This window comes from Protopterus annectens, chromosome 8.part0 (assembly GCF_019279795.1).
Source record: "Protopterus annectens isolate FY-2018-M chromosome 8.part0, PAN1.0, whole genome shotgun sequence".
Taxonomy (NCBI): Eukaryota; Metazoa; Chordata; order Ceratodontiformes; family Protopteridae; genus Protopterus; species Protopterus annectens.
Genome location: NC_056741.1, coordinates 300,535,003 through 300,607,091, shown reverse-complemented (window position 1 = coordinate 300,607,091; position 72,089 = coordinate 300,535,003).

Genomic DNA, 72,089 nt, shown 5'->3' with positions numbered 1-72,089 from the left:
AAATTACTTTAAGCAAATGCATTTAATCTGTTGAAAGGTTAGATAACTTCAGGTAAACCTACAAATAATTATTGCTCTATAACTTGTACAGAATGCAAGGTTTGGGGTGTGTTCCATAAGCTATGCAAATGGGCTGCATGAAATAACTTCAACACACACACGTTCCGTTCCACTTATATGTATATAAATATTATGTTGAAGATTGTTTTACCTTGGCGTAAGGGCAATTCTCCAAAAAACTGCTGCTCATATTGTGTGTTTGCCTGTTACAATTGTTGAGATATTTAAATCTATGAGTTTTTCACGAGCATTTTAACTTTGCTGAAATCTGTTAAACAGGCGTATATCATTATTGTTTGTGGTGTGGATAATGTAGGATTTACCCATATTTGGTGCAACTAATCACAACTAACCATGGGTAAATCTATAGTGCCTATACACAGATATGATTTACTGTGATTATACAATGGCATTATTTAAAAAAAAAAGCTGGATACATTTGTAAAATAATGATACTGTATTAGAGAACTTAACTTTTGTTCCATTGCTGCTTCTCACTGACTGTAACAATGGGTGATGCCTTGGTGATACACTTAGTGTTCATGCACACACTTATGTATGTGAAGTCACTTCCACAGTACATCTGTTTTAGTATAGCTGCTGCCAGTTTGTTTTTCTTGGACTGAGTAGATTACAGCTAGAATGTTTACTCATCAAGCTGTGTACTCAAGGATGCTCACACCTTACTAACACAGTGCAGGTGTGCTGAATATATGTTTTAATATGCTATATAGATTTCCAGGATATTTTTAGTACAGAGAGGGTGTATTTTATTTTTTTGTTTTTTAGGCTGCTAATTTAGATTCTCTTGTTAGTAGTGCAGAGAAAATGAGCTGTATTTTTATTCTACAATGATTTACAGTGGCAGCAGTTTGCTGTTGTTTTGAGCTTTTGGAGCAGGCCTCATTCTCTGGGTAATGCTTGATTTACATTGACATGTACTAATGAACAACCAATCACATTCATGCTTTTTAATTACTAATCATCTTTCATGGTATAATTAGCAATATAAAATTGAGTTTATGCCTCACAATCTAATTTATGTTACCATTTGAAAACATGAATTTCTGCTGAACCACTTTGCTGTTTACACATTTTAAAAGAATTTATTGCTCTTGTGTTACTTATTTCTGTCTGAAGCATGCTTCATGATTTGATATTGTCAGAAATGGCTCCTGGTAAACCATTAAAAGTATGCATTAGTCAAGGTCTGTATCTTTTAATATCTGTAAGATGTGATTGAGTTAATGTTTGTCTTATTGTGATTTTTTTTAAAGTTTCAATTGACAATCCTGGATAATAACTAATATTTCTACAGATTTTTTTAAGGAAAATGCACAGTCTGATATGTTTTATTTGGTACCAGAACCAAGCCTGACAGGATATGTATTTCATTATAATGTAGAGAATTTTTAAGAGCTAAATGCAATTGAATATTAATGTCAAATATCTAGCCTGTATGCAGCTATAGTTTGATTTCTAACTGTATGCAGATTGCAGTTCTCTTAATGTCCATGTGAGTATCCACACGTTGGTCCAGTTTCCCACCACCTCTAAAGCAGTCAGGTATATGTTTTAGAGAATTCCCTTTTTCTGGAACAGGTTTCCCATCTATGTGAAGCAGAGCTTTTCCCTAACCCTATTCAAGAGAAACATGGACTAGTGCATGGAAGTTAGAAATGCACCCCAGATCTAGCATCTGTATCTCTAATGGAGAGAGGCAGCCTGCCACTATGTTTCTTGTTTTGTGTGCAAGAGGGGCCAATGATTTGAAAACAGTGCAAAGGTAACCTGTATCCACCACTGAGCAGATGCATTTTCCTTGGATGTGGTGTGTCTTTCAATGCTGTTTCAATGAATGTGAGTTTCAAGGGCCGAGAAGTTTTAATGCCAAGTCTATTTTCATTGTGAGCCAGTATTGCTTTGTTTAGCAGCTTTGTTTAGCAGATGTCTATTAGTGTCTGTGCATTGTGCTATAAAATGTAAAAATAAAGTCTAAATAATCATTGTAGAAGTAAGGCAGTATGCACTCATTAGTGTTTATGGTAAATGGGTGAAATAAGACAGGTAATGGGACATTGGAATGGCTGCAGGGGGACTCTGGTGCCATATTTTGGTTGTCTGTTCTTCAGTTTGTGTTTGAAAGTTAGTATCCCACAATTCCACCGGAGTGGGCGGGATTACATAATTATGTATGCAAATTTCAGTGTACAGATTTGTACTTATTTTTCATGGGCCTTGTCCAGATTTTTAATGTTTCCAGGTTGAGAGGTATGTAACACAGTCCCAACTAAACCCTTCCAGAACTAATGATATTAGGTGGACAGGTGGCAGAATACATGTAATGACTAATGACAACATGTATGAGTCATAAACAGCATGTACCTCGACAAATGTGAATGAATACATATGCCCTGGGACTGTGAATGTGTCAGGTTAATAGTACCAATCATCTAAATGTGTCCCTGAGGGTGTTATGCAGTGTCCCTGATACAGTGTTCATTCTCCCCAGTTCATATGTGAGGTCTACTAGTGACGGATAGCGCATATTCTGCCGACTACCTTAGGTAGATGATAGCATAATAGGTTGGGGTTACCACCTGTTCACCTTTGCGAGGGACACTTCCCTTTGGGCAGTTGTGTCCTGCAAAATTAATGTTATTATGGCACATGGCCTGATTTTTAGGGCAAAGAATCCATGTAGTGTCTGTAGTGGTTGCATAAAATGATTATGTTGTATCTGAAACACCTAGATGTTATAGGAAACAGTATTAGCAACTATAATGCTACAAGAATAACCTTTACTTATGCAAACCGGTGAAGTAGTCTATTTTCTACTGGCTGTGGGTATGTGTTGCCTTTCCAAATCTGACATCTCTACATATAGGTCCTATAGGGCTGCCACCTTCCCAAATGGCCAAAGTGAGACCTGCTCTGTAGAAATGTCAGACATACCAGGTCAGTACATACCTACAGCTGTGCATAGTACAGAACTATAAGTATTAGCACAAATAAAAGCTTAGTCTAGCAGCAGTCAAGTTGCTTATGCTACTTCACATAACATATAGAAGTGTCATATATACAATAACTGTTATATGCAACTATTAGAGAAACGTAGAATATAATATTGTCCTGTAATCAGGACATTTGCTATGTCTAGATTATTTTTGCATGACACATACACCTAAGGAGGGACTGTCCCATGCAAAGTGGGACAGGTGTTAATCCTAAAGTCTCACCTCGGCCAATTTAAAAGGTGGAAAACCTACAATAGGTATGCAGTAGCATGACCCGGCAGATGGATGTGGTTCCCAAAACACATTTGCTTGTCTGCATTGCAGAGTATCGGTTCCCATGTATCAGCCAGATGGGAGCAGATTGTATGAGGAATGCGTATATAATATGATTAACTCACTGGACAGGCCGCCGATTCCGTACAGTCGAACGCCATGCCGTCGCCTAATGGTCAGCCATACCCAATACTGTAGTCATGTAGTCCAATGTAATAGGCATGACAAGGGATCACGCCCACCCAGCATGAGTGACAAATACAAGCACCAATGTCGGTGCATGTGCAAGTGAGGGAGCGAGTAGTTGTACGCGTGTTTGGCTACCAGTATGTGAGTGTTGCACTGTTAAAGAAATGTGGAGTCTAAACAAGTGTAAGAAGCTGTAACCAGAGGTCAGCAGTGCTTAAAACCATGCAAACCCACGCACAACCACTCCCAACTGCTGCAATGTGCCTTACTCACTCCGTATCTAATGGCCTTGTTCTGGCCGCAAACAAATAACCATCCTTTGCAAGTATTGGTAGCAACACCCTGCACACAACTAATGTGAATTACCAATACACCATGGCAAATATACAGACAATAGACAGTACCACACACATACCATACAGCACAGTCATCCAACAGTATAACAATGTACCGGCAGATATGTCCGGACCACTGGTGTTTGCAGACCTGGCCGTCTTGTGTTTACGTGTGTGAGCATGTCCAGTATGACCATTCTGCATGTTGTCGACTGACATTGCCGTCATACCTTCATGTGTTTGAGCATGCCCAGTATGGTCAACTGTATCGCATGTGTTACATGTCCAGGTAGTCAGTACTGTGGTGCCGACCTCTGCGTTGTACACTGACAGGTGGCATGCTGTGTCTGCAGGCTATCCATCAGTCATGTGGCATTGACTGTTGCTACATTTTTGCACAATATGGGGGGACATCCGACTGTATCCACATTCCTACACAGTACCGGAGGGGGCGCACCTGACTGTTACATGTGTACATTGGAAGGAGGGCACAGCTGACACTTGTACACTTTTGCTACTACTGTACTGGTATGTCAGGTACTCCATTTCAGTGTGTAGACCTACCTATTGTGCTGGCTAGAGGCATACCAGTGTACTCCAGATCTTAGCTTTAATTACCAACATATTATTTTCAGACGTCCTAGTCTTCACAACCTACATCCAACTGCCTGGCCTGCTGTAGTCTGTCTGTGTGTGTCTGTGGGGGGGGTGGTCATCCATTGGGCATATTCAGAGGCCATAGTACAGCATTTGTCTGTGTTGGTCTACACCTGTCCAGCTGGTTGAGACTTGTGTGGGCTGTATGGACACACATGATGCTCAGCCCATTACCCGCAGTGGGTTAGGACACCATGTGTACTACTGGCTACTATGGTGACCCCGGTATGTGCTACAGATATCATGGTGCCATTATGGATGTCTACTGTCCGCTGCCTTCACATTCGGCCACCAAATTCCCTTGCATGCTCATATCCATACCATAGCTACAGGTAACAACACATTCTAATACAACTGCCAATTGGTAGGTTGATTGACTTACCTTGAGGGTCTGCCAGACCTGAGGATGGTGCTGGAGGGCTGCCTATGTTGGAAACACACAGTGCACTTCCCATACATGGCTAAGCACAGGTAGTGTCATATTTGGCATCCCTTTTACTGTCTGTGCGAGTCAGAGAGGGTGACATTCCCTGCATACCTATTGTGTCAGTGCATATGCTATGCGTTGCCTCTTTGCCAAGGACAGGTTATACTGGGCATACCTCCTTCCGCCTACTCGGTCCAGCTCAGATAGTTCCTCCTCTGAGTCACTCTGTGCCTGTACAGGCCTTGGCATTTGTGGGGGGCTGTGTGGCCCTGCACCATGCTGTTTTTGCTGCAGCTGTTTCCGCAGGATCATATTGTGTAGCATAGCACATACCATAACAATTTGGGTGCATGTAGCTGGTGAATACTGCAAGGCTCCACCAGATGTATCCAGACATCAGAACCGTGACCTGAGCATCCCAAACACACACTCAATTATATGTCTTGCCTGTGTGTGTGTACCTCATTATGGCATAGTTGTTCAGGTGTGTGTGCAATTCTGATGGGTGTCATCAACCATGGCTCCAGTGGGTACCCAGCATCCCCCAGTAGATGACCGTAGGGGATGTCCATATTGGCAAAGCTGTGGTACAGCTATGTCAGATGCCATATATCAGAATCGTCATAGCTTCCAGGGCAGCCAACACACACATTCAGTATAATGCCCAGGGCATCGTACAACCTGGCAGTCAATGGAGGGGATGCCCCTGCAGTTAATGTAGGCCCTACCCCGTTCACCTCACCGGGTGGTGCTTTGATGAGTATGTGCGTGCAGGCTATAGCACCCACTACCCCAGGGTAATCTGCCATTTGGTGGAAGAGACGCATATTGCTGGTCAACACCTCACATGTGTTGAGGAAATGTACGTGCTCACTGGCATGTGGTGACATGGCATCCAGGAACTCGTGGAATACTCTGGATGCAGATGCCTATGAGAGCCCCATGATATCCCCAGTTGTGCTTTGTGAGGTACCTGTGGCTAGTATACCTAGGCCTACACATACCTTGGTATCCACTGGGATGGGTTTCCCTAGGCCTGTTCGATGTGTCTGGTGTGGCTGGCACAGCTCAACAATCTGTTGTAGGAGGTCTCTGTCCACCCCATAGCGCTCCACTATCTCCAGCTCATGTAGCCCCTAGTAGGTTACCCTGGGTCTGTACAGTCTTCTCTCTCTCCTCACTGAGGGTTGTTCGGCAGCATTCACATGCTCACCACCCTCAGCCTCCTGCACATGTTGGTCTATGTTGCCTGCTGCAGCCCTTCTCATTTCATTGGATTGTTTTGTAAAATGTCCTCGTATGTATACACCGGTGGTGTAGAGTGTGGGAAAAACCTGAGGGTATGGTTCTTGTTCACTTTATTGTAGTGTTCCGGGCTGGGCTGGGCATGTAATCTGCTGATTGTGATAATTATCACCTGTTTGCCCAGCTTGTTCACCTTGACTACTCTCCTACTGCTGTTGTCCCTCCCAATTGCACTAGGCAGGTATAGACACACCCCTAGCTTAGGTGTGCTAAGGCAGGAGAAATCCCGAGACACAGGGCTCCAATGTATGTACAGTATGCCTGACACCCCCCCATGCTTTCACCTATATTCGAGTCCTGCACCCGGCTATCTATACACATACACTCTTGGGATCTGCATCACACCCCGGGGATAAACAGGATTCACTATTTTCCAGCTCATTTGCATAGTATTGTCTTCTAATGCATAGTTACATGACCCATACTGAGCCTTCACAAAAATAACCACTGCTTACTGTTGCAAATGCATAGTTACATGACCCATACTGAGCCTCCACAAAAATAACCACTGCTTACTGTCGCGCAGATCTGCACACAACTGGTTAAAAGCACCTTACTATCACCGTATTCTATGTCCCTTGTTCTTCCCAGCAACAGAACAACTGGTCTCTGCACGGCTCAAACCCGGGACCCTGCACACCACAGACAATGTGCTTTACCACTAAGCCATGGCAGATATACATACATTTGAGGTTATCATGTACAGATCATCCAGCACAGGCATTCAACAGTATAGGACATGTATTCCGTCATGTAGATTTATGTGTGCTAATGTCCACATATATATATATATATATATATATATATATATATATATATATATATATATATATATATATATATATATAGATATACACACATATACATATACACACACATACGTAAATATAGAATATATATCACAACAGCAGACCACGTGACACCAAAGCATTAGACAAGAATGAAAAGGAAACCACATGTGCCTCCTGCATTATGTACTGGTGTTAATATCAAGGCAAGTGTGTTTCTGTGCGTCACATGGGTTCAGACTGTATTAAGGGTAAGAGTAGGGCTGCTGACATTACTCACCAGACCTATTGCCGAATGCATAAATCTACATGACGGAATACATGTCCTATACTGTTGAATGCCTGTGCTGGATGGCGCACTGCAACTGTGGTCCCACTTCACAAAGGCGGTGCCTCCACCGACCCTGGAAATTACCGGCCCATTAGCTTGACAAGCCTTATCTGCAAAGCCATGGAGAGGATCATAATGGACCTCATAAATAAAGACATAGGGAATTTGCAGACTTTGGATCCATCCCAGTTTGGCTTTGTCAAAGGCAGATCATGCCTTCTAAACTTGGTTGACTTTTTCGAAACAGTCACCAAAACCATTGATGAGGGAAAGGCAGTCCATACAGCCTACCTCGATCTGGCGAAGGCCGTTGATACAATACCCACTCGGGTATCATTGAAAAACTCATCAGCTTAAATGTTAACCCATACATCACAAGATGGGTTGCAAACTGGCTGAGTGACAGAACCCACAGGGTCAGAGTTGCTGGCGCCATGTCAGGCTCAAAGCCTGTCACAAGTGGTGTACCACAGGGCTCAGTCCTGGGCCCACTCTTGTTTGGCATCTACTTTTCCAGTACAAGCAAACACAGGAGGGTTATGGCTGACAAAGTTTGCAGATGACTGCAAACTGGGCGCCATAGTAGAAAACACATCTGACACAGATATCCTTCAGAAGGGTCTCACAGAAACGGATAACTGGTGCCAGAGCCATGGCCTAAATTTAAATGCCAAAATGCATAGTCATACCCTTCGGAAAAACAAGGTTACCCCTAGCTACCAAATAGGTGGCAATCCACTGAGCACAGAAGAAGTTATCAGGGACCTGGGGACCCAGGTTGATAGTAGTCTGTCATTCGACACCCATGTAGCTAAAGTAGTTAGGAAGACCTTCTACATTGCCCACCTTATCATGAAGGGATTCTCATCTAGATCAAGGGAGGTCATAGTCTCCTATACTCATCACTCATCAGACCAATGATTGAGTACAATGCCCCATTCGGAATGTATCTGACCCGACACTTGCAGCAGCTGGAGGCCACAAAAGTTCCTCACCAAAAGGATAAAGGGTCTCAAACATCTGTCCTATGCTGCCCGACTGAAAGAACTCCAGCTCTATTCAGTCGCACACTTGCTCAGAGGTGACCTTTGCCTAACATACAAGGCCATGTCAAACCCAAATTTGATGAATATGCTTCACCTCAAAAATCTAGATCCATCAGAGCCACAAGGGCAGGAGACTTAAACCTCGACACGGCTATTAATAGGACGTGCTGGAGGGATAGATTCATCACCCAAAGACTCCCTATGCTGTGGAACAAAATCCCGGTATATGTGAGGCAGAGCACCTCGCTGGCCTTGTTCAAGAGAAATCTTGACCAATGGATGGGAGATCGCAGATATACCCCAGGGATTACCTCAGTGTCACTGCTCGACAGAGGCACAGCAAAATAATGGGTATAGTTCCCCATACTAAAGGGGTGGCGTAAGCCACAAAACTATGGGCTAGGCTTGTAAATGCCCTCGGGCAGATAGCCTAGTATGAACCTATGAACCTATGAACCTATGTGTATGTCTTGCCAACACAGTCTCTTGCCCGATTGTGACATTTATGGACACTGTATTGGAACAAAACATGCTCTTGAACACATCCTGGAGCTAGCCACTCACAGATACCAACACATAGGATATGACTGCCAAAAAGACACACCTGTTATGCCTTGGAATAGAACACCTATCTGTTTATTCTATCACACTACAGCATTACACAATTATACAACATGCTACCAAGATTACTGAAACACAGTACTCCCAGAGGTGCATTACACAATTATACAACATGCTACCAAGATTACTGAAACACAGTACTCCCAGAGGTGTACTTCTAAGTGGGTGACATCATCAGCAATGGAAAAGTTGGTGATAGGGATTGCATGGAGTGTGAACAGTCTAAAAGCATTATTCTGTCCCCAGGCAGACAAAGACACACACAGTTGGCATGGCTGGGATTAGAACACAGACCTAACTACTTTATCACACTACAGCATTACACAGTTACAGAACGCACTACTGAGATTACTGGGACACAGCACTTCCAGAGGCGTACTTCTAGGTGGGTGACATCATCAGCAATGGAAAAGACGGCAATAGGGATTGTATGGAGTGTGAGCAGTCTAAAACCATATTTCTGTCCCCAGCCAGACGGAGACAAACACACACATAGTTGGCATAGCTGGGATTAGAACACAGACCTAACTACCTTATTACACTACAGCATTACGCAGTTACAGAGCGCACAGCCGTGATTACTGGGACACAGCACTACCAGAGGCGTACTTCTAGGTGGGTGACATCATCAGCAATGGAAAACACGGCGATATGGATTGTATGGAGTGTGAGCAGTCTAAAAGCATATTTCTGTCCTCAGCCAGATGGAGACACACACACATTTGGCATGGCTGGGATTAGAACACAGCCCTAACTTCCTTATCATAGTACAGCATTATGCAGTTACAGAACACGCTACCGAGATTACTGAGGCACAGCACTCCCAGAGGTGTACTTCTAGGTGGGTGACATCATCAGCAATGGAAAAGACGGCAATAGGGATTGTATGGAGTGTGAGCAGTCTAAAAGCATATTTCTGTTCCTAGGCAAATAGAGAGACACACAGACACAGTTGGCATGGCTGGGATTAGAACACAGACCTAACTACCTTATCACACTACAGCATTACACAGTTACAGAACGCACTACCTAGATTACTGGGGCACAGTACTTCCAGAGGTGTACTTTTAGGTGGGTGACATCATCAGCAATGGAAAAGACGGTGATAGGGATTGTATGGAGTGTGAGCAGTCTAAAAGCATATTTCTGTCCCCAGGCAGATGGAGACAAACACACGCTAGTGGTGTGATCAGGACAACTGCCTATCTATGGGCCACTATTACAATACTACATAGATATGAGCTGCGCCACAGACACTACACCTTTCAAGACTGTCAATATGATTTTCTAAGAATGTGGACATCAACATGGATGCTGGCAGTTACAATGTACATACCTGTGAACCAGTGTGTTCAATGTAGGAATCCATCCTGAAATGGGTTATGGCCATCTGTTGACTGGACGACTACTATCGCTATACAGGGTTACAATGGCCATGCCCATACACATAGAGGCACATAACCAACACAAGGTGTCACTGGGCATGCTCACACACTTAGTAGCACACGGCCGTTTGGAATGCACTATGTGTCCATCTACACAATGTTATACTGGGCATGCTGACACACACAGTAGCAAAGGGCTGTTTTGTATGCACTCTGATTCTAAACACGGAAGGGCACAGTGGCCATGCTATTACAGTTAGATGTGAACAACACATTGTAATGGACTCCAGTGTCGATAGTTGTCATTGTTAGCATGAACACTGCACTACATATATCTGACACCGGTCTTCTATACAACATCTGCTGCTGTCCGTCACCTTAGATGTACCAATCTAAACAGGGCACACTAATACCACCCATGGTGATGTCCTGCCTGGAGTGGCTACTTTGCCCAAATAGTGTCATTCACAGATGAATGTCTTGAGACTAGGTTAACACCCTGACACCTAGAAGACAACTGCATTGTATGTGTATGCTAAACAGTGCTAGATGTGTATCATTCGTAATCACACCTGCCCAATGTAGATCCAACAATGGGGAATACTGACATCTGTGCAGTGAGGAACACCTGGCTGAAGGCTCAGTTGTGCACAATAACACTACCACCGTAGACCTCTGATACAGACATGTGGGCCATAACACCATTACGGACCGCTCCAGGTGGTGATGTCCCCATGTACATGAAGGCCACTCACATGTACTGACCAGTACACCCTCAAAAGGCATCACAGATGTATCAGGTGCAGATCACAGTGTCAAAAGCTGCATTCTAGGATGTAGCCCTCAGAAATCACCATGTCATTGGACCAGCAACACACATCCATACATGTGGTAGAACATATATTAGTACACCATGTGACCCATGACCAGTGGACTGTACCTAGCTGTACATCAACTGTGCAGACTACCCATGTACTGACACAGTTGCATCATGTGTTATGCAATGCAATGATACCACTGTTCGTAACCAGGTCAGCTGTACACATAACAGGGGCCCTGGGTCATATACAGCAGTAACAGATGACTGTTGTTGTACACCTGTAAACACCCTCATGTTTGGATATGACATACATGTACCTGCTGTGGATATGTACATGCCAAACACACACACACACACACACACACACACACACACACACACACACACACACACACACAAAAACACATTTGTACATAGCATAGCTGTTGCTGTCCTTCATGCAGATAGGTGGCTACAGCAATTACACACATGCACATGGAAGGTAGGTCCATGGCTGTTGAATGCTAACAGTACATAAGGTGTGATATCAATGTTGACTGAGTTAACATTCCCTCTGTATTGGTTACCCATGACAACTATAATATCATACAACAGCCCATGTGTCATGTATGTCATTATACATGTCCACCAATTGCAATGCCTACAAACATGGCTAAATGACAGGAATGTAGGACCTACACACATGTACATGTAATGGTGTCCGTTCAGCTACCATGCGTGTGCAGTAGCTGATGTTTGCAGGTGACTTGTGTCTTACTACAACATGCAGTTGCAATGCAGCTCCATCATTGCCAACTGTATATGGTGATATACTGACAGTATGGTAAGATGTACATCAGGTATGGACAGATGTGGGGGCCGGGGTGGGTGTGTATCACACACATGTGAGCTATCTGTATGTGCATGACATAGGTGCATTCAATTGTGGACTCCACAGTGTGTGTGTGTGTATGTATATATGGCTGTCTGGTCCATGGAGTGAGGATGTATGTTACCATAGTGAACAGATAGGACCCCTAACCCCTCCAGGTGATGCAATCTACTACCCTGTTGATGCCGTCGATCTTAGGCATTACTGACTACCTGTACATGTGTATTCTCTGTATCGCGTCATGTGGGTGCACAGTACTGTAATGGTGATTACCACATAGGCAGGGGTCCTCACCTCAACACTATCAAGTGTGTGTGTGTGTGTGTGTGTGTGTGTGTGTTACAGTGTCGTTGACCCATGAGTGTGGGCGTGTTACTGTGTGTCTGAATACATGTGTGTGAATACCTGTGTGTGTGTGTGTGTGTGTGTGTGTGTGTGTGTGTGTGTGTGTGTGTGTGTGTGTGTGTGTGTGTGTGTGTGTGTGTGTGTAGTTGTGTGTTCTCATCCTGTAATGTGAATGTGTATTACTGCTACACAGTGAGGCCTCAAGCTATCAACTGGCCTCTACCCTTGTCATCAGCTAGACTGCTATGTAAACTCCCCACCCCATGTAACTGTATCTGTGATGTCACCCGGTATGGATGTCACGTCTCTAGCCACTGTAGCTTAGTACACAGCTCCCATGCTCCTGGATCAGTAGATGTGTAGACATCTTTGGAATGTCAGCCTTTCCAACAGTGAGGTTGAAGCTATGAATAGCATGCTGGTATTGCCATACATACCTGTGAGTAGTCCAAATTTACACATGGGAAACTGCAAACACTGGCACTCAATGGCACATGCAATTAGACCTGAAGGAGGGAAGCAGGACACCATTAACAACATGCTGTTACTGTTGTTACCAAGACACATACTGTGAACAGAATACAATGCATTCTAAACCTGTACTACATGGTATGTCTGCTGCATGTCAACAGTGCACAGCAATTGTAATCTACACTTATCTCCCTATTCTGTTCACCCTGTGCATCAGACCATATGAACATGTCCCTGCACCGATGGTGTGGATGACAGTGATGTGGCACAGGCATCATCATATGCACAGGGTGATAATGTTTGCCAGGGGCCTAGGCTGCACCAGTGGATGACATCATGTGTGTGGGTTAGGGCCTGTGATCTAATTGGCCATGTGTGGTTGTTATGCATGTGAGTGTTGCGGTGCCCTACAGATGTTTCTGGTGTGTGCGTGTATGTGTGCACACAGTTCTGCCATGTGTCTGGCCTACACAGGGGTATTATTGACAGCTTAGACTGTACAGACCAGGTTTTACAACTCACGGTGTCCAGCTATGGCCACGTGACCTGTGTCTGCCAGGGGTTGCACGGGCACTACCAGGCAAAGGTGCAGATTGGGTACTGTCTGATGACACATGTCCACTGGAACTGTGTCCCTGTTGGGACCATATAGGGCCACGTGTACGTGGCCTGCTGTGTCCTGGTGTGGACAGCACAGCACCAGCTGCACTGCTGCTGCTACCGCCACTATGGGAGCGGGCATGTGAGGTAGCTCGTTCACATAGACCTGTACCAGGTGACATAGCTGGCCTACGTCCACATGCCCTACTTCTCACTCCTACCAGATGTTCCAGCACAGACAGCTCATGCTCATGGATATTCATGCCACTGTCAAGGATTCCAACCATGTCACCCAATCATCTGTCCAAACTCTCAGCAATCTGCTGTTGAGCATTTGCCAATGCCTGGATGTTGTCGTTTAAAGAATGGATAGCAGCCCTCTGAAGCCTCTGCCCTTCTCTGTTCTGCTGTTCAGGACGTGCCTGTGCTGACATTGCAGCCTGAAACATGCGTATGGTGACACCAGCTGCTGCGCTCTGTCCTGCAGGGGCATGTCGGCCAGAGGTCCTCCTACAAGCAGCACTGGCCACATGCCTGTGTGGCCCATCTCCAGTCATTTGCCTGATGCCATGGTGTGAATACACACCTTCTGTAGCCACCACACTTTCCTGTTCCAAGCTACCACACCCTAACTGTCCTTCCTCTATGGCCACTGGTGATGGAGTATGTGTTGACACGAGATCTGTGTGCGGGGATGAGGGGGTTATAGGTGGAATGGCAACCAATGGCACAGTTTCAGCCCCTGACAACCCTGCCTGTGCCTCAAGCATATGTTCATCATCACTGCTGGAGTCTGTGGGGACACTAACATCAGATGGACCGCAGGAGGGTAACGCACCTACATCACCTGTGAAGGCAAACAAAGACTCTACATTACAATACAGGCGCACACACGCACACACACACACACACACACACACACACACACACACACACACACACACACACACACACACACACACACACACCATGCATGTGATTTGACAGAAGGCATGCAACATGCATGTGATACAGCAGATGGCATGCAGCTCAGACAATAATAGTGGTAGTTATCATACATCCCTGGGTTGCACACAACAGCAAGCATGTGTCATAGCAGAAGCCATGCATTTCACACAATCATGGTAGTAAGCATGCATCCCTGAGTTACACCATGTGGACCAGCACAGGTTAACAGTACACATGGCTGATGTGTGGCATATGACCTTGACATTAACATGTAGTATGACATGTAATCTGCTGACATGTGCATTGACATGCATACATGTTTAACACAAAGGTGTCCTGTCACATATACAGTGGGGTAATGGTGTCACATTGCAGTGTTGTCTGTCTGCCCTACACATAAGATGCACATTTAGCAGATGTGCATGACCATTGAAGGGTATTATGAGGCATCTATATTGCTATACAGTGTGAAGTACAGACACAGTGCCATTGCATGGAATCATGAGGCATCTCTATTGCTATACAGTGTGAATTACAGACACAGTGCATAGCCATGACTGTGTGTATACACAATACATATATACTGTGGATTGTGACCCACGTCACTGAGATGTATACACACTAAACCATGATGTGGAATGTGTGACACAGGTCACCGAAGAACATACAGATGACACCCCTGCACATCTGCAAACATATTTTAGCTGCCTGCCAACCATGTCCACACATGGCAGACTTGTCAATACACCATGTCCCACATGACATTTGTGTACCACACACACGAGGTGCACAGCTGACAGTGATGTCCAACAGCAGCAAGGGAAATTTACTGTATCTGTGGCCTGATGTGGTTGTCTGTGTATGCATGTGGATGCTGTACAGGTGACTACTGTCATGCTGTGACACAGTCGTGATGTTCAACACATCTTATGTGGTCAAATGAAGTTACACGTCCACAAACTGTGCACAGGCTTGTAGGATGTCCAGTGTTCCACATCTGCAATATAACCATTCAACAAAGGCTATAGTTGGACCATGTGTAGCCAATGTACAACAGGGTGTACACACAAACACATCACATCTACTGTGTGTTGCTACATGTCTCTGGCCATCCTCCATGGCCATGTGTGAACATGTGTTGGCCAAACAGTTGTGATGGTTATCTATCTCACATGTCTGTGTTGTCCCATATGACATACACCCATAGATGGCATATACTCCACTGTCCACAGGGTTATGCAGACAAAGGGTTGTATGTTTGGTATGTGGGGTATGTTTTATGGGATAGTGAGACAATGTTGCAGCCGGCTCACTACATGTCATGGACATGTCAGATGGCACATCATAATGTGTGCACTCATAGCAGGGGCATAATCCACAATGGTGAATCCTGTGGGCTGCCCATACTCCAGCTCACTGTGTAGTACTGTTTGTGTACCCCACATGTGTAGCTCTGATGTGTACTACATGTTCCTACATTGAACAACACCTCCACCGTTGTATGCACAGCTGTCCACACATCTAGCAATGACAGTTTCTGAGGTTTCATGTCAGTGTTTCACTTAGTTTGTAAGTATTGCACATGGGTAGCCAGTGTGATGGATTGCAGATGTGACCAGTATATTGTGACTGGACCATACATTATGCATACATGTGTTAACTGGCCACATGGCAAATAGATCTGTGCATTAACATGCCTGATACTTATAACTGTCTCACCTGCAATGGTCTGCTGTCTCAGCGGAATGCCAGAGGTATCTATATAGGGGTGACACAGCAGTATGATCATTATCCATGCCTGTATGACAGCTACAGGGTGCAATGTGCATGTTAACACATTTGCCAGTACAATAGGATATACTATGGAGTATGCACATGTGTGCATACACAGAGTAGCATACTATAGTATGCGGCATGTGTGTATACATGCCTTGCATATGATGTTACATTACATATTGTACAGTGACACATGCAACTATATGGGATATAATAGTTATATGTGCAGTAGTGACTTACCAGCCAACTCCAGGCTCGGTGGTTGAGAGACACCCACCTCCACGATGTCAGCTAAGGTTTGTGGATGCTGTTCTGACGGTGTCCCCAGGTTGGCCAGTAGCTCCTCGGTACATGTGAGTGGGGGCTGGGTTGGTGGCCCACCACCTGTTGCACCTTGTTCCCTGGCGATTGCATTTGCACACTGTTTCGCATGTCTGATCAGGTCCATGCAGTGTCTGCGCACCTGCTGGTATGTGCGGTTATGGCCACCCTTATCATTAACCCTCCTGCGAAGTTCCTGCCACAGGTCATCCTGCTGCTGTGCATCCTGTGGCACATGGCTAAACAGGACATCATAGTTGTCTTGGAGGTAAGGTATAAGGGCCTCATCCTCCAAGCGGGTATAGGCTGGGAGCCTTGCTTGTGGCATATCTGGAAGACATAATGATGGAGACAGGTCACAGTATCTCAGAGATGCACAGAGATACAGCTGCACATACATGTGTATCACATTTATTACATATAAACAGTTGTCTTTGCAAATCTTCATGACACTGACACCACTGACATGTTTGTGTCACACACATGTGACACCCAATGGGGATTGGATATTATCACCATATATGTGTGTCACCTGATTACATTGCTCATATTCCATGTGGATGTTGACTTGATGTGGGCATGTCTGTTTAACTGTACTGGTGTTCTTACCTATCAGCACATACCTGGATGTGTCCACATTAATGCTGTCAACCTTGATGCTGTGTATATGTCACATATAAACACATACACTGCCTTAACGGACATGACCTGTGACAATGCAGACATGCACACGGAAGCTTTTACATGCATGTGTTTTGCCATATACATCTACACGGCACTGTACAGCAGTTCAACATCCTGCCACGTATCACCTGTGTTGCACATGTGATACACATGGGACACTGGCTAGCCTGATGGTATTTGCAGGGTTGGTTATCAACTGTAGCATGTACGGCCAAGGTCATCTAGTAGTCTGTATGCCCTGGGCCATGTATGAGCCTAGGATGCAAGGTTACCTAGCTGTAGCTGACAGCCGTGTTTCCGGTGCCAGGTGAAGCAGTGCCACATAACTGATCCACACGGTTAATGATACATCTACCATGCGGTCATCACACCATGTCTAACAGAGGTGAAATGTGCAGCTTTGCTGGACAGGGTTGCATAGTATGGCAGGAGTATGTAACGTGTATGGCACAAGGATCTGTCCAGCATGTGGCGATCCTTGTACTAGGAAGCTGGATGTCCATGACATATGTATTTCAGATCAGGATATGTACGTGTAGCATGTCCAACATCACAGTGTTGGATATCTCTTTATGCAGGGTAGGCATCATGCTACATAGTGGAAATGAGGATTGTGAATACTGGTGTCGCCCATCCAAACATGGCCAATACCCCTTAAAGGTGATATGTAATCCAATATTGGTCACTTGAGTGATGAGTATGGCTGTACAATGATCTCCATGTTCATGGATGGCACCCTGTCATGATTAGGGTTACCTCTTATGACTACCTAATAGGCTTGGTGATGTCACTAGCTCAGGGAGGTAAACTGCACAGCAGCAACCCTTACACACAGTGTCAATTATGTTGACCGCTGCCTAGGTGGTAGTTCATGGGTACAGGGTTATTAACCTAGCAGTGACAATGCAATATGCAGCTGTCAGATTGTGCACATATGTCACACACCTCACCCATAAAGTCCCTTCTGTATGTTGCACACAACACTGAGTCAGCCATTGCTCCTAGGTCATAGCCATTCACATACTTACATAGGCAGATGCCTCCCATTTGTCTGTGTGGTATGGGCTACAATGAGGGGGAGTACAATGAATTAACCCTGTTTTACTGTAGCTGTCACTGGTGTGATATGCACATATTACTCAGACCCTTTTGTAGTGTTGGTTCTGTCAACAGTCCACTGGCAGAACATTCCTGTGACATACAAAGGTACATCTAGTATACCGAGTGCAGGTGGAACACAGTATAGGTGATGATGTCCTATGACCTGTCACAGGTATAATATGCAGTGTGAAATCATCCGTACTGTCATCTACATCTGCACTGCTAACAACATATACGTTGATTAAGGTTCATGGACTTTCAGACCAGACTCAGCAGGGTAGTAGTGCAGTGCCTCCAATTATGAGTGGTGTCTCCACTTTGTGGGCTGTTGTAGCTGTTGGTGTGCACCATTCAGTGTTTTCACAGACTGACATGAAGCTATGTTTACATGATGTGTATGTGTAGAGCAAACTGTTTTGCCATATGTGTATGATACAACCTGTGATGTGGACGGGTCCCATGCAGCCTGAGTGCACCTTGTACCATCATAGTTATGGTTACAGGGGCTCTGTAGTGTTCATGGATATGTGATTGTGTACCTGTTGGGGGGGGTAGTGTGTTTATGTTATCCAACACCCTATCTGTATTGCTTATTCATGCTCAGCACTTGTTCAGAACATGTAAGCACTTCATGAGCTACTAATTACTATAGCACTCAATCCTCCTCATTACCTACAGGTAAACACTGTTTGTACTTACATTTCCCGCTTGCTTAGAGTAAAACAGCTCTTGTACACACTTTCTTCACATATCTAGTGGGAAATAGTTTAAATATTCAGGCATGTCCAAGTGTCAATTCCCAGTGTTATCACCTGTCTATATGATGAATATGGGCATCATGAGGCAATATAGAAATTGTCTCGTGTACACAGTCAGTACTCCCCTCCTAACATACAACACTACAACCTGTGGGAGATGCACATATCTAGCCATGCTGGAGGTAAAGCTCTCTCCAACCCAGACTGAACCTGACAATCATGTGGGGATGTTAAACGTTTGCACCACACCACACTCATCATATTGTCTCACTAGAGCTCCACCACCACAGGCCACACATAGTAAGACTACAACATTTGCGGAGCCTCTTAATACTACTCTGTCTAGGCAACAGAGAACTCCAAAGCAGAAATACAGGCAGCCCCCATCCCCCAACAGAACACCAATTACTTATAGCCCACAGACTCAGTGTGCTCATCAACCACAGCCAATAGGGTGATATAATGTACCCAACACACTAGACATAGGTGACTCTATAGGCGGTCACACTGATGTCCCACTCAGCAGGCTACACAAGGTGATAGTTACTGTTAGCTGCCTGTCGGGTAACAGGCTCCGCAACATAACCTATGCACTCAGGTCACTCCTCAACAGGTACAATATGACTGTGTCATTCTCCATGTTAGTGTGAATGCTCTGAGATGTACCTTCCTGGACTACATGTAAAGAGACATGGAATAGCTCTCCGATCTTGTAGCCCAGGCAGGTATTGCCCTAGCCCTGAGTAGCATTCGGCCATCATCCAGACTGATAACACAGTACAAGGACAAAATTATTTACTTCAACAATTGGCTATGCTTCTGGTGTCATTCCAAGGATATCCAGTATCTGTCTGCTTTGAATGATATGGTCTACAGAACACGATGCTTTGGCACAGATGGCCTGCACCTGTTGGCCCTAGGATTATGGATAATGACTAAGGCTCTTGCTGCTCCTATAGTGCCTGTTTTAGGCATGGTTCAAATAACATATTCACCACCATAACCAGAACAGGCAAGCAAAACCTGAGGGTAATGCTACTCAGTGCTTGACATCTTCATCTCAAATGTACTCACCCGAGGCACTCCTTGTAATAGACCACTGTGCAGTGACTGGGACCTGCTTCTAGGCTCCTGAGAGCACCCCTGCACTACCAGGCTATTACTCATACCACACCTTTCAGTCATGTAACCAGGACCGGAACACCCATGGCGGAGGTGTGTCCATATTTCCCAAGGATATTCACACCTCCAGGCTGGTTGCTTAGCACAATGCATCAGAGGTAATCCAAGTGCAACTAACTCTGGCCATAACTGCTATACAAATTGTAGCTTGCTACAGATCCCACACCATACCCCACGGTTAACGGTCCTCACATCTTGGTGTACTGGAAAATAGGGTTCAAACAGACACTACTGATGTGCGACTGACACTCCCCCACCATTAACTGGGATACCTACTCATGTACTGACACATTAGGCCAACACTTTCTGGGATTCATAACCTCCAATCGCCTGGATCAACCTATCCACACCACCACCAGGGCCAACAATATCCTAGACCTGGTCATTACCAACATGTGTGACTGGTGTTCCACACCTGGGGTTATCTCCTCGTTGGTCAGATCTGAAAGTATGCTAATCACCCTTGTTATCCACATCCCGACACCACACCCTTTATGGAAAACACAGTACAATATTTCTACAAAGCCAACTTCAGGCTTCTTATGACAGCAGTAGTAAATGTCATGACACCCGTGCAGATGGACAATACAGTTACAACCGCTGAATCATACACAACTGCACTTAATTAGCACTTACACGACTGCATGGATCATGCTATCCCAAACAGAGCCATGACGGTACCCACCAGAAAATGGATGCCACTCTGGTGGTCCACTGCCATGGACATAATGTACTACAGAAGGAGGAGACTGTTGCAAAGTAGAGTACAATCCTATGAGTGGAGGAGCTCCCTGGTCAGCCTCAGTAAGAATCTGAGATCCCTTATCACATCCTCCAAAGCTAGCTATGTAAACATTACCATGACTAATTCCAAGGGCTACCACAAAGTGTTCTAGAGGTATGTCACTACTCTCGATGGCGATACCCACATCTGCTCTGACATACCACAGTAAGGCACAAACATTACAGAACTGACTGATATTGGCAACATCCTGGCAGATAGGTTCAGTGCTAACTTTACACCCCTCTCACACCCTAAAGGGCCCATATCTATACAGGAATGATGCAGAGTCCCTGCGATCACAACTATGCAGGTCAAAGCTGCACTCTCTAAAGCCAGGAACACAGCATCCATGTGACCGTACAACATCCCAGGCTGCGATTTCCATGAACTTCAGAATGAAATATCTCCCCACTTGGGCACCATATTCACTAATAGCCTTGCATCAGGCATTGTGGCCCCTGAATGGCACACAGCAACAGTTATCACACTCCACAAAGGTGGCGCCACAATGGACCAGGGGAACTATTGCCCTATACGCCTGACTAGACTATTCTGCAAGACTATGGAGCACATCATCATGGATCTCATTCACAGAGACATTGGTGGCCTCCAAACCTTTGATCCCACCCAGTTTGGATTTGTTAAGGCCAGACCATGCCTCCTAAACCTGGTGGAGTCCTTTGAGACAGTTACCAAGGCAGTAGATGAGGGTAAGGAGGTCCACACAGCCTACCTTGACCTCTCAAAGGCTTTCAACACCGTTCCCCATTCTGGTATTGTCAACATACACATCCACCTGCACATTAACCCCTACGTCACGAGATGTTATGCAAAGTGGCTCACGGACAGAACTCACACAGTGAGGGTAGCATACCCTAGTTCCTACTGTAAATCAGTTACAATTGGCATCCCCCAGTCCTCGGTCATAGGGCCCCTCATGTTTGGTATATGCTTCTCTGAGGTACAGGCTAGCACAGGAGGACTTACCCTGAATAGGTTTGCAGATGACTGCAAACTAGGGGCCATGATTGATTCCCCAGCTGATACAGACACCCTCCATAAGGATGTCACTGGGACAGATACCTGGTGTGAATAACATGGCCTCAAGCTGCATGCCACAAGGTGCATAGACATCCCCTTTGGATTACACCAATCACCCATGGACTACCACATAGGTGGTAGTCTCCTACATACATAAGGCATAATAAGGGATCTTAGAACCCAAGTAGATAGCATTCACTCCTTTGATAACCATATTGCCAAGGTGGTGTGGATATCCTTCTACATGGCCACCCTAATCTCTAATGGGTTTGTAGCCAGAACAAAGGCAGCCATTGTGCCTCTCTACTCATGGCTTATGAAACACATTAAAGGCTACAACACCCAATTTGGGATGTACCTTACGAGACAAAGCAATGGCTGTAAATACCACAACATTACCACACCAAGAGGAATACTGACCTCCGAAGGATGACGTATGCAGCCCAACTACAGAAACCCCAGCTGTACTCATTTGCATACTGCATACTCAGAGGTGATCTCTGCTGAACATACAATGCTGCTGAACATATCCATGTCCAAAACAATTTTGATGGATATGCTCCACATAAGCAAAAGCCACTGACAGCCACATGCTCTGGGATATGTACCTAAACGCAACGATGACTAGGACGTGCTGGAGGGATACATTCCTAACCCAGACACTCACCATGCTTTGGAACATGATTGCTATGTACATCAGGCAGGGACCGTCACTAGCACTCTTCAAGAGATACCTCGATGCGTGGATGGGAGACAGACATGTACACCAGGGATCACTGCAGTGGCTCTGCTGTACAGAGGCGCAGGAAACTAATGGCTCTGCTGTTCACAGGCAGAGGACACTAACCTTGGGAGGTGCCACAAGTGAAAACACTGTAGTTAGGCTTACGAATGGCCTTGGCCAGACAGCATAGTACCTAACTATGAACCTATGAAGCTATTACATGTCCTTTGTGCATGGATAATTGACTAGCTCTTCCATTTCAATTAGCTATCATGCTGATACACTGTCTGGTGACTACAAGTCATATGTATTCTGTTATTGTGTATTGTATATGCCAATAGACATACCTGATGTTTGCATAACATAACAGTAATACTATGTAAAATGTTAGACATATCTACCTACAATATTGTACATTTCACATTTTTGCCACAATATCCCACAATGCAAATCATAATTGCACAGCAGGACCACCTTAGACATGTTATTCTCAGTTATACGCCCATACATATGCTTACTGTTACAGTATATCAACATATACTATCCCCTATTATGGCACGTACTTGTTGGACAAACCCTGCCACTGACAGCGGCTGGAGTGGAATTGTTGTGTTTAAAGTCCTTATATAGCATCCCTTGTGGTGTATGAGGTGTTTACCTTGTGGCCCACAGCAGTGCACACAATTTCTATGAGCGTTACTATGCTCAACAATACATCACTACATAATTCCTTTTCCCACTATATGCATGGCATACACTTTAATTAATACAGAACAGGTACTACATAGGACGTGCTGGAGGGATACATTCCTGACCCAGACACTCACCATGCTTTGGAACATGATTCCTATGTACATCAGGCAGGGACCGTCACTAGCACTCTTCAAGAGATACCTCGATGCGTGGATGGGAGACAGACATGTACACCAGGGATCACTGCAGTGGCTCTGCTGTACAGAGGCGCAGGAAACTAATGGCTCTGCTGTTCACAGGCAGAGGACACTAACCTAGGGAGGTGCCACAAGTGAAAACACTGTAGTTAGGCTTACGAATGGCCTTGGCCAGACAGCATAGTACCTAACTATGAACCTATGAAGCTATTACATGTCCTTTGTGCATGGATAATTGACTAGCTCTTCCATTTCAATTAGCTATCATGCTGATACACTGTCTGGTGACTACAAGTCATATGTATTCTGTTATTGTGTATTGTATATGCCAATAGACATACCTGATGTTTGCATAACATAACAGTAATACTATGTAAAATGTTAGACATATCTACCTACAATATTGTACATTTCACATTTTTGCCACAATATCCCACAATGCAAATCATAATTGCACAGCAGGACCACCTTAGACATGTTATTCTCAGTTATACGCCCATACATATGCTTACTGTTACAGTATATCAGCATATACTATCCCCTATTATGGCACGTACTTGTTGGACAAACCCTGCCACTGACAGCGGCTGGAGTGGAATTGTTGTGTTTAAAGTCCTTATATAGCATCCCTTGTGGTGTATGAGGTGTTTACCTTGTGGCCCACAGCAGTGCACACAATTTCTATGAGCGTTACTATGCTCAACAATACATCACTACATAATTCCTTTTCCCACTATATGCATGGCATACACTTTAATTAATACAGAACAGGTACTACATACACTAACATACTGAGTGTTCTGCATACCTTATTAGTATCCCGAGTTGACGATAATATAAGTCCTATTCGTTTTCTGTTGTAACATTTTTCTCGTATGTACATACGGTTTGAATGTATGACAAGCCATCCTTTTATACTTAGATATCAGTAACATGTGGTATCCTGCCACCAATTGGTGTTCTGGAGTAGATGATTACATGCACATCAGCTGTGCAGCTACTCCATTAGCCAATGGCATGGCAACAGTGGGGTACAATTGAATGCTCCACTTGGGCATTGTCCCTTTGCCCTACCTTCGAGGAAGACGGCCTGGATGTGTTGTTTGTGATGAATTGCAACAGCTATATGGAGACACCCAGAGATATATTAACTTCATGACCCCCGTGGATTGTATGTAATGGCTAGAGGATGTAGTTCTACATGTGAGTCTAGCTGTTATATCAGCCGTCTGATACGGGATTACTGCAACCAAACCCTGTAATATTGGCATCTGTTCCATTGTACAACAGCAACGATTTCACATAGGGCCATTATAGTGAGTCTCTCACAAGGTATGTTAAGGTTTCTGCAGATGTCATAGAGTGAGTGGATGTTTGTGATGTTATTACAGTATGTATTGCAATTGTTTCGGGTGTGGGGGAGATGTAGGTGGGTGTACATAGCAGATGCAGGTGTGTAGGAACTGCATTTATACATATTCGATATGTGTGTGAGGGCTCCTTCCCTATTTGCAGACCTATCCTTTAGTAGACTAATACTATGGTAATTGCAGGCTTATTCATTAAGCCATTGTTAATTGGTTCCTGTATAGCATGCAGGTGATGTTGGTCCTTCAATCCCTTTGCCAATGCATCGGTATGTAATGAAATGTTGCTACATGAAAGCTGTCTCGTGTATTTCTGTCACAGATATTTGCACTCATTGGAGTTGTGTTGGTGACTGAACCTCTTTTGCTTGGGTTGCCACCTTTTCAAATGGCCATAGTGGGACATTTGCGGGACACACATCAGATTTTAGAGGCCAACACATACCCATGGTCAGTACAAAGTATAGAACTTTACATATATGCCTATATAAAAGCTTATATTCTTGTAGCGGTTTACTTGCTTATCCTGTTTCTTGTTACATGTAGGTATTTTAGATACAGATGACTATTTTATGCAACAATTACATTAAATATGGAACATGCCAAATGTCTCGAGATTGTAGGACATTAGTATTTGTACTCATTTTGGTCAGGACACTACTGCACATAGAGGGACTGCCCCTCGCAAGGTGGGACAGGTGGTAACCCTATCTTTGGCTCATGTCCATAGCACATATTTGTAATAGTTTACAGAAATATATACTCTCCATATCCTTTGTTCATAAAGTTTGGTCGTGGTGGAATGTGTGATTGCTATGGTCCATGTTATGCACATATTTGAAAACTTCAACCGCTGTATATGGCATACCCATGGATTCTGGAACGCACACACTTCCAATGACCACATTACCGTTCCCAGACTCCCAAACCCCACAATACTGAACACTCAAACTCGCAACAGTCAAACTCCCGGAACTAACACAAACACAGAACACACACATGCACACACAGACACACTGCTACCCATCACATCCAAACAAACCATCCTACACTACGTATGGCCAGGTGGCCATACTCCCATACACACCCCATGTGGGTGGCTGCACCCCCCACACCACACCTACTGTAATAATCTACCTCTGAGATAGTACAAACAGACACATGAAGCAACCCACACACACACATTACAGTCCCCCGGAAACACACACCACACTCAGAACACACACTTACACACACTACAGCAATCAGAAATACACTTAAACACAATACCTACCTAGACCGCAGCACCAGAAGCACTAACTAAATGTCCCTTAACATCGTGATAATAGTACTCGCGGTTCTAGTGTTCCGGTACTGTGGTCTTTCGGTCTTTAAGCCTCGTGATTACACGCTTCAGTATGTAAAACATTCGATATTTGTTAGTATCCTATTTATATGTACCTCCTTGGTTGTGTAGATGTTGTTAACCTATCTATATATTTGCATATATATGTATATCCATATATATCGACATATATCTATCACCCTTTCTCGCTCTAAATATATATATATATATATATATATATATATATATATATGTATATACAGAGAGAGAGAGAGAGAATACACCTTTCGTTGGGTACATGGCAGTGTATACTATTTCCCGAACTCCGCCCTTTTGTGTTTTAACCTGTCACAATACACACCTGCTGTTGGTACATCTCAGGTAGCTTAGTGATAAGTTATTGTGAAGACTGTGTACATGGTTGCATGTTCTACTCCTGGCAGTGGTAGTTTTACCTCTCAGAGGAGGCACTATTAGTACAAGGGTAAATAATGCACATTTCAGCGGTTCTGGGCAGCTTTGCCCGTGATCTGTGCGATATTCAGCAAAGGTTAGACCTGTGTTGCGCATATCTGTGTATTCATGTTTAAACAACACTTACTGGCACTTACCAGTGCTAAAGCCTGCTAACATGTGCTTAAACATGCTGTAATGACCTGCATCCAACATCCATTATTCGGGACATCAGAATTACGTAACAGCCCCTGCAGGTCGTGGAACCGGGACCATGCATGAGACAGTCAGTGGCTTTACCACTGGGGCATCTGGGATATGTACAAGTGTTATGGTGTTTAGTATGTAGACTGTACTATGGCTGTTCCTCCATATTGCAAACAAATGTGTAACTCAGTTAGTTTACATATGGATGATACCTATTAATGATATGTCCAAGTGATTCTTAATGGATGTGCTCCAGCTATGGGAATCCATGTCACAGTGAGCCACACACTGTAATGTGCTACATCTTGCCACAACCATAACTGGAGAATGCTGGGGTGACAGATACCTGTCATGGGTACTCCCCATGCTTTGGAACTACATCCCTGATTACATTATATGGAGCCCTTCATTAACACACCAGGGAATCCTTGCAGAGTGGGTGGGGAACAGTGGTTCTACCCCAGGGATCCCAGAATTGGCTCTGCTCCACAGAGGGACAGTTAGTTAATCAATGGGGTGGCGACAGCAGACACATTTTGGCTAGGCTTATGAATGGCCTCTGACAATTAGGCATGTACCTACCGATGTACCTAGGAACCTATACATACAGTATCAACACATGCTGTTAGCTTAATTTACTGTTCAGGTATTGACTTACCTTGTGCCAATAGCAGTTGTGTGTCCAATAGTTGAGGACTGCCTATGTAGGATGCACACAGTAGACCACCTATACATGACACTTTACAGGTGGTCGTGCATGTGTGTGCCATCCATTTTACTGTGTGTGCAGGTGGAGAAGTGTGTCAGTCCGCAGGGGCCTACACTGTCAGTGTATGTGCTATACGTTCCCTCTTTGCCAAGGCATGGGCATATTGGGCATGCCTCCATCTGCCTACTGGGGCTGGCACAGGGTGTTCGTGGTCTGAATCCCTCTGTGCCTGTGGTGCCCTTGGCAATTGCGGTGGGCTGTGAGGGCCTTCACCATTATGTCCCTGCTGCAGCTGTTTCCGCAGGATCATATTATGTAGCATGGCACATACTATGAAGATGTGGGCACACATGCCTGGAGAGTACTGCAAGGCTCCACCAGATACGTCCAAGCAATGGAACCATGATTTCAGCATCCCAAACACACGCTCTATGATGATTCTGGTTTGTGCGTGTGCCTCATTATGGCGTTCTTGCATGGGTGTGTGTGCATTTCTGGTGGGAGTCATCATCCACGGCTACAGTGCATAGCCAGCATCTCCCACAAAGTGGCCATATGGGATGTCCCCCCTGACAAATATCTGGTACAGCTGTGAGGCATGCCAGATGTGGGAGTCGTGGTAGCTCCCAAGGCTGCCAGCACACACATCCATGATAATGCCCTGGGCATTGCACACAACCTGGCAGTTGATGGAGTGTATCCCTTGCAGTTTATGTAGCGCCTACCATGCTCACCGGGTGGTGACTTGATATGTATGTGCATGCAGTCTATTGCACCCAGTACCTCCGGGTAGTCTGCCACATGGTGGAAGAGGCGCATATTGCTGGCCAACTCCTCCTGAGTTCGGGGGAAGTATATATGCTCATTGGCATGTAGTAACATGGCATCCAGGAACTGGTGGAGTACCCTGGATGCTGATGCCTGTGAGATCCCCATGATATCTCCAGTTGGCCTTTGAAAGGTACCTGTGGCTAGTATTCTCAAGCTTACACATACCTTCATGTCCACTGGGATGGGTTCCCCTCTTGTTGTTTCTGGCTCTGAGGCGTGGCCGGCACAGCTCAACGATTTGCTGTATGATGTCCCTGTCCACCCTGTAACGCTCTACTATCTCCAGATCATCTAGCCCCTGGTAGGTTACCCTTGGTCTGAACACTCTTCTCCTCCTCCAGTGCCTGAGGTGGTTGTCAACATCATCCTCCACACCACCTTCAGTCTCCAATACATGCTGATGAATCACAGCTATGGCAGCTCCCAACATGTACATTGTAAAAGTTCCCCATCTGTTTACACCGATGGTGCAGTGTTTGGGAATACATGAGTGTGTGTGAAGTGCCTTCACACTTTATACTATTGTGCTTTGGAAGCTGATGATGTCATAGGGTGTGTATGCACAATCCGAGCTGCAGGGTATCTTACTTATGTGTTTTACCGCAGGTACTGCTATTGTGGTGCCTTTGGTGTTGAATTACATTTGGCTGCTGTGGATCACCTCTTGCCCTTGCCTTCACTTTTCAAAACAATTCCCCTCCCATTGTCAGGCATGCACCCAGCAGCCTGCTTTCTTGTTTTGTACTTTCCCAACCCAGGATTGTGTTGCCAAATGTGATCTATAGCCGATCTATTGCAGGTTTGTTTTGCTCTGCTGTGACAGTTCTATTTTCTTTGCAATCTAGCACCTCCCCTTTCCTGTTCTGCAGGTTGCTGCTAGCAGCCTTGTTAGCTACCGTCAATGGCCCACTGTGAGTTAATAGGTGTTAATTACTCAGGTGTACTCCAATTACCCTACTGCGGCATTTCCTTATTGTCTTCCCGTAACCTTCTTGTTTCAGCTGTGGTGCGTGCCGTGCGCAGCCATTTACCGGGTTTCGAGCACGTTGTCATCTGCGTACACATGCGCTTTCGATCACCTTGTGTGCTCTCAGCTAAGCAAAGCTATGGCTACATCCACACCCCTATCCTGCTGCTTTGTTTAGCAACGGGCAGCCTGGATTAGTAATGCTCCAATGTGCTTACAGCTACTGTGGCACACCCCCCTGCTGATGTCATGTATACCTCCAGGCCACTCCTCGGTGTTATACTGCTATGCTGTGTGGTACAGCCTTACACCGGAAAGGCGTTTGCGATTCAGTATTACTTGCCTCATTTGCATGGCATTGACTACTAATTCATAGTTACCGCGTCGAACACTGTCACAGACCCTTAGCAACCCTTGCGCCTTGGTTGTGGTGTAGCATGCATACCATTGACTATTATGGTGAAATCATGATTTGTGTTACATTGCAATTTTATGACATCTATATATATTTTCCTTGTGTTCCCGTTTGCGCACACATGCCCTGCGGTTATACTTTGCGTTAGTGTGGCCATGACATTAAATGTTATTTTTTATGTGTTGTGCATGTTTTTTTATGCCATTGGCTGTATATTTAGCCATTGGCATATGTTAAATTTGTAATACGTAAGTTTGGTCCACTTTCATGGCTCCGATGTTCTGTTTGAAAAAATGTAAACAGTTTTTTTGGTTTACATTTCTGTATGCTTACGCTACACCTGCACCACTTCATGAATTGCTATGTACCTTCATTTGCATGCTGCCCTACTGCGCATGGGGTGATTAGCATACATGTGCCAATAGCTGCACAGATCTGGTGTACGCTGGTAGTGCATGTGGAATCGGATCGTACCTGAATCGCTCGGTGTCCATATTTGGCAATAGACAGCCTACGCTACGCCTACGCCTGGCACAAGCTTCATAAATCCCGGGGATTAATTTTATTTATTTTACATTTGTTTACCAGGTAGTGTCCAACTGGGCCAGAAACCCATTTTCAGCAAAGGCCTGGGGGAGAAAAGCTCCATAATACAGTAATTGAATACAGAAGAATAACATGAATGAGAATATACATATTTTTGCATGACATGTTAACATAAATGATAAGAATCAAAAACTAAAATAGCAAAAAAGCATAAACATTATAAATTTACATGTTTACAAATTCTCAGAATGTAGTCCTAACATGAGTTGTATGGTGGTACATAGCTATAAGAAATGTGTAAGGGAACTAATTTGCTCTTATATAAAGTAAGAATGTGCAGGTTGAAGAAATACAAGATTAACAGAGTTACACCACAGTCAGAGCAACGTACCACTACACCATATGAGCTGTAAATCCTATATAACTGTTTATTTACAATGACTTTTTGCTAAAATCGAAATAAAAAAAATTTTCACAAAAAAAAAAAAAAAAAAAGATTAACATAGTTACAAGTAGTGGGAGAAAGACTCACATATATAGTGAGAGAAAGAAGCAAATACATTTGGTATTTACATTTTTGCAAATTCAATATGTTGTCACAATATAAGTAAATAACATATGTAGTATGAGAGCATCCTGGCTGTAGAACCTGGGCAAGGGAACCACAGATGGACATTAGAGGTTAGTGTAGATGGGAAAGGAGATGGTGATATAGTTAGCCAGGAGATGTGCAGGAACATAGCTAGTGATTGGTAAGGAGTCGCTTGAATTTGTGAGCATTTGTGTTGTTTAGAATGTGTTGGAGGCTGAGTTCCAGATATTAGATACTTTGTTAGAGAATAGGGAATCCCCAAAGGAGTTGTTGGATTTTGTGACTTTTAGTAAATGCTTATTGGAGGACCTTAAGGTTCTGCAGTTGGTGTTTGCCTGAACTAGGTCTTCGAGTGCAGGACAGTTTTCAGGTTTGTAGATGATGGAGTGGGCAATGGTTAGTTGGTTGAGAGAAAATAGGTTAGGTAGTTCGATCCAACTGAGTTCTTGTAGTGCAGTGCAGTAATGTGATCTATGTGGTTGGTCTGTAGAAAATTTGGGAATTTTATTGTAGTAGGCCTCTAGTTTATTTATGTCTGATTTACAAAGGTTGGTAAAAATATGAGTAGAGTATAGAAGGGTGGATAATATGTATATTCTGGCTGTAGATATTCTGGTGTTGTTAGTAAGGTACAGTTTGGCTCTGAAGAGTGAGCCAAGTTTAATGTGAACTTTTTTGATGGTTAGTGCTATGTGTTTATCAAATTTAAGAGAGTTGTCACTTGTGACACCTAGACGTTTAGTTTGTTCCACAGCTTTGATCTTAGTTTTGTTGGTGGAGTAGATGATGAGGGAGAAGGTTGATTTTTGGTTTGATGTTAGAGAAAAACATTAGTTTAGTTTTGTTTGGGTTGAGTATTAGTTGGTAGTTGTTGAGATAGTTTTCTGTCATTGAGCGATTATTGTTTTTTTCTTGGAGTTCAAGAAAGGTTGGAGCTGACCAGATGAGGGAGGAATCATTGGTGTATTGTACAATGGAGGCTAGTTGACTGGTGGTGCTGAGGTTATTAATAAATATGATGAAAAGCAGAGGTCCAAGAATAGAACCTTGGGGTACACTGACAGAGATGGGTAGCAGAGGGGAGAAATGATCTCACTTGACTGACTGCTGGCTGTTAGATAGCTGTGAAACCAAGATAGTGAAGGTTGGATCAGGTTATATGATGAAAGTTCGTTGAGTAGTGTTTCATGGGATACTGTCAAAAGCTTTCAATATGTCAAGGAAAATGGATGAGATGAGCTGGCCCTAATTTTTGAGTAGGTTTACAGTATTGGTAAAACTAATTAGTGTAGTAGTGGCGCTGTGCTTGGGTCTGAAACTGTGTTGGGAATTGGATATGAGGTTATTATTAAGTAAATAGTCAAGGAGTTGTTTATGAATGCATTTTTCCAGAATTTTGGCTAGAGGAGGGAGAATAGCAACAGGTCTGTTGTTTTGGGAAGTTTGTAGAAGGGCCGCCTTTGTGTAGTGGGATAATATGAGATATTTTTCAGAGCTTAGGTACATACTGTTTGGAAATAGAGTGACTGATTAGGATCAAGATAGGATAAGAAATGGTATATGCAGCCAGTTTGAGAAATTTGTTGGGGAGCAGGTCAGCTGCAAGAGATGAGGGTTTTAATTTATACAGGAATATTTTTATGGTGCTAGTTTGTATGGGGTTGATAGAGAATGAGTTTTGCTTAGATCCTGGACTGTTTGGGATTGTTAGGGGTGTGTTGGTATCACTGTTTATGAGGGATATTATAGAGTTGATGAAATGTGTATTGAATTGAGATGCTATGCTATCTGTGGTATTTGAGGTGGTGGGTGATGGGGTAGTGGATTGCCCTGGATTAAGGAGTTGTTTGATATTTAACCAAAAACTTTTGAGGGGTTTTCTGGCGTTTTTGTTGGACTGAGTGGTAATATGACTTTTTGTCATCCTTAATTTGCTTTTTATGTTTCTTAATTTCTGATATGTGATAAGGTTGTCTTTGTTTTTAGTTCCTTGGTATACTGACCAGGCTTTGTCTCTCTGTTGAGTAGCAGGTTGATGTCTTTAGTAAACCATGGTACTTTAGCTTTAACACACATTTTCCTTGTTAGAGCTAGATTATTTAATATATTCAGAAATGTTGAAGTGTTGAACTGCTAGGTCTAACTGGAGATATTTTAGGGGAAACCAGTCACATTGTTGAAGGAGTGCACTGAATATGACAGGGGAGAAGTTTTGTTTTGCTGCAAACATGTTTAAATATTATGTTATTTGGGGTACATATCCACTGTCTAAGTAGGAAGGTGGGTAAATGATCACTTAGACAATCTAGAAGGCAGCCTGATTGGCAACCAAGGTTGGGTCTGTTTGTTAGTATCCAGTCCAGTAGTGAACTCTGTTGCTGTGTTTATCTGGGTTGGTGAGAGTATGGTTTGAGAAAGGTTGTGCAAGATAATAAAGTTAGAGGGTTATCAGAGGAGCAGGTGTGCCAGTCCAAATTAAAGTCACCTATGATTGTTTCTTGATTGAATGTGGAAGATGACCAGCACAGGAGGTTTTCAATGCTGGATTGGTTGTTTTCCTAGAGGGAAGCAAGTTGTGATTATTATGATAGTTTTTTGGGAATTTATTTGTAGATGTGTTATTAATATTTCTGAATAAGTAAGGTCTGGGGGTTTATGCTCTAGTCAATGTAGTCTGAGTGTTTTTTTGTACATGATTGCTATACCACCATCCAGCTTGTTTATCCTGTCAAGTCTTATTATGTTGTACCCTTGGGTTAGAACTTCAGTATCTTTTATGTGGGGCTTCAGCAGATTTCAGTTAAGACAGATATATCAGGTGAGTAAAGGGCAAGGGGGCATGGAATTCATTTACTTTGTTTAGGATGCTTCTAAGATTTATGTTAATAATTATAAGATTGAAGTTGTTTAGTTTTGCAACAGGGCTGCTGGGTGTTAACTTGCTATTGTACAGTTTGGGTGTGCTTTTTGTGAGAAGGAAAGTTGGATGTTGGGGGCATGGATTAGTGTGTATATCCCCTCAGCTCAATTTCCATGAATGTGCATAGCAAATGGTGAGAGATTTTGGATAACAGTCTGGAATATTTGTAGGGCAGGTATTGTGGTGGTTGTGTATTGGCATAGTTTAATGAGAAGAGTAGTGTGTTGGAGGTATTGTATGGCTGTAGCGATATCCCTGTGTTAGTGATGGTAATGCTGGAGTTTGAGGTGCATGGGTGTGTTGGAAAGCAGATATCTGTGACTTGGAATATGTGATAGGAGGTGGCTTGGCATGCTAGGATGAGTAGGGAAAGGAGTGCAGTGTATGCTGGCATGGTTGATGAAAGCATAGTAGTGTGGGGAGGTGGTTTTGTGATGTAAGAAGTGTATGAGATGGTGTTAGCAGATAATTAGGGATGCTTGTTATGGGTGGTGTTAGAGGGATTTGTGAACCAGGAATTGGTCTAAGTGGATGAGGGGTGAGTTAGAATTGACAGATTGTTAAACATGTAGCAGGGATTTGAGGGGATGATGGGTAGTGGGTGTGTATTTAGACTTAGAATAGGAGTGATAGGTTATCTGGATTAAAAGTGTGTGGTTAGGTTATGTATAAATGTAGGAGTAGTGGGGGTGGGTGGGAATGGGGGTATGGTAAGAGAGATGAGTGAGACAAGCAAAACGAGGGGGGGTGGAGCGGGTAGACCCAGATACTGATGTGGGCAGCAAAGAGAAGAAAAAAACAATCAGGAAAACTTTTGCAGAGGCATGTAAAACTTATTATCTAGCATTTGAGTTCAGTATTTATGGGGAATTTATAAAAGAAAGATGAGCTGGTGAAGTTATATTTTAAGAAGTATAGACTAAAATCCAAGGGGGTAACATAAAACACTTTTTGTCAGAGAGCCACATTTAGAGAACCCTGCAAGAACTAGTCTAATCAGAGAGGCAAGTAAATTACTATTTTTTAAAGTTCCTGGCTAGAACCTGTGAGGATATGGGTGGAGAGAGATTATAGATTGGGGAGGGGGTGCTAGTGTGGGAAGGAGAGCTAAGCAGCTGTTGCCCCTGGTGGAATGCTCGCCAGTTCAGTGTGGGTTAGGAAAACCCAGTAATGACATTCGATAGTAACTTTATATGAATTAATTATAGTAGCTTTATAATAATTTCAAATAATTTAACAGTATTAAGTCTTCCACAAAGTGACTTGGAATGTAGGCACCCTCAATGTTGTGGCACTATGTGTATTCCATACTATATGTTGTTTGTTTTACATATTTAAATATATGAGTACTTTGATGGTGTGTTTTTTTTTTTTTGTTTTAAAAATGTACTTTACATTCCACAGCATGTGCACAGACATGGGCCTTTCAAATTACTGAGGTAAGCAATGTGACAAGCATTTTATGTAAAAATATTATGGTCACTATCCTCAAAACTGAATTATAACTTTAACATCATATTATTAGTGAATGTAAGAATACATACTGTTAACAGTTTGAAATCAGAATTATTTATTGCCCACTAACTCCTTTTGTTAATATATATCAATGATTATATGAACACACTTTCTTTATTGTTAATACACGTGACTGTATTCAAAAGCATACATAATAAAGTGCTCAACCTTTTAACATTGCTTATAGACAAAAATTATTTGTAGTACACTGAGTGCAATGATTATGCTCCAAAATTGTAAATTTTTCTAATAGCTAGTACATGGAGTAGATAAAACTCCATGCATTACAAAAATATGATTGGGTCTCACTGATCATAATCTGTTATTATGGGTTCTCAACACTCTCAAGGTAAATTTCTTGGCATCCATGAATCAAACACATAATAACATTGTACCAATCGGAGAACCAACCATAACCAATCCATCTGCATACTACAAGTTGAACTTGAACCCTCTGCAAGCCAAAATCAAGCAATACCAAAGATGAACTTATATCACTGTTATCATTAAGTACTTATGTGAACTGAGGGCAGGATGAGTCTGTATGAATGGAAAAACAAAGAGGTAAAAAGTAATACAGCAATAAGGGAATCAAAACCAATACAAATTATAAAAATGATTCATGAAAATTCTTACAGATGAAGAAATAATATATTTTCTTAGCAGTAGGGTACAATGAAATATTATGAAATGATTGCATGTATAAAGCAAAAAAAAAAAAGTAAAATAATAGTGTTCCTTTTATAGATTCACGCTCTGCACCTATTGCAATGTAGTGGGGTACACACATCATAAGCATGTTGAGCCATTAAGGAATTACCGGGAAACAAATTCTCTGACATCACATTTGTCTTTGTCCAATATGCTAGCTGACATGCACCAACACTATGTGCGGTTGTGTGAATGATGGCAATGTCTTTCCATGCATGCAAAGGCATTTAATAAGTTTTGCCATGGGGAGAGAATTATCATTTCCCAAGGGGCATTGATGACATGACCAGCAACAGTGCTCTCTGCCAACAATTGCACAGTGTCTGACTGTAAACACACATTTTTTTTGTTTTCTACAACCCCTTTGGGGATATGTGTGTTATCTGCTTCTGAGACATTTGATAATGCATAAAGATCGCAACTGTGAATAACTATGCAATGTGTGTAACAAAGGGATTTTAGGTTCAATGGCATGTATCAATTTCTATCTAATCACGACTGTGATTAATACAGACTCATTACCATTGCATCAACTAGATTAGCCATTTAAGGAGACACAGTGCTCAGCACCCATGGGGTACAAGTAACAGATAGAGAGGTGAGTAACTGGAAAAGGATATACAGTTACACACTTTAAACAATAACACCTTCCCAGCATTAGAACCTTGTACTAAATGCACTGGAATGGCCTCTTCACATCATTAACAAGTTATGCCAAGTAACCTCTTACTGAGAGCAGAGTCAGTTACAGTTACAATTATGTTTACCTCTTAAATGGGAATTTAGGTTGCAATGCACTATTTTGTCACGGATGCATATTTTTTCCAGAATAGATTAAGGTATGACAACTGTAGGGTGGGGCAGAAAAGAGACTGAAAATCAAGTAGGCGGTACAGCTGTGTGTTGGATGGCATACTCCTGTGTTTATCAAACGTGTTAAAGCATGGTATACTTCCACCCCATTGTTATGAATATATACTCAATATCTAATCCAACTTCAGATGGGTCGATTTATCATTCTCATTATTAGGAATCTTCACTTATGGCTGGAATTTTCCCACATCCATCTCACAAGATCAAACGTCAGTCATATTTTCCAATGTGTATTACTTAAAAAAAGTATTTGTAACATTAATGTGGTAATCTGTGTGACAGACCCTTTCAAAGTGTGAGCTTTATGAGTAGGGATCTTTAAGACATCGACTGGCCGTTTACTCCTCATGAGGCACATTTGGAAGGCATTAGTTTGCCAAACTTTTAATCCCCACTGCTGTGTTTCTCAGGCATGTGGAGCACATCATGTAGATCCCAGCAAGATCTTTACCTTGTTTGCTCATCATGCAAATTGAGTTATTCAGAAAGTATAATGACTGTAGAACTAATTAGTATACTCTATGTAGAACTAATTAGTATACTCAATGTAGAACTAATTAGTATACTCTATGTAGAACTAATTAGTATACTCTATGTAGAACTAATTAGTATACTCAATGTAGAACTAATTAGTATACTCAATATGCCTAGAGGGAGTTATCTACACCATATAAGACAAAGTTCCTCCCCTTGTATTGAAGGAACAATGTTTTGACAATTGCTGCTGAACTACAGAAGTATTTCCAAATATTTAAAGTATGTCTTGATTCTAATGACTGTATCTTTGTGCAGCGTTACCATTTCCTTTCTTTGTGCTGTCTAATTGCATTGCTAACGTAATTTTAAAAGTAATAAGAAATGTCTGTAATGGGTATAGTACAACACACATGTTTACAGCCTTTAGGAGCCTGGCAGCACAGCTTAGAATTTGTTTGCAGAGAGGAATACCTTTTGACATGTGCCACTGCAATGCTGGGCAAATCAAACTATGTGTACAATTTTTTTCAGTGCTTGGTTAAGTTCTGTTTGCTCTTTTTTACATTGTGCCTATGTTTAGCAGGTTGTGTGCCTGATAATTGACAATCATGTCTCTGTTAATTCTTTTTATTTGGGGGAAGTAGGACACATACAAATGGACTTTAGACTGTTGGCTGCATTTTTTAGGATGCAGTTGTGTTTGTCTTAGGCCTTTGGAAACCATTACTTAAGGGCATATTGATATATATTTCAGAATTGTTACATTGTGTAGCACCAATGCACCAACCTAGCTTTTGATAGCCATTTTTTTATTCCATAACACAAGGGATATGTCTAAGACGAAGGTTAGTAAGGCCACATTTACATGCAAACCTCAGTTTTCAGAGGCTAAGAATGAGGTAACACTTCAAGCCATCCATCTCGGCAGTACACAATGCATTGCAGTGCAAGCCTCTGACAAGCCTGACCATGTCTGGCAGCAGGTGGTCGACAGTGTAGATGCTGTCATTGGACAGGACCATAATTTTGATATGGTCTGCCATTGCATCATTGATATGATAGATAGGGCCACTGTCAGAATAGAGGCCATGGCATAGAAGCAGGGGATACAGGTGATGGGCTGTTTAGCATACCACCATTTACTAAAATGGAGGAGATCTTGGCATCACTCAGGGGCATTGATACCTCCTCAGAGTTTCACAGTGCAATGCTGGATGTTGGGGCAGAGATGAACAGGCCTCAAAGAATTTCAACAAGTGATGCCCAAGGTATGTAGTCATACCATTACTAAGTCCTCCATTTGCATTTTTTAATCACATGAATGCTTATAATGCCTATATTGCCTATTGCATAAAGGTGCATATGGCATTGAGGTGCACTGTCCATCTGCACAAGTATCCTTATTAGTATTTGAAATTATAGCACTTGCATGCGTAGTTGTGGTGTTTGGACATACTAACATTGTTTTTTTTTTCTTTTAATGTATTCACATATGAAGCATTGTCTGACACCAGCACCATGGAACTACCTCATCTGATGATGGGAAATACTAAGCCTCTGATGATGATGATGGCGGGGATCAGCAGGCACAGTCTGTGGCTGCAGATGGCAGACACAAGGAGTGTGACCTGGAGATCCTTTCCCCAGACTACAGATGCACTCTGTTTGCCTGTCCATATCCATGACACAGAACCATCTAAGAGTAGGCAGGTTGATGGGACATAATATAACATGGTAGCTGGGTGGTCCCAAGTACAGCTATATCCAAATTTGCCTCCAAGGCATTGTGGGCAGGAGTTACCACACAAGGGAAAAGGTCAGTAGAAATGCTCACAGGTGGTATGGTTAATGCCATCTCCCTGAGGTTGGTGTGTCAGTAGATGCCACCCAACATATGTGCAAGGCCATCGAGGAGGCACAATCAAGTTCCACAAGCACTACAGAAGAGGTTGTGAGACTAATGCAGGATAATCATGCTGACTTATGGGACTGTATGAACAATGTGTGTTCATTTGACCAGATGAATGACACACTGGGCCATACAGTGTCTGCTCTGGATTGTCTGTTGGTGAGAGGCAATGTCCACAAGGCCAGTGATCTGGTACATCCTTAATTGTTAGCTGATGTGGCTATGGATGTGCCAGGTCCCACTCCAGCTGTGGCAGCACATCCACTGTAACATCAATTATGGATGTGTCTACACTTAGGAGAGGCCATCTGTGTGGTCATGGCCATGGTCAAGCTGAACCTTTGGCCAATATACACTGTTCATGTCCAGGTAGTGCACTGACATTTAGCCAGGGTCATGGAACAGTTAGTGCAACTCCTGACAAATGCAGTTGCCATGGGCAGGGGTGTGCATAACAAATTAGATCCTCTTTCATGCATGGCCTGGACTTCACTAGTATACCAGAGCATAGTGGTGACACACATGCTGAGGCTGTGCCCCTGCAGACATACACATAAACCCTTACTGCCCATGGCTCATCACACACAGCTCACCAAGGATTCCATAAATTAGACACACACTCCAAACCTAGATACAATAAACTTAAGTGCACATACTCATTTTGTTATACCTCAGCTCTCGCACTTGTAAACTTCCATTTGAAAGGCATGCACTTCTGTAACCTCTCACCTGTGCAGATGATGACAAATGTGCCCTATTCTTTGAACATTCTGTGACTTCAGCTGCGTATGTCTGATGCACAGAGTGGCCAGGCACTTCATGGGCAGGAAAAGTCTGGTTTTCCTGCATCATCATTTTTACTGAATGTTTAATCTGCTTAAGTATTGTACTAGTTGTGTAGTAAAGCTTGCTGTATGCATCATCATTTTTATTGTCTGTTTTTTTTTTTTTTTGCTTAAGTGTTGAATTGTGTAGTAAAGCTTGCTTATCCACCTCTGCAATTAGTAGTAACATTGCCCTGGCCCCTGGAAGAGTCACTTGGTCTGCTTATGTCTGATGCACTGAGTAGCAAGGTACTGAATGGGTAAGCATTGGCTAGTTTGTTTCTATGCATCATTGTGACTGTCTATATCTGATGAGCTCTTATATAACTTATATAATAAGACTATTTGCAATTTGCTGTCTCTTAACTAGTGCCATGGAGCATTGTACCCATCTCCGTCTTTCATGGTCATCCCCTGTTGATGGCTACTCCTGTAACTCCTCTTCTGTGTCACCTGGATGCTGCCTGTGGTGCCTGAAACTATGGGCCATGGGTACCACCACCCTGTTGTAGTTGCTTCCTCAATATTATATTACGTACAATTGCACAAACGGTTACAATTGTTTGCATATGTGGCAGGATTACCCTGCAAGGCTCCACTAGATATACCTAGGCAGTGGAACAGTGATTTGAGTAGCCCAAATACATGCTGTATGATGTTTCTAGTTTGTGAATGGTCATGGTTTTAAGCTTGCTGTGTGGATTTCTCATTGGTGTCATAAGCCAAGGTTCTAGGGTATATCCAGTATCCCCCACTAGATATCTTTTTAGAAAGTCTTCCCTTTAAAATCTTTTGTAAAGGTCACAAGTGTGCTACATATATTTGAGTTATGGAAACTTCCTGGGTGGGCTGCAGACAGATTATATTTAATACTCTATGCATTACAGACCATCTGGCAATTTATGGAGTGATACCCTTTGCAGTTCACATTCCTCTTTCCCAGTTCAGCTGCTGGGGACCTTTATTTCAATGTGGCTATAGTTCATGGCTTCCATTGCCTCAGTGAAATGGGCTATTGCATAAATCTCACATAGTACTAGCTCTCTTTCCTCTGGCGTATATGGTATCCCACTTGCTAAAGCATGGCACTGTGGAACTGATGGAGTATTCTGCAGGAAGAGGCAAGTGAAACCCCCAGTATGCCCCTAATAAGTTTGCAAAGACCCTGTAGCTAAAATGTGAAAAGGCACACATACCTTAATAGTCACTGGGATGGGTTTTCCATGATTCCCATGGAGCTGCAGATGAGGGTAACACATGTCCACTACTTGTATGATGTATCTGTCATTTTCACAGAGGCCATGAAAGGCTAGGCATGATTGGAAGACCCTGCACCTTAGGGCATGATGCCACATACCACTGACAGAAGCAGATGCTATAAGAGTTTCTTGCAGATAAAAATTAAAATTAGTCGCAGCAACCCCTAATATATTTTAAATTTTCCTTTGCCCGAATGTGAGCTTACGGCCAAATTCATTGCAAACTAGCATGTGAATTGGTTGTATTATTTGTACATTTCTGAGTTGCTCTGCCATTTCTTTTCCTTCATTAGCTTACACCAAGGCCTAGTATATTTTAATTAGCATAAATCATGGCTGAGTCTTGTTATTAGGTGGGCCATGTGTTTCCTAAACTGAACATATGATGCTTGCCCCCCTTATCGCTCAAATAGGCCTAGCAAGACATTGCATGAGTTTATGAACTCCAGCCATAATCTTTTAATAATGGTGCTTCTATATAACATTTGGCCTAAAGTAAGATAATAAATTGAGAAGCTGCAACTGTAAATACAGTCTGTATCACATGATTTGACACAAATAATTGCTTTTGCCCTATACAAATAACCACAATATAAAAAAATACAATGAATTAAAGTCTTTTTTATTTTTGATCCTAGACTGGAACCAGACAAGTCCATGGAGGGCTAGCCATCCAGAGGTGTAAACATTGGCTATAGATGACTGCCACTGTTGAAGTGACACCCTGACCCCATGTGCAAAAATGGGAATAAGGGTTTGAGGATGGATGGATGGATGGATGGATGAATGGATGGATGGATGAATGGGTGGACTGCAACCAGACAAGTAGTAAATATTGTAAATTGCTCTCATAAATAAACATTGTTTAGCTATTAATATATCAAAGTAGAAAATTCTTATAAATTTTCCATTAGAAAGAAGATCATTTTCAGCAAAAGTCATGCCATCTATCAAAGAACCTCCAAACCCACCTTACAGAAACAGTATTAACTATACTATTATCATAAGACACCTCAAATTCCAGGCATGTGTCTCATCAACCCAACAGCCAAACAAATTGAGACCTATTATGATCCAGATCATACCAGAACTGTAAATAGTTTTAAGTGTCCTTACATTCTTGCTCATTTGAATTTAAATTTCCATTTTAACAATCTATTTATAATGATCGTCTAAGAGGTCCTTATCACAACTCAGTATAAAACTGAACACTCCACCCACACTAGACATTCAGGTAATTTTAAAGTTACAGTCTTGTAAGATATGAAATATAAAATGTTGGTGCCATCACAGACTTTGATTGTCTCATGAAAAGACATCCCCTTAATATTACCACAAAAATATGGATTCTTCTTCCCCATCAATATACAAGTCTCCACTTGCTCTTGAAAATTAATACAAAAGTACTAGTACATAAATTACTTTTCCAATTTGGCTGTGACCAGGTATCAAAGAAATTCAGCAATGAATAAGTAAAAACACTACTTTAATCAAACATAAGCAACTGGAAGACTATTAATCCATTACACTTTCACATAACACTTCCACATTCCAACTTGTGGTGCCAATTAACAAATAGGAAGTCAATCTTAAAAATATCACAACTGGGTCCTCCATTCATAATTCCATTCTAAAGAAAATAAAAGTGACATTAATCAATTTCCCCATCTGAACAACAGCCAATCAATTTAGTCCCCTGTCAGTGTTGGATGTGTGGCTGCCTGACAAGGGTGGGAGTCCACTGGTCCATTTGATCCCTTTCAAATCAAACACTAACTGTAAGACTCACCAACTCAGAGTATTCAAGTCACCCAATCAGTTGTAACATCATTCCTAGAAAAAAATCCAAAATATCAATTTTCCAACAATATCATGCATACTTACCAAAAAATATACCACATATATAGCATGCATCGTCTCCAAAAATCTAACCCAAAGGCCATGTAAACACAGAGCTCCATAAGAAAAGATACAAGAATCCTGACTTACAGGCACTGCTTAAAATAGCAAATCAAAGTTTCATACGTCATATCACACATCGGCTTCGATGATTCAATCGACCTTCCATTGAGGCTTACATCAGCAACTCCAGGTACATACAGCCACTGAAGTACAAGCTTATAGCTTAATCCAGTCACTTTCTTCATTGCCAGAGTAACAGCAAAATGTTTTAAAGCCTGACACTATCTAACAAGTTACAATATGATCACATTCAAAACACTATATGCTCTTTCCATTTTACATAAATTAATCTTCCAACATCTACATAATCCCTACAGAAAGTGGAATTCCCAATCCATTTGGTTACCTCTATTAAATTATCCAAAAGACAGCTATTCTTCTTTACCATTACACATATTCGTCAATCTAAAACTTTAAAACCACTCATACTGTGCACTACCTTAGGGCAACCATCTAGTTTAAAAGACTTGTAACAGTAAGTTTTTTTCTAGTAGATAAACCCTAAATAATAATCCTCCCTATATGTTCCTCTTCTCTCTGCACAACTTAAACTTATTTCCACCCAATCATATATTCATATTCAGGTTAAACATCTTCATAGGCCTTAATTCCAAAAACAGAAATCCCTTATAGACTTACATATAAAGACCTTGTTCCCAGGTGAGATGAACCTACCCTTCTCACTATACAAATAAGAATGTAAATACCACTTAGCCCCTTCAGGATGAAAGCCCACCATGCTACCCATCCCAGAAGGGGGATGTTTGAAAAAACAGGGCTGAATTCATAAAGATAACATGACATGTACACGGAGATGTACCCATCATGGTTCCTTTTTACTATTCAGCAAGCACTTTTACACAGTGCTTCATGTGCTTCATGGACTAACCTCAAAGCTTTCGGAATGGCTCCTTGTTTTCCCATCTCCCAGTTTTTTCTCTAGTCAGCATCCCTGAATAGTCCCACTATTGACTGTAGCTCCCTTTGAATAATTGACCTTTTGAATGTAATTTATTAGAACAAAAACACTCATCCATCCACCTACTTAACTAAATAAACTAATTGAAACTTCAGCAAGGCATTTTTATTCCTCCCGTAGGGAGGGTATCAGAGAGATCTCCTAAATCTGCTAGCTAAAGTGATTTTATCCAAACTAATACTTTATATTCTGTTTCTTGTTAATCCTGACAGCCTCTTGGTCACAGATGGGATACCAGACTTGACTCAAGCCTTCTGGGTTACCTCTGTTTTTTGATGTGTGATTGTGAGGAAAGTTACAAAATAATAATTCAGTAATGTAGTTCACTCTCTGGCCCCTACACAAGCTATAGTAACCTTCTTTATACACCTCTGAGGTCTGTGAGAAAAGTAAAAGAAACAACGGCTACAATGTCCCCAGCCCAAACCCAAGCTGTAATGACCTCTTGTGCATGCCTCTAAAGTTTGATTGTGATGAAAATTAAAGAAGGGTGACCACACAACCCACCCACACACACACACATATACACAGCCTACAACAACCTGTGATGCACAGACATCTGAGTAGGGTTGGTTTTAGAATGGGTGTGGTTGACAGCAAAGGCAAAGGCCACCACCAAGTCCATGTCAAAATCCATATATACAGTCTGGCGTGTGGGGGCCTCCAGACCCTTACAAGATCTGAGTGTCTAAATGTTATGTGATATATTTTATGCCTTACTTTTGAAATAAAATTAAAATTACTTATTAAACTTCCTTTTTCACTGCCACTCTGAAGAGTATATAACATTAGTATGTGAGTGCACAGATAAAAATCAGTGATATTTTATACATGTATACACATACACATATACATGCACATACACACACACACACACGCATGCATGCACGCACGCACGCACACACACACACACACACACACACACACACACACACACACACACACACAAACACACACAGAGTGCATGCAGACTCTACATAGCCAAGAACCCAACTAGTGCTACTCATTGCACCACTGTGGCAATGAACAGTTGCTTTCACACATCTCTCTTCCTACCAAACTACCAAAGATAGCCACTTATGTGTAAAGTCTATGTGTGTGATGGTAAATGAAAGAAAATGACTATCTTGTTACCTTGTTACTTTTAAATAGACTGCAAGCACCCCCCAAATCATAATGGAAATGCTGATGACGTTTGTGCTAGAAGGTTAAATGAAATATAGCCATTTTGTCACACACACACACACACACACACACACACACACACACACACACACACACACACACACACACACACACACACACACACACACACACACACAAAGTCATACAACAGGCATATTAAGGATAGAATGAGAATATGGGCTAGTAATAAAACGAAAGAGTGGAATAAAGAGTGATTAGAAATACAAGATGAGATAGACAAAGAGATATATGAACAAAAAGCAAAGAAATTAGATAATGTTGAAGTCATTAAAAACTTTATGACAAAATATCAAACAGTTTTAGTGCATAAGCGGAGATAGCTTTAGAATAAAATTGCACAGTTATGTAATGACTTCAAAAAATCTATATAGATTAGCTAATAGAAGTAAGATGTTAAGCACAAAGGCGCAAGTCAGTAATATCCAAAATCCTCACACTAAGTTTACTTCAAATATAGAGAAAATGCTAAAAATAATAACAATCCTAATGATTACAAAACTGATAAGTATTTAAAGAAAAATGTTACTAATAAACTTAAAGACAATACATATCTCTGTAGAATAAGCCTATTACCGTAACAGAAGTTAAAGAAGCTTTAACGAAAGGGAAAAATGGTAAAGCTCCAGGGCTGGATGGTTTAAGCATGGACATGTATAGTCTGCTACCATTAAATATTTTAGAATTATTGAGTGATGTTTTCAGTATAAGTCCGAGTGACAAAATAATTCCTCCCTTGTAGAAATTTTCTGCAATCTCACCTATTCTTAAACAAGGAAAGGCTAATAAGTTAGTTTCCCTATAAATTTATAGTCAATAGATTAATGTACAATAATACAAAAAGGTAGTAACTATCTTAGATTTAGAAAAAGGAATGAACAATAAATTGACTCTAATTAGCTTAGATATCAAGACAGGTTTTGATTCTGTAGATTGGAATTACTTGTTTAAAACTTTAGAAGCATTTGTTACATGTGCACACACAGACACACACACACACACACACACACACACACACACACACACACACACACACACACACACACACACACACACACACACCACGTGCTAGTTTTGCACTTACTTCAGCAAATAACAATACACTGTGCAACACTGATAGTGCCACACGAGATGAGTAACTGTTGTTTAGCAGTCATCAAACAGCAGCAGGGCTTAAGTACTTTTATATACCACATTGAGGAGTAATGCATACCTGTTACTGTCCCTGATTTCATAGATTGGCCCTGATTCTGCTTCATAATTTTGCTCTGTACCTCATAAAAAGTTTGATTTGCTGATAAATCATTCAGGATTACAGACAGTAAATAAATCCAATGATCAGAGTTTCGTGCTTTTCGTTTCCAGACAATGCATGTTGGTACAAAATATGTTATTCTACTACCTTTTTAAATGAATTGGAGTAATAGTTAAAATGTGCTCCTGATTTTGGGCCTGTGTTCTGCTTTATTTTGGCTTTGCCCAAATTCTTGAGGAAAGAAGTTGAGAATCATAGTATCTGGTGTTTTGCCCTGAATTTGTAAAACACCTTGAGAGAGAAAACCATCCCTGAAGACTGGAAACATCAGCTCTTCTTAAATGCCAAGGTGTGCACTGATATCAGTCACTCTGGGCTGCTGATATAGACTGCTTACCTTGCTCCTGTTCATTCACTGATCATCAGCTTTATCCTAACAGGGTCATAGCACAACCCTGGTTTGGTTAAAAAGCATAACTGAAAAATGAATATATTCTTTTCTCCTAATTTTTCTCCAACCAGCAGCAGCTTTTGCAGGGTCCCCATACAGTCAGGAATGAGTAAAGCCCCCCCACCCCCACAGCCGCAGGTATTGCAGGTGCTTAAAGCTGGCTATGATGTTAGTTTTAGTGGAGAGAATGTCCACCAGCAGGATTTAACTAAGCCAAGGGCACCATGTTAGTGGTAAAATACTTAATGAAGTTGTGAAGCCTGTTAATTGACAAAACACTGTCACTATAACCTGAGATATCTTTGAATTTTAAAGGTGATATAAATAAGACTTGTTATTACTCACCTGATTTATTAAGTACACAAGATTGCAGGGCTAGTTCTTGTTGGTTTAACACTTTAACAAATATCAAAATAAGATAACTTGCTGTTGTTGGGTTCCCAGCACCCACAGGGTTCACTGGCTCCTAAAGCTGGCTATGATTTTTCCCACTCACCCATCCACACAATTCTTGTTGTGCTTGCCTTCCTCTACTGTAAATTAAAGTTTGTAGGCCCCTTTCTAGTGCTACTTCTACTGAGCACTAACAGCTCAAACTGATAAGACACTTCCATTAGACTCTTAAACCTCGAGTTAGCCGATGTTTTTTATAATCCCATTTCAACTGGTGCACACTGCAATATTTTTATTTTATTTATTTATTTATTTAGACATTTGTTAACCTGGTTGGTCCAACTGAGCCGAAGGCCCATTTTCAGTGGAGATCTGAAGAGAAAAGCTCCAGAAATTTTACAGACACAAGAACAAATGTTAACATAGTTAACAATTAATCACAACACAATTCAAAAAGCAGTAGTAATGCAATTACAGATAATTAAAATGTACAGAAACAAAATGTGAACAAGATAAAAATACAAAACATAGAATGATATTAGTTGTAAAACAGAATAAATATTACATGAGGAACATAATATTACCACTCTGTTCCCCGAATGCAAACATTAATTGTGCCCAGAAACTGAACAGAATAAATATTACATAAGGAACAGAATATTACCACTCTGTTGCTCAAGTGCAAATATTAATTTTGCCCAGAAACTGAACATCCAGAAGCAATAACGACACACACAAGGTATAGAAAATAATGGGTGAGAAGCACTGAAGCAAAAAAAAAAAAAAAAAAAAAGAAATGTTTGGAGATAGTGGACCCTGTGCAGATACAAACCTGACTGAAGTAAGGGAGAACGTACAAGCATTCGTCAGTCTCATTCGTCACTTGAGGAGCCGACAGCTGTAAAGGGCAAGCACTTTGGGCTACAGATTGCAATGTATGCCTTGATGGTAGTTACCTTATTAGGAATAAAGTTTGCAGGGCACAGAGCAGCTATGTAATACTACTTCTACATTATATTAAAGAGGAAACAAGAACTGAATATATAATTAAGTAAATATTACAGGAATTCCTAAGTATAACATTAGCATACTAACATAAAAGAAAAAAAAAAACTCTACCCAGAGAATAAAGGTCCAGAAATGGTAGTAACACACAAGTGGCATGCAAAATAACCTGTTGCTCAGCAAAGTGTCAGCAAGAAGAACTGAGGTACAGAAAACTATGTTCAGAATGTTAAGCTGAATTGTGTATTGTTCTTTACTGGATTTTCCTTGTTTTAATCAAAAGTCAGTTGTTTGCATTTTTAACTTGTGGGACATTAGTCTTGTAGTAGTCCTCACAGAAGTGGGGAAATTGTGAGATGCTGCAAGATTTGGGCCTCATTTATTTCATTTCTACTGTTTTTTACTCTTTTACTTGGTCTGGGGGGTCCTAGTTGTGTAGTATAACCCACAATAGTGAAAAAATTGTGAATTGCTACAGGATCTAAGCCTCATTTATTATGTTTCTATTGTATTTTTACTGTTTGCATTTTACTTGGTCTGGAGGCCTTAGTTTTGTAGTCTAACTCACAATACTGAGAGAATTATAAATTGCTGCGAGATCTGAACCTCATTTATTACATTTCTACTGCATTTTTATGCTTGCATTTTATTTGGTCTAGACCTTAGTCTTGTAGTATAACTCACAATAGTGAGAGGACTGTGACTTTCTGCAGGATCTGAGCCTCATCTGTTGCATTTATTTTCTGCTGGCTTTTACTTAGTCTAGGAACCTTTGACTTATAGTATCACAACAGTAAAAGAATTGTGAATTTTTGCAGGATATAAGCCTCATCTGACACATTTATTTTCTGCTGGCATTTTATATAGACTGGGAACCTTTGTCTTGTATTACTGACAAAAGTGAGAGAATTGTGAACTGATGCTGGATCTGAGGTGCATTTATTACATTTCTGCTGTATTTTTTTTCTGTTTGTATATTACTTGGTCTGGGGACCCTAGTGTAGTCTTGTAGCATCACTCACAATAGTGAGAGTATTGTGAATTATTGTAAGATCTGAACCTCATTTAATTACAGTTCTGCTGCATTTTTTTCTCTCTGCATTTTACTTAGTCTGGGAACATTAGACTTGTAATATCACTCAGAATAGTGAGAGAATTGTGACTTGCTGTAGGATCTGAACCTTACAGATACACTTCTACTGCATTTTTACTGTTTACTGATTGGATTCCTCTCTAACCCATCTCCTATCACCTCTGCTGAGCCGTGCAGTAGTGGTTTCAAGTGCCATGTATAGAAGCAGGCACCTAGAGTTGTAATTCTTTATTTAAGACTTTGTTATTTTTTCATGTGTCTAACTAGTTTGCCCACTGAGAAGCATTACCTCAAGTATGTTGCTTTAGATCAATCCTAGACCTCTTCTCCCAGCCCAATAACTCTAAATCCTGATTGCATCACCTCTCATAAATCACAAAAAAGAGGATACACAGCCATGGATGTACCCTTCCCTACTGTCTCTGTAGCCATTTTGATGGAAACTGGCATCTAGACACAATGTAGCAATTGTCTCATGTTTACTGACAACAACCTTATTCTTAAAAAGACTGACAAAGTATATGAGAGATGTAATTACATTATGTCTTTGGAGGCAACGCTATCACATACAGACACTGATATCTCAAAACAGGTTGCCAGTAACACACACACATTACACTTACTAAGGATCAGGCACATAAATTCATATATGCTGTGGCTCTTAAATGCAATCTACCTAAACCTCAATGGTCTCTTATATTTTGTCCTTGACAACCTCCCAAATACTCAACAAAGACAATACTCCCTAAGACACATGAAGCCACATCTTACAATATCTCAACCTCTAAGCCCTTAAGGCAAGCTACCACACAACCCTCATTAGAAACTCTGTTGTGAGGCACACTGATGCTCCCCTCACCAGTCTGAGCAGGGAGACAGTCACTGTCAGTTGGCTATCAGGGGCAAGGATCTGCCAGATTACACACACACTGAAGACATCGAACTGCAAGTACCATCATGACTGTAAACAAACGTGTAACCGACCACAGCTGTATCAAGAAAAACACTTCAAGAACTGTAACCAATCCGACTTTATTGACAAAACCAAATACAATGGCAGAACTCAAGTTAACCTAGGTTTCGTCACAACAATAGCGACTTCATCAGAACAATGAACCACACTAAAACACACATTTATATACCCACCCATCTAGTCAGTCAACTAATAAATCCACATTCCACTAATTACAATTAGTTACAATTTAAAGGAATATAAACAATAAACCTATATTATAATACACACAAACATACTGAATAAAAACATATATGTATAAATATATATAACATTAAAATATGTATACTTCTAAAAAAATGTGTATAACCAAACGATATACCAATTATTTTGATGCAATGTTTATTTCTTACCCAGAATATGTTTGAGTTTAAGAATGGGGGCAATAGTCAAACTGTCATTAATACCAGAAAAGTTTTGGGCGTCTAACCTTAACTGCCATTTCAGTTTGCTAATATCCAAATGCATATGCAGAGTCTTCCCTTGGGGGTCAGACCTAATCTGCTGAATGACACAAAACTTAAACTGGTGACCAGGATGTTCACGAATATGCCTAACTAGAGCATTGGTCAATCTGGTTTGTTTGATGTCCAATAGATGTTCAGTGACTCGCTCCCTAAAGTACCTTGAAGTTTTTCCCACATAAAATGCAGGACATACTTAACATTTGGCCAAATAAACCACATTCCTTGTCTGACAGTTGTAATGACCTTCAATAAAAATATGATTCTCATTCACTTTAATGTACTTCCCTGTTTCCAATATGTACTTACAGGTACTACATCTTCTGCACTTAAAATTGCCCAGTCCTCTACTAGTTGTTTGTTGCTTATAACTCAGCCCATTTTCTAAAAACTGCTTAAAAGATCTGTCTTTATGGAACACAATAATTGGGGCGTTCCCCCATTTTTTCCTCCACATTCTTGTCCAACCTAAGGATGCCCCAATTTTTCCTAACCATTTTAACAAACCATTCCGCTTCTTGGTTGTACGTAGTTACAAAAATGATTCCATCCTTCCTCAATTTTTTGACTGTTTGAATCACTACTGTTATCCAACCTTTCTCTGATTACTTCCAAACCTCCAGTGGCCAAAATGCCCTTACATATCCCTCTTTCTCTTTTCCTGGTTACTTCATCCCTAATCTCTGTGCACAAGTTCTTGGGCTACCCTCTTCTGATGAACATATCCATCATAAAATTCAACTCATTATTAACCTCCTGGTCATTACTGACCATCCTGGCTGCCCTCACCATTTGTCCCTTTACTATAGATCTTTTTTGATGGTGAGGGTGCCAACTATGGTAGTCTAAATAAGAGTTAGAAAAAGTGGCTTTTCTGTAAATCATAGACTTCAAACACCTCGACTCCCTATCCACCATCAAACCAACATCCAAATATGTTATCTTATCATCACTGTACTCATACGTAAATTTTAAGAAATCCATGGTGTGATTTATATATTCCAAGAATGTTTTGAGTTTTTCAATGCTTCCTTCCCACAGGATGAAAATGTCATCCAAAAATCGAGTATACTGTTTAATGTACTCTTTAAATTTACTGGGGAACACAAACTCTTGCTCCCAATATGACATAATGTAATTGGCATATATGGGGGCACAAGCTGCCCCCATAGCCACCCCTGTAATCTGCTTATAAAAACATCCCTAAAAGTACGATAAGTTGTTGGTCAGTACTGCTTCCATAAGGGTAACAAACACATTAATCTGGTCTTGATCGTACAACCTGGTTTTGTTTAATTGGCAATCTAGCTATGTTAAACCCTCTAAATGAGGAATGACAGAGAATAAGTTACATACATCAATGGTAAGCAATACAGTATCTTCCATAATAGTCACCCCATTTAGTTTCTCCAAAAAACTCCATGAGTTCTTTGTGATATAATCAAACTTAGCCAGCCCTTTTTAGCGGTAATGGTCCAGATACTGACTTATAAAACATGTTTTACTCCACTTTCCATCTACTATAGCCTGAATTTTACATCATCCAGGCCTTTGTGCAGTTTAGGAATACCAAATATACTGCTAATAACTGGATTTGGGTTTGTCAAAAAGTTATGCTCTATTTCAGTGATCTGACCCTGATATAATAAATCATCAATTAAAAGGTCCGATTTCATGTTGGCAATGTTAATTTCATTAATACTAATCTCCTCGTACATATCTTGCATCAACATTCCCAACATAGCATCACTATAATCGTTCCTATCCACAATCACAGCACCATTACCCTTGTCCGGCTTCATAATTCTAATATCTTTGTTGTTAGCTAACTCATTTAACAAATTACTTTCATCCGTAGACAAGTTAGTGAAGTCATTACTTTTATGCTTTATATTTCTATAGTGTTCTCTTATGTCTAACTCACAAGCCTTCTCAAAAAAAGAAATCATATGATTAACTGGAGGATTAAATTTACTTGGCTTAGTTAACTCATTGTGGTCATGATTGGCAATTGTATTAGTGAACCAATACAATAACAAGTTGGCATGCTCAATTCAAGTCACCCCATTATCCAATGAAGTTAGTGAAGGAAAAGGGTTTGACTTTTCTTTTGACGCTGGAGATGCATTTTTTAAGGGGGGTTTTAATGGTGTTGTTGGAGATTTAAATGCAATTGATAATGTAAAAGTTTTAAGTAACCCTGACGTTGTTGTTAACGCATATAGTGATTACAGATTGAGCATGCCAACTTGTTATCTAAAAGTTTTACCTTTGTGCCAGCTAGGAAGGGGACATTAGTTGAAATGCTGATTGATTTAAAAATGTTCACCCAGAAGATTAATATTACATTATGGAGAAACTAAATGGGGTGACTATTATGACAGATACTGTATTGCTTACTATTGACGTATGTAACTTATTCTCTGTCATTCCTCATTTAGGGGGTTTAACATGGCTAGATTGCCAATTAAACAAAACCAGGTTGTACGATCAATTTAAAGAGTGCATTAAACAGTATACTCGATTTTTGGACGACATTTTCATCCTGTGGGAAGGAAGTATTGAAAAACTCAAAACATTCTTGGAATATATAAATCACACCGTGGATTTCTTAAAAATTACGTATGAGTACAGTGATGATAAGATAACATATTTGGATGTTGGTTTGATGGCGGATAGGGAGTCGATGTGTTTGAAGTCTATGATTTACAGAAAAGCCACTTTTTCTAACTCTTATTTAGACTACCATAGTTGGAACCCTCACCATCAAAAAAGATCTATAGTAAAGGGACAAATGGTGAGGGCAGCCAGGATGGTCAGTAATGACCAGGAGTTTAATAATGAGTTGGATTTTATGATGGATATGTTCATCAGAAGAGGGTATCCCAAGAACTTGTGCACAGAGATTAGGGATGAAGTAGCCCGGAAAAGAGAAAGAGGGATATATAAGGCCATTTTGGCCACTGGAGGTTTGGAAGTAATCAGAGAAAGGTTGGATAACAGTAGTGACTCAAACAGTCAAACAATGAGGAAGGATGGAATAATTTTTGTAACTACTTACAACCAAGAAGCGGAATGGTTTGTTAAAATGGTTAGGAAAAATTGGGGCATCCTTAGGTTGAACAAGAATGTGGAGGAAAAAATGGGGGACGCCGCAATTATTGCGTTCCGTAAAGACAGATCTTTTAAGCAGTTTTTAGAAAATGTGTTGAGCCGTAAGCAACAAACAACTAGTATTGGACTGGGCAATTTTAAGTGCAGAAGATGTAGTACCTGTAAGTACATACTGGAAACAGGGAAGTACATTAAAGTGAATGAGAATCATATTTTTATTGAAGGTCATTACAACTGTCAGACAAGGAATGTGGTTTATTTGGCCAAATGTTAAGTATGTCCTGCATTTTATGTGGGAAAAACTTCAAGGTACTTTAGGGAGTGGGTCAATGAACATCTATTGGACATCAAACACACCAGATTGACCAATGCTCTAGTTAGGCATATTCATGAACATCCTGGTCACCAGTTTAAGTTTTGTGTCATTCAGCAGATTAGGTCTGACACCCAAGGAAAGACCCTGGATATGCATTTGGATATTAGCGAACTGAAATGGCAGTTAAGGTTAGACGCCCAAAACTTTCCTGGCATTAATGACAGTTTGACTATTGCCCCCATTCTTAAACTCAAACATATTCTGGGTAAGAAATAAACATTACATCAAAATAATTGGTATATGGTTTGGTTATACACATTTTTTAGAAGTATACATATTTTAATGTTATATATATTCATACATATATGTTTTTATTCAATATGTTTCTGTGTGTATTATAATATAGGTTTATTGTTTATATTCCTTTAAATTGTAACTAATTGTAATTAGTGGAATGTGGCTTTATTAGTTGATTGACTAGATGGGTGGGTATATAAATGTGTGTTTTAGTGTGGTTCATTGTTCTGATGAAGTCGCTATTGTTGTGACAAAACCTAGGTTAACGTGAGTTCTGCCATTGTATTTGGTTTCTTCAATAAAGTCGGATTGGTTACAGTTCTTTTAATGTTTTTCTTGATACCAGTATGACTCTGTCATAGTCCATGTGGGAGTAAATGACCTGAGATGTACCTCCCTGAAACTATATGAAGAGAGACATAATAGAACTTTCAGATTATGTGTTCCAAGCAGGTATGAACCTTGCATTGAGCAGAATTCTATCTTCCCCAGGAATGATACCACAATATAAACAGACGAGGATTGACTTTAAAAATTAGCTTATTTTCTGGTGTCATTCTAAGGGGGTCCAATATTTGTCAGCGTGGAAGGACACGATTGACAGACCATGCTGCTCTGCCAGGGATGGTCTGCACCTGTCCCCACTAGGCTTTCAGATACTGGCCAAAACATTACCCACACCTATAATGCCTTTGTTAGGCAATGCCAGTCTGATAAATCTTCCAGTGTAATAAAACCAAGATAAACTAAAGGTGTTACTATTCAATGCTAGGAGTCTCAACAAGAAGTAGCACACTCTGGAAGCACTCCTCACCCTGGACAGTGTTGACATCTGTGTAGTTACTAAGAAATTGTTTAAAGCCATGAAAGGTGCCCATCAGTACAAGACTATAATGTCTTCCACACATTTAGACCAGCTACTGCACAAGAGGTGGAGGTGTATCAATCTACATAAAAAGTAAGTACACCTCAAGATTGGTCAAACAATATGACATGCTTGAGCTATGCCATGTCCAACTAACATTAGGAAAAGTACAATACCATATCCTTGCTAGCTATAAGTCCCCATCTATGACCCATGATAACCATGCCATGTACTTGAATGTACTGGAGTCACTCACAATTCAGCTCAACACCATATTCATGGGTGATTTCAACTATCCCTTTATAAACTGGGATACATATACAAACACTAACATGCTCAAAGATTCCTGGATGGTGTCAATGTAAACACATTGGAGCAGCTAGTCTGCAGACCTACTAGAGGTTTAAATATCCTAGATCTGGTTCTCACAAATATGTGGGAACTTTGCACCTCTCCCTTGTATAATGTCCTCACTGGTCAGATCAGATCACAAAGTGGTAACCCTTGAAATAAATATAAAGGCTAAACTCCCAGCAAAGCCCAGAAACTTTAAGAACTTTTCCAAGGCCAGCTACTTCCTATTAAGTGAAGGCACAGCTACATTCCAAGTCCCCTCAAATTCAGAGAACATGGTAGCCTATGCGGAACTGTTTACGGAAGCCTTCTACAAGCATCTAAATTACTGCATAGAAACAGCAGTTCTAAACCAAAATAAACTTAGGAAAAACTCTAAAAACAAGCCCCCCTTGGTAGATCCCCAGTATAAATAGGTTGTACAACAAAAGAAAGAAAACCCTGTCAAAAATTGGAAGGGCTATGCTCAAAAGACAAAAAAACTCCCTTGCCAATCTCAACAAGCAACTTAGGGGACTAATCTCCAGAGCTAAAAACACTACATCAATGGGTCCTGATAATTTCCCAGTATGCCTCCTAAATAAATTAAAACAAGACCTGCCAGGCCTACTACAATCTCTGTTAAATTACAGTCTCCAGACAGGCTTCATCCTCAGGGAATGGAGGACTGCAGCTCTCATCCCTCTACAAAAAGGCAAACCATCAAGAGACCCAGGGAACTGCAGACCCATAAGTTTGACTGATCTTATATGCAAGACCATGGAAAGAATTACTATGGACATGATAAACAAAGATACAGGAAATCTTTAAAAGCAAGACTCATCCCAGTTTGGTTTCATGAAGAACAGGTCATGCCTACTAAATTTAGTAGACTTCTTTGAGAAGGTCACCAGAGCCATGGATTAGGGCAAAAAAAGTACATATTGCCTACCTTGACCTGTCAAAGGCATTTGACACAATACCTCACTTGGGTATTACAGACAAACTCACAAATTTAGGCATAAATCCCTGTGTCACCTGATGGATAGCCAAATGGCTCACAGATAGGACACACAAAGTTAGAGTGGGGAAATCCACTTTCACCAAGAGGCCCTTTTACTAGTGGTACCCCACAGGGCTTGGTACTGGGACCTCTCCTGTTTGGAATATACTTCTCCGAAGTCAAGGAAAATATAGAGGGTCTTTGGCTGACCAAATTTCTGATAACTGCAAGCTGGGTGCAATCATTGAATCCCCCAAAAATATGGATATCCTTCAAGATGGTCTGAAGTAGACAAATAACTGATGCCAGAACCATGGCCCAAAACCCAATGGAAAAAATGCACAGTTATTCCCTTTGGGAAGATAACTACCCCTGTAAATTATAACATTGATAACACTTCCCTAAGAGAAGACCCAGTGGTAAGGGGCTTGGGAACTCAGGTTAACAGTAACCTGAGCTCTGATTACCATGTTCTCATGGTAGTGAAACAATCCTTCTGTGTGGCGCAACTTATAAGTAAGGGCATTGTATCCAGATCTAAGATTATAGTTCCACTATATTCAGCCCTCATTAGGCCAATAATCAGGTACAATGCACCTTTTGAATGTATCTGACCAGGCATTTGCAACAACTAGAGTGGCCACAGAGATTCCTCATTAAAAGAATACAGTGTATAAATAATATGTCCTACACTGACCACCTTGAAGCACTGTCCCTGTACTCGGTTTCCTACAAATTTCTGGGGGGCAATCTATGCCTACCTTAAAGGCATTCTGTGATCCATCCCTGATGGATCTGCTGTTCATTCACAAAACAAACAGCACTAGAATTACCCAATCTAAGGATCTAAACCTCATCTGTGACATAAACAAATCATGCTGGAGAGATAAATATGTGTCTCAGAGATTACCCCTTCCCTGGGACAGACTCCCCATTCATGTGAAACAGAGCTTTTCCCTAAGCCTACTCAAACGCTGTTTGAACCAATGGATGGAAAATCACAAATTCACTCCAGCTTGTCACCTATGGCCTTTATGGACAGGGGCAGTCTATAGATGCCCTAAGTAACAGGCATACACCAAAGCAATTCTAGTCTGTGGGCATTGATAGCTGGGAAATTTCTGGCATGAGTACTTAGGCTGGAAAAGGCTCTAGTGCTGTTAGCCTAATAACCTCAGATGATCCTATGATCATAACACACACTAATAGCATCAAACAGTTATTCTAATACCCTTGAACTACGTAACTTAGCACAGAATTGCAGTACAGCATTAAGTTTGCAGTGGCAGTACAGGATAAAACTTACAGTGGCTGAATATAGCTGTAACCTGTCAATAAATTCATAAGCTTGCCTGTAACATGGATTCCCGTCCACAGCTGGGTCAATATTTAAACCTGTATTGTATGAAGCAGGTATACTCACCCCAGTGCCTCATAAAGCAATTTGTCCCCCTCCTGTGCAGCTGCACATTCTCTGCCATAGCTTCTAGTACTATGGAGAGAGAAACATGAGTGTGTAAGAATTGTAGGTACCACACACTGGCAGTATATATGTGTAGGTGATACAAATATTACTTACAATTCATCTGTGATGCTGCAGCTGTAACATCAGCCTCCCATCAGCTAAGGTGGCCAGGATGTCATTGTTTCAAGTTGCCATAGTGATGTTGACATTGATCACCTTTGTAGAGGTTGCCTGGTGTACCTATTGCAGCTGTTGCCACAGCATTCCAGGGGTGTGGGGTTGTCATGATGGTTAAGGCCTTCACCTCATCGATACAAGGTACTGGGTTTGATTCTGACCTTAGGCTATTGTCTAGGCTCACAATAGACCTTTAGGGCAGTTAGCTTAGTATTTAACTATAAACCCATCGGGAGCCCTAGTACCTCTCCTGCAGTAGTTGTTGGCAGTAGTTACAGTGCAGTATATGGGGGAAGACTTTACTTCACTCCACACACTAGTGCTTAACCTTGAAGGAGCATTTCCATCATCTTCAGCAGATATTATTATTTTTACAAGAATAGGGGAGAAATATAACTGGTGTCTTGTGACCACACCCACAGTCCATTTCACTATCTGCCATGCAACATGAGGTAATGATATTGTGCAGTCCATGGTGGGGCTGTCAAGTATATGTATTATATTCCAGTATGTATTCATTGCACTGTAGGTGTCAAACATAGCAGCACTGTCTATATATGAATACAATATGCTGCACAGTGACTTTATTTACATTATATAGGATGTGACATTGCACATGTATATTTCTCAGAGCCACAGGGTGAACATGCATGGGGGATGATGCCTGTAGGTGCCTAGGTGTGTTTATGATACTATGTAGAAGTGGCTACCATTTTTAGCTGTAAGTGTGAAGCACAAAATCAGTGATTCAGAGAGAATGATGACTTGAGACCTCATTTGTATAATCACTGCACTCAGACACCTGAACTTAGAAAATATAAGTGTAGTGGAATGCCGTAATTATAATTGTACTACTGAATAAATTGTCGAGCTGCAAGTGAGAACACACTACAGGTGCATCTATTACCTTATTATAAGTGGTGCTGGATTACAGCTTATATAAGGTAAATGCTATGTTTGCAGCTTCATTTCTCTGTTATATTACCTAAGTACAAACTATTTGAGTTGTGACTGGAGAGGGAAAGTAGTACTAGAGGGCTGTAGCAATCACTATTCTGAAGCAATGTTAAGCCCTATGGCAAACACATTGAGTAGCAAGTGCTTGTGACATATGTGCAGATATTCAAGCCTGCCTTGTAGTAAGATGTTATTGCAAACCATTTACCTGGTGTATAGCTAATAGGTCTAGCATATGCGCAAGTGTTGTTCCCTATGAGAGGAAACCTTCATATCAATGTGGAAATGGTCATCTTAAGGGATGTGGGGTGAGAGAGACATTTTGTCAGTAGAGATATGGATCTGCCATTCTATACACTATCTTGTTGAATACGTTTGGCTATCAGACACACTGCCAGAATGGTATCTGGACCAATGTACAGACAGGGAGTGTGGTAGGAGTTGCTTGGGTGAGTCATTGCCAGTATGCTAGTACAACAGATTTTCATGCCTACATAACAATGTCTAATAAGGATTAAAAAAAGGAAGAATAGTGACACTGCAGAGAAAACTACACATAAAACTACATTTTCCGAGGCAGAGAATGATGTGCTACTCCAAGCCCTCTGTCTCCCTGACTGATGGCTCTTTGGGCAGGATGCTGCTGACCATGGCCTACCAAGACCATACCTGGAAAAGTATTGCTGCAGATTAATGCTGTAAGTGGCCAGGATCTTAGTTATGAAATGGTCCACAACAGGGCTACTGATATTATATGTGCTGTAGAGAAAAGAGCTGTCTTCCTGGCATGGGACTGAATTACCTACTAGCATGTGCCATGTGCTGTCATGCTGAAATGCTGTGCATTAGACACCAGCTATGAAGCCACTCCACTGCTACTATCACTAACAGTGGCTATCATGGCCATGGATGTCTTTGATCATAGTCATGCACTTTCATGGTTTCATCTGTTATGGAGGTAACTATGGCCAGGAGAAGACATTCCTGGGGTTGTGACAGTCTCAGCAGTGGCATGTCTGGTAATAGCCATTGTTTATGGCCACACACCATACTAATATCTATCCAGTGCCATGGTATGACCATTGCAACTCCTGCAAGAGGCAGCTATTGGGAGTGGTTGCATGCATGAGATACCAAACCTTCTACCCTGCATGCCCTGCACCTGTTTGTTAGATCAAGCTGCAGTGCTGCAACTACTGCTGAGGCTGTGTCTCAGCAGACACCCACTCAAACAATTACAGACCCCTGTGCTTCACACATGCTGACATCCAGTGACACTATCCCTTCACAAAACCTTATATGTTAATGCCCACCCACAGCCGCAACACACAAATGTAGTCTCACTTTTTATTGTCCTCAGCACTCACATATGTTTCTGTGAAAGACACACTTGTGCTTCCTCCTACACCTGTGCAGATGATGCCTATGCCCTGCCCATTGCACTTTGCTATTTGTGTTGCCTAAGTCTGATGAGCAGTGTGGATAGCATATGCCTAGGTAAGCATAGCCTGGTGTTGGGTTTCCATGCGTCACATTTACTGTAGTGTATATGCTGTACCGTGGGCCAATGTTACCTGTAAGATGTTGCCTTTTTGTCAATGCCACAGTATACTGCACTTACCTCTTTCGAGCATAGTCATCCCCTCCTGCTGGGTTCTCCAGCAACTCTTCATCTATATCAGACTTCTCTGTCTGGCATGCTGGGAACTGCTCCTCCTGCAACCCCCCTCATCATACTTGCATAATATTGTGTAGCACTACACATACTGAAAAGATTTTAACACATATCAAGATCATACTGAAGGGCACCACAGTGAAAGAGTGCCTTCAGCAGTCAAACATGTGCTTCACAGTGATCCTGGTTCATAATAAGACAGGGTTATATCCTAGATCTGTGTCATTCTGTGGATTTCTGATGGGTGCCATCAGCTAACACTGCAGGACATATATGGCACCACCAATAAGATCCCCTGAAGGAAGTCACTCTTCATAAACCATTGTTAGAGGTCACACATGTGCCATATGTGTAAGTCATGATTACTGCTTGACATTGTAAATGATACCCTGTGCATTGCTCATCACCTGGCAGTTAATGAAGTGATACTCTTTATGGTTTTCACCTTCCTGCTAGGTCCCCTGGTGTGTCTTTATTTCATTGTGGGTGCAGTCTATGGCTCCAAGTACTTCATGGAAACAGGCTCCATTATATAAGTCTCACAAGGTGTTTTCTCTCTCCTCTGTGGTATATGGAAACCATAGATGCTCCCTCACATGATGCAACATGGCACTGAGAAACTGATTGTGTATTCTCAAGGCAGATACCTGAGAAACCTCCACTGTGTCCCCATATGGTCACTGAGAGGTCCACGTGGCTATTGTATGTAAAGCCATGCATACCTTGCCATCCAATGGGATAGTTAATCGATGACTCTCACTGCCCTGCAGGTAAGGCCATCTCATCCCTACCAGGTCCTACATGGTATCCATATCCGCATGGTACCAATCCACAATGTCGGTGTCATGGAGTCCATGAACTGTTAAGCATGGTCAGATGAAACAGTGCCCCCAAGAGATACAACGCACCACCATAACTCATAGAGGCAATAATAGTTTCTTCCATACACATATTAACAAATACTGAAGCAACCGCTAAACATTTCCATAGTTTGGTAGCATAAACATGGGAATTTAGCTGCATTCATTAATACTGGTGCTAGGTCTCTGCATTTTGTGCATTATACATTTCTGAATCTCTCTGCCATCTTGAGTAGCCTCACTTGCATAGACAATACCACTCATTTTAATAATGATGCTCACTGCCATCTCATTATATGGCCATTGGCATATATCACAGCCAGGCATGCACCTCTTGCCCTATGTGTGTCTTTGAATTGCACAAATGCTGAACATGGGTGCTCATTGTGCAAAATTGCTTACCACAATGCAGCTAACTGTTCTGAATCCTAGCTGAAATCTTCTATATCTGTGGTTTGTACCATAGCTAATTAGTCTGATAAAAGCACTAAGTGATCAAAATTAATTTCTTATCGAATCCCAGCTCACGTCTTGATTTAATTTGCAATAGTAGAATCACTTTTTTGTTATATGTAGAGATGGCCATTTTTCTAGAACTTAAAAACATGTTCACTTTCAGTGATAGCTTTACCACAAGGGTTCAGTTTGTGCCCCAGTGCAGTTCAGAAGAACAAAACAGTACTTATGGGAAGCTAACAAGTTGCACAGGGTAACAGTACAACAGTCTTTCCAGCTGAGATATAGTAATGCTGTACTCAGACTGTAAGTAGTTCTCTTTTTACCAACTATTGCTATACTTTCTAAGGTTAGGAAATTAAATATTTTCCAGACCCAGAACAGTAATTTGTTTATTTTTCTTTAGTCATTTTTATGTAATATTGAAATTTAAATATTTACCCGCGGTGGTGGTGCTGCGGTAGCGTTGTCGCCTCACAGTAAGATGCTGTCCGGTTCGATTCTCAGTTAGAGTGTCTTCTGCATGGAGACATGCGTGAATGGGCATACCTTCGTTGAAGGTTGTGCATCAGAGCTGGTAACTCGGCACATAAAAATCAACTACCAATCATTAGCAGACCGGAGTTCTGCTGTGGCGACCCCTAACCGGGAAAAGCCGAAAGACACAAACAAATTGAAATTTAAGTATTTGGTCTTGCTGTATACTCAGATTCCTGAATGTGTAAATGGTTTCAGTAGTATTTATGTAATTGATTTGGATTTTGCACGCGCGCGTGTGTGTGTGTGTGTGTATGTGTGAGCATGTATGTGCGTGTGCGTGTGTGTGTGTGTGTGTGTGTGTGTGTGTGTGTGTGTGTGTGTGTGTGTGTGTGTGTGTGTGAGCATGTATGTGTATTCTCTAGCTTTTTCTGAGTCCCATACAACATTTTTTTATTTTTTAGTTAAGAATAAAAATAAATGTAAGTTAGTAAGGTGTTGAGGTGGAGAAGGCCCTGTTCTACTAGTATTTTAGTTGTTGCACTGGAGGGGTCTGATGAGTAAATAATCATGTTGTGTGCAAGCAAGACTATTGGAAACATGGAGATGTGGGTGGGAAGTATGCTGATAAATATTAAAAATGTAGCGGGGAGAGGACTGACTCATGTGGAACCCATGTAATTGGTGGGGGGGGCTGTTCTGAGATGGTGAATTTTACCTTTGTTTGGGAATTTTGGTTAGAAAGCAGCCTGCTACTTTGTCAGTGATACTTTCAGCTGTGAGGGGAGTTGAAAAGTAGGTTGTAGTTCACCAGATCAAATGCTTTGGTGCAATTCAATAATAGAGCACCAGCCAGTTTAATTTATCTGTATTGATTAGGATGTCATCAGAAGGAGTCCAGATGGCAGTCACAGTATTTCTTCACTTACATAAAGCACAAAGGGGTCTGTAAAGTATTGTTGAATATACTTAGGTAAAAAGTGGCTATTTTTTCTAAAGTTTCTACTAAGGGTTGAAGAATTGAGACTGGATGGAAATCTAGAGTTGAAAGACTTCTGCATTTCTGGCAGAAGCTTACTACAGCAGATTTCCAAATGAAGGGGATAATAATTTGTGTAAAAGGTAAGTTAACAATGTAGTGATTAAGGCTTATAAAGTAGTATTTAGAAAAAGAAGAGAAACCATGGTTGGAACTAAACATTTCCAGGAGGGGGGAATTTGGTTTAAGAGGTCTTAATTTTTCCTAATACAATGAAAGTAGTATGATGGGATACATTTGGGGAGGCAGGTGGTTCTTCTTGACCAGGTATGGGGGACAAAAGAAAGTTTATTTTGGGGATGAGTCAGAAATAGCTTACATAATTTTTATAAGAACTCATGGCAGAAGAGATGGCTGCTTTTATTTTTTTTATAAAGGCATAATGGGGAATAAAAAGTGATTTTTGTTAAGATGATCTGTGGCCTGAAAGAAAGTTTACCAGTTTACAGATTTTTGGGGGTGGAATTTTGGAGCTTTTGGTTTGTTGTGATTTGATAACTATAGATTTGCGACTTCTGAAAGATTTTTACAATGTGTTCCAAATGCTTGTTTCATGATCTGAGGGGAGCTTGGATTTCTCCCACTGAGACCAAGCCCTACCTCTCAATCTCTTAGAGCAAGAAATCTGGACAAAGCAGTAAATCAACCAAATGCTAATAAAACACGAACTTGTAAAAAACACTAAATGGAAGAAAAAACCACACTGGAAACCAAAATAAATGTAAAGTGAGCGCTTTCGTTTACTACATTAAGCAAACTTCATCAGACAACATAAGTTACAAAGGCACTCTTATTTAAATATAAAAAAGTTAATTTGAATGACATCATTTCCTTTTAAAACCAAGCCTCCGGTTAAAGAACCAAACCTCCAAAATAAAACTGTTTTAAACATATCTAAATAATACATCCAATAAATAAGATACAAAAAATGAATATGTTTAACAAATAAACATGAACATGTATATATATCTCTACACATAAGTGTCATCTCATTAAAGCCTTCAATTTTAATATACTTTTAATAGATACGGAGTCATTTAAGCCAGGGGTAGAAAAGGCATTAAGTCTTAGTTGCCAAATTAATTCCCTTTCCTCAATTTTCAAATCCATAGGTCCCCCTCTCACATTTTCATAGATTTTTTCGATGACTAAAAATCTAAATTCATGTTCAGGAAGACTGTAAATATGTCTGGCTAATGCATTATTTAAGTTAAATTTATTAATCGCATAAATGTGCTCATAAATCCTGCTCTTGAGTGGCCTCCCAGTCCTGCCTACATAAAAAGCCGGACATTTAGAGCACATAGCCAAGTAAACCAAACCCTTGGTGTTACAGTTGAATTTGTCCTTGATGCCATAGGTCTTCCCTCTAATACTAAATTTACTACCAACTTGTATATATTGACACCAATGGCAAGCATGGCATTTATACATGCCCCAATGGGGTTCGTAGCATCTTACATTAACCCCCTCAACGATGTTCTTCAAATTCAGACCCTTTCTAAATACTAATTTGGGAAAATCGCCTACTTGTTGTCTAATATTGGCATCATGAAATAAAAAACACCAATTCTTAGTCAAAATAGATCTTAAAAGATGGGCGTCAGTAGAAAAGGTAGTAATGAAACTCAAACCCATTTTATTCCTGTCCAAAAGTTTTTCAACTACTGTTAAATCTCCTGTTCCATTCTCATCATTCTTATTATAAGTTCCCTCAAATGGAGTACAAATAATTTCATGACTGTTATTCACTTGAGATCTGAAACTATGACCTTCATTTTTCAACAAAGGTGTAAAATGTCCATTGAGCCTTTTTGCAGAGACTTCACAAATCAGGTCATTCACTAGTTTATCCTGGTAACCCTGTTTCAGAAATAAATTTCTCAAAAAAAGACATTCCTCATCAAAATCAGAATCTAGGGACACCATCCTTGCGGCTCGCACAAGTTGCCCCTTGACGACACCCCTCTTCTGAAAATAGGGGTGGCAGCTTGAAAAATGTAAAAAGGAGTTAGAGTATGTTGATTTCCTAAATATTTTAGAATTAAATGTGTGGGTTTCATGGTTCTTACTTAGACCTACATCCAAAAAGGAAATCTTATCAGTATTAAACTCCCATGTAAATTCCAAAAAGTCAGTAAAGCTGCCTCAGTAAATCAAAGTGGGACAAAGGTCTCAAAATATGGACAATGTCTAAGTATTGCTCTTATAAACTTAGAAAATTGATAGAATAACACATTTTGTATTAGCATGAATTTTGTGAAGGGTATGAAGTCTGAAACTCAAATGTCTGTCATTATTTTCTAACTTCAGTCTTTAATAATTTGCCACTAATTTGCCAGAAAACCACAATTTTATGAAAAAAGGACCAAAAATATGTGGCAAAAATCTGGACATTCTGCGAAAATCTGTACAGTTGAGTGGTATGACCAAGCCTCATCCCTGAGTTTGAACAGTGCTTTTCTTTAAGTTCTGGAACTCCAGTTGTTAAAAAGTGATTTTAGCATTCTATTAACTGATTAAAAGTCTTTGCTTTGAAGGCTTACTAGAATGCATGTTAGGTTGTTGGCAGATGAATCTTGATTTTGGAAGTTAAGTACTGAAGACCAGTCAAATGAATTTAAGTGGTATTTAGGTGACCAATATTATTTTGTGATGTGTGTAATGAGTTCATTTTGGGGGGCTGCTTGTGAGAGGGGAGACTGAGGCTAAAGAAGATGTTCAGTGGTGACTTAAGGTAGAAGGAAGTACTTGTAATGAAGAGTTGGAAAGGATGATAGCTATGACAAGGCTCAGAATGGTGTTATCACCTGACCTATGATCTGGGCATGTGGATTCTTGTGCTCACTGTTACAGACAATAGTCTGCTATAGTTTAGTTAATGGCATTTATGTGAGACCAAAGAAGGTTTTTGTGAAGTCACTGATAATTAATGTGGGATTCGAGAGTGATGTTCCGTTCATTATTTGTTTAAGTAGGGAACTAAGCTTGTTTTTGCTGGAGGAGGAATGAAGTATGCCATCGCAAAGTAAAGTTTCTGTTCTTAGTTAACAGTGTGTGTAGAGTTATTCTGTCAGGATCATGGTCATTTCTGCTTAGCCTCTGGCTGTAAAATTAATGTGGGTAGGAAGATTAATACAGGAAAATTGTTTTCTTCCAGTTCTTTAAACTGGAAGGATTTGTGCATGTAAGTGTAACCTGAAAACGAGTGATTTAAGTCAGGGATATTATATTTAGGCAGGATTTTGTAACTGGTTTGAGCAAGATACTGTTAAGAGCATTAGTGTTTAGGAAGGAGTCCAATGATTTTATCTTGCTTTAAATCTTCCAGCTTTCGGGAGGCACCTTTTAAGAGTAGGAGGGACATAGACTGGGGGTTGCGACCAGGCGTGGACACTGTTTTTCTTACTAGAAGAAATAAAGGATGAATTGGGAACAGGTAGAGGACAGCTTTAGATATTTTACACAGAAATGTATTTTTTAGCTGGATTAGAAGACTTTGATAAGCTAGGCACTGGCCAGGGACTTGGTGTAGTTGAAGATGTATCTTTTGTTTGTGGTGTGTCTAATTGTTGGCAATGGGGAACATAAGTGTAGTTGGTACGGGAGTTGGGGACTGAATGTAGCAATGTGGAAGGGGTTGGAGTTTTTTAGTAATGGGGATATTTAATTGTTCTGTGATCATAAAGTGGTTGTTAAATAAAGTGCATTTTTCAAAACTGAGTCCCAATATGTGCCGAGCTTCTGCTGTCATTAGAGTGAGAAACAGAGATGAGGTGGTAGTCACCAGAATTACAGACTTGATGCCATCAAAGACAGCTGATGGTAGAAAAGAGGATGGTAGTCACAGAAGAAACAGCTGTTGCTGCCATTAAATGCTAAGAAGGCTGGAGATGAAGGTGGAAGTTGAAGGAAATACAATATTCACTGCCATCAGAGGCTAGGAGGATTAGTATAAAGGGAATCAGTTACAAGGATGCCAGCCTAAGGATAGAGCAGTATTCATAATCTCAGCTTATGCCCCGCAGTAATGTTATGACAGTAATGAAAATAGTCCATGCAGACAGCAGTTACAGGACCTACTCAATAAAGTAGAACATCATGAATTGATGTTTAGAATGGGTAACCTGAATGCACATATTGGGACAGACAGAACAGGATATGAGGACTGCTTGGGTCTACATTGGTGGAGCAAAAAGAATAAAGAAGGAGAGGCCATTCTAGACTTTTGTCTGGCAAATGGTTTGAAGACAGTTAACACATTTAAACATCCAACCATGGATTATGTATTCATTCCCCACTTTTTTGCTAACTGTAATACCCGTAACTTGATATACCTAGCCACTTGTATCAAATGCCAGGCATTCTACATAGGATTAACACAAAGGAAGCTACACATGGTTCAGTAACAGAGAGACAGTCATAGGATCACATACAAGAGTGACCAACATGCAACTCAGGTAGACTTTTTTCTAGTAAGGAAAGGGCAGTGAGGCAGAATCAGTGATTGCAAAGTCATACCGAGTGAAACAGTTGACCCACAACATAAACCACTAACTGCTACAGTCAGCTGCAAGCAATGGTCAGAGAAGGCTCTAAGATCAACAGAGATCAGGATGAAGATGTGGAAATTGATTGGAAAGAAAGCACAACAGTTTAAGGAATTGCTCAGGGTGCTAGCATCTCAAGAAGAAGAGGAAATGGGTGGAGCCAGGTATGGAAATAAGATACATAAGGAAAGCTGGTGGTGGAATATATAAATTCAGAAAGTCATCAGAAGAATGTTGGAGTGCAGAAAAAAAGTGGAGATAGAAAAGACAGACCCAGGCTAGGAAGGAATACTGGTTGGCTAACAAAGAGGTTAAGAAAAGAGTTGCAGTAGCAAAGAACAAGGCATCAGAGGCACTCTACCATCTTTTGGAAAGTTACTTAGTAGATGACAAGAAGAAACACTATCAGGTTGCAAAGTAAAGACAGAAAAATAGAGAAGATAGTCAGACATCCTTCATAAAGTATGCCAGCAACAACCTGCTCACTAGTTCACAAGACATCAAAGACAGATGAAAGGAGTACTTCCAGCAGCTTCTGAAAGAAGAACATCCCACAGAAGCTGTACTGCCCCAGGCATAGCCTATAATGAGAGAAGCAGAGAAGCCCACCACAGATGAAGTAAGAGCATCACTAAGGAAAATGAAGTCAAGGAAAGCAGCAGGCTCAGATCTGATGACAGCAGATATGATACCGATGTTGGGTGAGCTAGGGGGGAAATGGCTCCTGAAGGTACTCATAGCAGCATGGAGAGAAAGGCATATCCCTAATAACTGGAGAATCAGCATGATAGTACCAGTGTTCAAGGACAAAGGGGACATTCATAACTGTGGGCAATACAAAGTAATCAAACTTCTGTTCCATTGCATGCACATTCTGGAGAGAGTGATTGACAAACGAATATGCAGAGTAGTTGAAAGTAAGATGGGAGATGAGCAGTTTGCATTCAGATCAAGATGCAGCACAACTGACTCAATGTGTGCAGTGAGACAGACACTTGAAAAAAAGCTAGAAATGAGGAAATAGTTCCACTGGGCATTCCTATATTTGGAGAAAGCATATGATAAGGTCCCTAGAAAGCCAATTTGGCAGTCCTGCAATGGTTCAGTGTCCCAGAAACATTTGTAGAATTAGTGTAAGCTATGTACAAGGACCCAGTGATTCAAGTATGAACAGTGTTCGGTCTCACAGTAGATTCCCACTGGGAGTGGGTGTGCATCAGGGTTCAGCTCTAAGCCCACTGCTGTTCATACTGGTGATGGACTGTGTTAGCAAACAGATTGGAGGGATACATCAACAAAGTTGCTGTGTGCAGGTGATGTGGCATTACTGGCAGAACAGGAACTTCAGCAAAGGATAGGGAAATGGAAGGCGAAACAGAAGGCATATGGGATGAAACTGAGTACAGATAAGACAGTTATAATGGAAGCAAATGGTTGGAATTAGAAGAAACTCAGAATTGAGATAGAAAGAAAAATAGTGGAACAGGTTAACAGCATCAACTAGTTGAGGAGAAGGGAAGTCTGAATGAGAAGGTCAAAGTTAGAATCAGAGAGGCTGCAGCCTACTGGCACAGATTATCAGGGGTAGTATATGACAGAAGAATGCCGAAGAAGCTGGAAGGTAAGGTGTTGAAAACAGTGGTGTGATCAGTATTACTGTATGGTATAGAAACCTGGGCAATAAAGGCAGAGCAGACGAGGAAGCTAGAAGGAATGGAGATAAAGTACCTGAGATGGGTGGTAGGATGCACATTGTGGGACAGGTGAAGAAGTGAGGACATAAGATTGCAGAAAAGGTCAAAGAGAACAGATTATGGTTGTTCAGACATATGTGCAGAAAAGCAGAAGGCACTATAATGAAGACGATCTGAGACTGATAGAAAAAAAGTAGGAAGAAATGAGGGCATCCAGCAAAGAGGTGGACGGAATGTGTGAAAGAAGACCTGGTACAGTCAGGCATGAGTATCAAAGTAGGTAGAACAGTGGGATTGAACAGAAAGAGATGGTGATAGTTGAAATGACACCTTGACTCCATGTAAAAAAGTGGGAAAAAGGGGTTGATTATGATGATGGTGATTACAAGGATGTCAGCATATGTTGCTATAAAAGACTAATAGAGATAATAACAGTATTTTATTCAAGAAATCATAGCACTTTTCAACAGAAAGATTGAGAGAAAATTTAGAATGAATTGGTTGCTTGAACGTAGTCTTGTTTGCCACCAAAGGCAGAACTAGTTGGAGATGACAAAGGTTAGATGGGCAAGGTAATCCTATGTCAGAATAACTAGTGTTGCTAAGCTTGAGAATGGAGTCAAAACTAATAAACTGACTAGCAATGGAACTGCTGATTGTTAAGTCTACACCAGGAAATGGTAGAAGATTACTTGTAGTAAATTGGTCTATGCAACTGTAATTGTTAGTTGAGAGTGATTACTGATTTTTTGTTGGTACCAGTGAGGGAGGACCCTAAAGTTATAAATGTAATTATATGGGTTGGGAGGGGGACAGGAGACAGTGAGGACTGGAGCCTTCCAGATTTTTCTAGAATAAATCAGCAGACATTGAGGGTGGAAAAAACGTGAACAGTAATGTTCAACTTATTCTGTAAGTATAGGGGCATTTCACCTGCCAGTTTACTTGCTTATAACACCTAGGTGAATTAAAATTATTAAATTAAAAAATTAGTTAATTTGAGACGAGTTATGGTTGAAAATAGAAATTGTTCTGAAAAATTATTGTTTAGTAAATGATTACTACAAGGAAAAGAAGAGGGGACCTGAATATTTACCACTTAGGTGAGAGTATACTTTGAGTGAATGATGCAAAAACAGTAGGTGGGAGTGGTGATCTACCTGGTTAGGTTGTTGCTGGTGGGGGAACCATGTTTCTTCTTTAAGTCTTAGGCAATTTGTCTTCTTGTCTCATTCTTATTCTAGATAGGTAATTGAGAACTGATGTTGCTTCTTGTAATGATTCAGTGTTTTAATACTGTTTACTAGTAAAATTGCAGGAAGCCCTAGACAGCAACCTAGTTTTC